This window comes from Ylistrum balloti, unplaced genomic scaffold, assembly GCF_031769215.1.
Source record: "Ylistrum balloti isolate Yb309-2 unplaced genomic scaffold, AGI_CSIRO_Ybal_v1 Utg370432, whole genome shotgun sequence".
Lineage (NCBI taxonomy): Eukaryota > Metazoa > Mollusca > Bivalvia > Pectinida > Pectinidae > Ylistrum > Ylistrum balloti.
In genome coordinates, this window is record NW_026782290.1 from 94052 (window position 1) to 166140 (window position 72089).

The 72089-nt window shown below is 35.0% G+C and overlaps 3 protein-coding genes across 3 annotated transcripts in view; 2 read left to right on the top strand and 1 right to left on the bottom strand.

The window, feature by feature from the left end:
* The first annotated feature begins 3771 nt into the window (after positions 1-3771).
* LOC132554695 (uncharacterized) lies at positions 3772-27044 on the top strand. Its single transcript, XM_060219006.1, has 5 exons — positions 3772-3836; positions 13017-13037; positions 13223-13273; positions 24003-24254; positions 24830-27044. Exons 1-5 carry the CDS (start codon positions 3772-3774, stop codon positions 27042-27044), a joined length of 2604 nt encoding a protein of 867 aa, XP_060074989.1.
* Positions 27045-30892: 3848 nt separating this feature from the next.
* On the top strand, positions 30893-53971 carry LOC132554691 (uncharacterized). The gene is made up of 2 exons (XM_060219001.1): positions 30893-31188; positions 52570-53971. The coding sequence occupies exons 1-2, from the start codon at positions 30893-30895 to the stop codon at positions 53969-53971; spliced, it is 1698 nt and encodes a 565-aa protein (XP_060074984.1).
* A 9151-nt stretch (positions 53972-63122) lies between these two features.
* Positions 63123-72089, bottom strand: part of LOC132554704 (uncharacterized) — a 15723-nt gene continuing 6756 nt past the window's right edge. Inside the window, exons 5-9 of the mRNA XM_060219014.1 lie at positions 71467-72089; positions 69374-69598; positions 68907-69056; positions 67872-67975; positions 63123-67309 (exon numbers count right to left, since the gene is read on the bottom strand). The exon at positions 71467-72089 is cut by the window's right edge and continues 1443 nt beyond it. Of these exons, the coding sequence (XP_060074997.1) occupies positions 67232-67309; positions 67872-67975; positions 68907-69056; positions 69374-69598; positions 71467-72089 (1180 nt within the window). The 3' untranslated portion in view covers positions 63123-67231. The remainder of the gene's footprint in view (positions 67310-67871; positions 67976-68906; positions 69057-69373; positions 69599-71466) is intronic.

Sequence of the window (72089 nt, forward strand, 5' to 3'; positions counted from 1 at the left end):
CAGACAGGTGTGGTTTATTAAAGTTGAAACGTCTTGCTGATATCAGGTAAAGCGCAAAGTTCTACAATGATACCCACAAGACGAGAATACAGTACCTTATTTGTCATCGAATGTCCATTTCAGATGAGGTTTTCTAAACCTAAACATTATAGTATTCATTGCGTGTTTTTCTTTTCAGATGTAAACGCATATTCGATCCTTTTCGTTACGTAGCCTTTCGTGCAAACATCACGCGATAAAGGCTGAAAGTTTCACCGACCACGGCTGACATCTACAGACCCGACAACTGACCTCGAGACCTGACGACTGACATCTATAGACCTGACGACTGACATCTACAGACCCGACAACTGACCTCGAGACCTGACGACTGACATCTATAGACCTGACGACTGACATCTACAGACCTGACAACTGACATCTATAGACCTGACGACTGACATCTACAGACCCGACAACTGACCTCGGGACCTGACGACTGACATCTATAGACCTGACGACTGACATCTACAGACCTGACAACTGACATCTATAGACCTGACCTCGAGACTTGATTACTGACATCTACAGACCTGTTGACTGTCCTTGAGACCTGACGACTGACATCTATAGACCTGACCTAGAGACTTGAGTACTGACATCCATATACCTGACGGCTGACATCTATAGACCTGACGATTGACATCCATATACCTGACTGCTGTCATCTATAGACCTGACAACTGACCTCGAGACTTGATTACTGACATCTGTAGACCTGACCACGAGACTTGATTAATTACTGACATCTACAGACCTGTCGACTGACCTTGAGACCTGAAAATTGACATCTACAGACCCGACAACTGACCTCGACACCTGGCGACTGACATCTATAGACCTGACAACTGACATCTATAGACCTGACCTCGAGACTTGATTACTTACATCTACAGGCTTGTCGACTGTCCTTGAAACCCGACGACTGACATGTACAGACCTGTCGATTGACCTTGAGACCTGGCGACTGACATCTACAGACCTGACAACTGACATCTATAGACCTGACCTCGAGACTTGAATACTGACATCTACAAACCTGTCGACTGTGCTTGAGACCCGACGACTGACATATGTAGACCTGACCACTGACATCTACAAACCTGTCGACTGTGCTTGAGACCCGACGACTAACATCTATAGACCTGACCACTGACATCTACAGACCTGTCGACTGTGCTTGAGACCTGACCACTGACCTCGAGATCTGACGACTGACATCTATAGACCTGACGACTGACATCTATAGACCTGACCACTGACCTCGATTTGACGACTGACATCTATAGACCTGACCACTGACTTCTATAGACCTGACTACTGACCTCGAGATTTGACGATTGACATCTATAGACCTGACCACTGACTTCTATAGACCTGACCACTGACACCGAGCCCTGACCACTGACATCTATAGACCGGACCACTGACCTCGATACCTGACGACTTGACAACTTACTTTCTGATTTCACGATCCGGACCACACGATAGATCTATTTATCTCTAGACTGACATTTCCAGAGCTGCCAGATCAGACATTACACATACCACTGGTCACTGACAGCTCTACAGACCAAATGCTGTCGACAACTCTAGAAATAAGACTCGCCACTGACAGCTCTACAGACCAAATACTGTTGCCAACTTTAGATGGGGGACTCGTCACTGACAGCCCTACAGACCAAATACTGTTGCCAACTTTAGATAGGGGACTTGCCACTGACATCTCTACAGATCAAATACTGTCGACATCTTTATATATAGGACTCGCCAGTGACGCATGATAAATCTTATACCGAAAACAGATAATTGTAGCGCTAACGTGTAGAGATCCTAAAGTCTACAACTGTAGATTTCCCAGGTGACAAACAAGGCCGACAACTCCAACTATCACAGGTGACAAACAAGACTGACAACTCCAGCTATCACAGGTGACAAACAAGGCCGACAACTCTAGCTATCACAGGTGACAAAGCTAGCCCTGAAAGTCGACAATCTTAGTTCTCACAGTTGGCAAATAAGATATGTCATACCTGACTATAACAGGTGGCGAACCTAAACCCGAATTCGACAACCCAAGCTCTCGTAGGTGACGAACCTAAACCAGACAGCCAACAGTTGATAAATAAGGTTGAAATATCTGACTATCACAAGTGACAAGCATAACCCCGAAAACCGAATCTCCTAGCTTTCACAACTCTCTAACTCTCACAGGTAACACACTTAAACCCTAAGACCGTCAAGTATATACAAAAACTCAAAGGCGTTGAGAGTTCATACTCATTTTTCACTTGAATACCTGATTTAAACAGAAGCCCGGGAAAATATAATGTTCCGTTACCCCAATATCATTATCATTAGTAAAAACGATACGTGGTGTCGATAAAATGAATTGTCCGCAGCGATAACTGTAAACAATACGAGGTTTTCAGCCCATGTAAAAAAATGAGCTTTAGAAAATGTTAGAACATGTAAAATGAAGAGAACACTGCGTGCCAAACGACCTGGACAATGGGCTATTTTAATTACTGTTTTTATAATAGGGAACATGCCAAATTCTAAACTATTGAAAATATTATATATCTGATAGCATTATGTCTACAGTGTAAGTAGGTATAATCGTGTGCAATAATATTTGTTGAACAGAAAGTTATTAAGCATGCGGAAAGAGGTTACACCGCTAATAAATAACAGTGTGGTCAGCTTAGTCTATGGTTATTTTGTGCCTTTTTTTGCCATTCGTGATTAACACTAAAAAAGAAAAATAGTGAAAGTCACTAAAACTCCCACTGTAAATAAGATAATTTAGTCACTGTGTTAATTTTATTGATGATTTTAACATGACAGATATCTATGCTCTGGATATATTTTCGTACGCGCGACATTATAACAACTTGTCTATAAACAACTGGTCGATATGTTGATACAATAAGATAAATAACGATAACACTTAGAAATACCTCTTTTATCCTGTAAGACGTTTATACTTTTGTGACAGCATTTTCATAACATCTTATCGTTTGTTTAGCGACAGAGCTTAAGTTTATACACCGTTTTCGCTTTCTGTTGTCAGACCTGACGCGTCTTAGGAAGTCTCATTACCGGGTTCACCCAATAGAGCCACGGTTTACATTGAATGGTGTCCTTTCTGATGTGGGGTTAAAACCTGAAAGCCTTGAGGATTTAGGTTGTCTTTCTGTGGGATATTAATTACTTTGAAATTATATCATATCAGTATCCGGAGTCGAAGAGTTAATATTACATGTGTCAATATTGTATTGATCTGAAACAAGTGTGAGTCGACAGCAGCGTGTCTCTCTGTGTACAAATACTGGTTATACCGAATACACTTATGAAAGGAAAACGACCAGGAAGATATTTCATTTTTGATGTTTAAAGATAGAAACAACCTTTAACTTGAATTTTACAGACGCAGTAAAAGACCCTAACTGTCTCTCGAGGGAGTACTTCCAGGCATACCGTTAGCCATTCACACAGCTAGATTGACTAAATACAAGAAGGTGTGTTTACTCCTTTTATTTCGGTTGGTTCACCTAGGTGTTCGGATGTGTAATTATTATTAGTACGGGATACCGCTGATGTAGGTGATCAGATTTGATAAGCGACACTTGTTGCATACAATGTGATCCAAATTTCAGCGATTTATATTCTTGATGGAAGTCATTTAGACAAGAAAATGTGTGATATGGGTGACCACTAGAACTGACCAATATGGATGACAGTCAGGAAATGTCTATCAACTGCCGGGTATCGGACGCCGACAATGACCATCACAGGTAAGACCAGCTTCACTCTTGGACATTACTGAACACAACCCGGACATCAAATACAAGTATCAATTGTTTAACTAAAAAAATCATGTGTGAAGTCCAAAAACACACACAGAAAACGATTTTTAAACATAGAATACCCACAATCCTTAAATACAACTTCTTTAATATCTGATAAATGTTCACGCGAAAAAGTCCACTGTACTTTGCATCCAGACTGACGGATTTCTGAATATGAATTGGAAGGCTATGCCCGTTTGTTCTATTTTGATATTTTTTGATATTTTCTTCTTTTAAAATGTTTTATTTCTTTGTCAAACATAATCACGTCTATGTTGATTTACATATTCACTTTTGTTTGGATCAATTGAATGACTAATTCATTATCGAATCTTTTAGATTACCATTATCAACCATTTTATTTTTCACAAAATTTTATCTCTCATTATTAGTCAGGATGACCTCTGGCACTCAAACATTTCATTTAAGAAAATAAATCATTCGGTCGAAACACGAAGTGACGATTCCGATGAAGTTTAGTGTGATGATATAATAGTTATTGACATCAATCTTAAACAGTTTACACATGCTGCTAAATAATGTATATTACACCATAAAGGTATACTAATATCTATTTTACATGATAATTATAACGTTTCTGGACATTTCTAAATTGGTCGTACTCTTCACTTTGTATACATGAAGTTAACAAGTTACGTATCTTGTCTCTGTGCCACTGTATAGATGCTTGTTTGATAGTTTTTAATTCTCGAAACATTTAGGATCTCACGATGTTCAAAAAACACTTGACATCTCAAATTCTGTTTAAAGTGCAGCTTGACTGAAATGTCATTACCTGGACATTGTCGCGTGACACCATCCAGTGTTGGAGAGTAACACCTAACACAGGGACCTTAACATATATTGATCAGATCGCCCCCTGTTATGTATCGTGTATATCTACTCCACGCTGTGTTTATTTAATATCTGGCTTGTCTTAGTTCTAAATGACGTACTTAAACACAAAGTCCTTTGAACTCGTTAAAATTGCGATAAAAAGAGAAAATATATCGAGATATCGTTATGTTGAAACACAAACTCCATTAAAGGTCAATACGGGTGGTAAATCTTATGTCTTTGTAAGTCAGTCGAGAACAGAGCAGCGCAAGACATGTTCTACTCTCATTGTTTCAATTTCATTCTTTTGGGGTCATAATTTGAATTCAAGGTTGGGTCATTTTGTGGTACTAAGCTATTGTGAAACGTCAAGAACATACAAGGCGGTGGATTTTTATGGACCAGCTCCTTAGCCACGCGAAGTTTTTCGTGTTAGAAATATGCTATATGAAAACCTATTCAAATGAGCACTAATTACTAGGAAAAAGAGTTGGTTTTATTTATGCGAAACAAGGCAAAAGACAGAGAAATATTAATTCGTTTTAGTTTCGCCCGAGTATTTAATAAAACTCCTTATATTACGTTACTAAGTACGGACAGGTGAATTTTCTCTTGCTTCTTCATAAAATAAATTTCTGTCTCATCTTTAAAAAAAAAACTGTATGAGAAATAATTCCACGGGCATTATCGTGAACGATTCATTTCATGAACAGCATTTTGAAGACGAATTAATGCAAGTATTATAATCTTATTTTCAGAATGTTGATTCTCTAAAATTTGCGAATATTCGTCCTCCACATTCGGTTATTTGTTAACTGGGACATATTTTTTTTATTCCCGAGTACAGTGTTATATCATTAAAGCATTCACAAGAAACGATAAGGAAATGAAGAATATGACCATTTGTTGGCTATAAATAGATTTTGATAATTTTATTATGATCAAGTTATGAATAAAGTTGAATATATCTCTCGATAACATTAAAATATCAAATGACACTACGATTCGCATGTCCCCGTGCTTGTTATTTTTCACGTATTAAGTTACGTTTACAGTGTGGCGATTGTACTTTAGAGTTGGAAATTTGAAACCGTCGGCAAATTAAATAACTGGTGCCCACATTGTTCAACCTGCTATAATCAACAGCTAGCCAGTTTAGTCACCTTGAAATAAAAACAAACAGGTAATATAATATGTAAAACATAGATATATTTAAATCCAGTTTAAACAATGATGTGTTCTGTTAACAGTACACGTATCTTCCACAAAACACACTATTGGATAAAAAGGATTAAAAACGAGTTTTTAAGAATCGTGTGTTTGGTTAGTGCATTCGGTTCTATTTGAAGTACATTACTGAACGGAAATGTACATCGGAATTTATCAATGCAGACCTTTTGACCTCTTTCGGGGTGCTTCGTAAACATTTCAACACGTACCCTCGGACGAAACAAAACGAACTCTCCGTACCTACCAAAGACGTATCTGTATCTTGTCATCTCGACTTCAAAGCAATGTTATCAGTGTAATGTGTGTAAATATATGTGTGTGTTGACAACATTGCATGTGTCTTTTAAAGATTTAATAGATTTATGTTTAGTGGATAAACTCACGAACTTGGTGCGTGCTTTGTAACTATTGTTAAATATTACTTTAGTATCTAAATTTCAATATCTCAACGTGGCAATTCCCAGTCATTCGATGTATTTAAATCGTGATAATGAAATGACACTGGCTAAGTTTTTCACCATTACACTGAAACATTTTAAGCTGAGTATAGTTCTGAATTTCAGACTTGGAATATGAACAGGTTAGTATAATTAATAACCATATTCGTGACTATTTGCGTGCAGAGAGTAAATTAATCTACATTTGTTATATATTATCACTTCTCTTTGAAACTAGAATTCGATAAAAAAAATATTGGTCTTTTGTTAATTCCAAATGTCTGTTGCACCTGTCAACCTCTATGACGTCATTATAATGGATTACGTTATAATTACAGGCCACAAGCTATGGAAACTTTCATCTATATGCATCTGAGAAGGTGAGTTTTCAATGTGTGAAATATGTTCAATAACTTTAAGATTACAAGTTTATCTTGTGTTACAGTGTGCGGATGGCACCTACTCATTTCGACTGTCCGTTTTTGGGCAAGTCTCCATATACAGTGATAACCCAGTGGGCTGGGAGTTGACTCTCCAAATAATGTTTATAGGCCCACTAATAACATACTGTAGCGAAAATTTCTGTCTTTATACCCTGGAGATTTGGATGAAAGAGGAATCGGTATAATTGAAACAGACGAAAATGAATAAGATAAATAATTTGAAATAATGCAATCTTTGAAACAAAACGCTCTTTACAGATGTTTTTACAATGGATTAGAAAAGAATGTTTGAACTTTGTGTAGATACCGCAAAATCAAACAGAGAAAGCGGTCTGAGACGAAATTATTTGATTGTTAGGGCGGTCGGGTGGCGCAATGGTAACGCCCCTCACCTTTCACCGAGGCGTATGAGTTTCTATTTCCGAAACGGACGTGAAAAAAATATGGGGTCACCTGCCCGACATGTGATTGACATAGGTATAAGGATTGTTTTGCAATTGCTGTAAATTAAAGTTTATATTCATGATTTGATATGAGATCAATACCAGAAACAGTATTCGGGAATACTGATAAATTTGTGATAAGATCATGTGACAACATGCAAAGATAATAAGGAAAGTTACATATATGTATGTAAAAATTTTATCAATAATCTTAAATCAACCTGATACTAGCACGCTACTAAAGTACTGAATTGATAATTAATAAATCAATTAATTAATAAATAACTACATTACTAAATCTCCTAAAGATAAGATGGTGGTCAATAACTAAGGTATTAAACATTAGTCATGTCCAACAATGATTATGTCTACGGTTGTCATGTCAAACGATGGTCATGTCTACAGTAGTCATGTCAAACGATGGTTATGTCTACAGTAGTCATGTCAAACGATGGTTATGTCTACGGTTGTCATGTCAAACGATGATTAGTCTACGGTTGTCATGTCAAACGATGGTTATGTCTACGGTTGTCATGTCAAACGATGATTATGTCTACGGTAGTCCTGTCAAACGATGGTCATGTCTACGGTTGTCATGTCAAACGATGGTCATGTCTACAGTAGTCATGTCAAACGATGATTAGTCTACGGTTGTCATGTCAAACGATGATTAGTCTACGGTTGTCATGTCAAACGATGGTTATGTCTACGGTTGTCATGTCAAACGATGGTCATGTCTACGGTTGTCATGTCAAACGATGATTAGTCTACGGTTGTCATGTCAAACGATGATTAGTCTACGGTTGTCATGTCAAACGATGATTAGTCTACGGTTGTCATGTCAAACGATGGTTATGTCTACGGTTGTCATGTCAAACGATGGTTATGTCTACGGTTGTCATGTCAAACGATGATTAGTCTACGGTTGTCATGTCAAACGATGATTAGTCTACGGTTGTCATGTCAAACGATGATTATGTCTACAGTAGTTATGTCAAACGATGGTTATGTCTACGGTTGTCATGTCAAACGATGATTAGTCTACGGTTGTCATGTCAAACGATGATTAGTCTACGGTTGTCATGTCAAACGATGATTAGTCTACGGTTGTCATGTCAAACGATGGTTATGTCTACGGTTGTCATGTCAAACGATGGTTATATCTACGGTTGTCATGTCAAACGATGATTAGTCTACGGTTGTCATGTCAAACGATGATTAGTCTACGGTTGTCATGTCAAACGATGGTTATGTCTACGGTTGTCATGTCAAACGATGATTAGTCTACGGTTGTCATGTCAAACGATGATTAGTCTACGGTTGTCATGTCAAACGATGATTAGTCTACGGTTGTCATGTCAAACGATTATTATATCTACGGTAGTCATGTCAAACAATGATTAGTCTACGGTTGTCATGTCAAACGATGGTTATGTCTACAGTAGTTATGTCAAACGATGATTAGTCTACGGTTGTCATGTCAAACGATGATTAGTCTACGGTTGTCATGTCAAACGATTATTATATCTACGGTAGTCATGTCAAACAATGATTAGTCTACGGTTGTCATGTCAAACGATGGTTATGTCTACAGTAGTTATGTCAAACGATGATTAGTCTACGGTTGTCATGTCAAACGATGGTTAGTCTACGGTTGTCATGTCAAACGATGATTAGTCTACGGTTGTCATGTCAAACGATGGTTATGTCTACAGTAGTTATGTCAAACGATGATTAGTCTACGGTTGTCATGTCAAACGATGATTAGTCTACGGTTGTCATGTCAAACGATGGTTAGTCTACGGTTGTCATGTCAAACGATGGTTATGTCTACGGTTGTCATGTCAAACGATGGTTATGTCTACGGTTGTCATGTCAAACGATGGTTATGTCTACGGTTGTCATGTCAAACGATGGTTATGTCTACGGTAGTCATGTCAAACGATGATTATGTCTACGGTTGTCATGTCAAACGATGGTTATGTCTACGGTTGTCATGTCAAACGATGGTTATGTCTACGGTAGTCATGTCAAACGATGATTATGTCTACGGTTGTCATGTCAAACGATGGTCATGTCTACGGTAGTCCTGTCAAACGATGATTATGTCTACGGTAGTCATGTCAAACGATGATTAGTCTACGGTTGTCATGTCAAACGATGATTAGTCTACGGTTGTCATGTCAAACGATGATTAGTCTACGGTTGTCATGTCAAACGATGATTAGTCTACGGTTGTCATGTCAAACGATGATTAGTCTACGGTTGTCATGTCAAACGATGATTAGTCTACGGTTGTCATGTCAAACGATGGTTATGTCTACGGTTGTCATGTCAAACGATGGTTATATCTACGGTTGTCATGTCAAACGATGATTAGTCTACGGTTGTCATGTCAAACGATGATTAGTCTACGGTTGTCATGTCAAACGATGGTTATGTCTACGGTTGTCATGTCAAACGATGATTAGTCTACGGTTGTCATGTCAAACGATGATTAGTCTACGGTTGTCATGTCCAACGATGATTAGTCTACGGTTGTCATGTCAAACGATTATTATATCTACGGTAGTCATGTCAAACAATGATTAGTCTACGGTTGTCATGTCAAACGATGGTTATGTCTACAGTAGTTATGTCAAACGATGCTTAGTCTACGGTTGTCATGTCAAACGATGATTAGTCTACGGTTGTCATGTCAAACGATTATTATATCTACGGTAGTCATGTCAAACAATGATTAGTCTACGGTTGTCATGTCAAACGATGGTTATGTCTACAGTAGTTATGTCAAACGATGATTAGTCTACGGTTGTCATGTCAAACGATGGTTAGTCTACGGTTGTCATGTCAAACGATGATTAGTCTACGGTTGTCATGTCAAACGATGGTTATGTCTACAGTAGTTATGTCAAACGATGATTAGTCTACGGTTGTCATGTCAAACGATGATTAGTCTACGGTTGTCATGTCAAACGATGGTTAGTCTACGGTTGTCATGTCAAACGATGGTTATGTCTACGGTTGTCATGTCAAACGATGGTTATGTCTACGGTTGTCATGTCAAACGATGGTTATGTCTACGGTTGTCATGTCAAACGATGGTTATGTCTACGGTAGTCATGTCAAACGATGATTATGTCTACGGTTGTCATGTCAAACGATGGTTATGTCTACGGTTGTCATGTCAAACGATGGTCATGTCTACGGTAGTCCTGTCAAACGATGATTATGTCTACGGTAGTCATGTCAAACGATGATTAGTCTACGGTTGTCATGTCAAACGATGATTAGTCTACGGTTGTCATGTCAAACGATGATTAGTCTACGGTTGTCATGTCAAACGATGGTTATGTCTACGGTAGTCATGTCAAACGATGATTATGTCTACGGTAGTCATGTCAAACGATGATTATGTCTACGGTTGTCATGTTAAACGATGGTCATGTCTACGGTAGTCCTGTCAAACGATGGTCATGTCTACGGTAGTCATGTCAAACGATGATTATGTCTACGGTAGTCATGTCAAACGATGATTATGTCTACGGTTGTCATGTCAAACGATGGTCATGTCTACAGTAGTCATGTCAAACGATTATTATATCTACGGTAGTTATGTCGAACGATGATTATGTCTACGGTTGTCATGTCAAACGATGGTTATGTCTACAGTAGTTATGTCAAACGATGGTTATGTCTACGGTTGTCATGTCAAACGATGATCATGTCTATGGTAGTTATGTCAAACGATGGTTATGTCTACGGTAGTCCTGTCAAACGATGGTTATGTCTACGGTAGTTATGTCAAACTATGGTTATGTCTACGGTAGTCATGTCAAACGATGGGTATGTCTACGATAGTGATGTTGAACGATAAGAAAGTCTGCGATAATCATGTCAAACGATGATAATGTCTACAGTGTTCGCGTCGAACGATGATCATGAGTGAGAGAAGGGAGGTGCACTAGGCCCATAATTCAATAAACTTCGTTATTCTTCTTAAATACTAATCATGTTAAATTAACGGTGTTACGAGACATTGATATCATGATCATTTGTATCAAAGTCACATGTATTACATAAATTTGGTCACATGACATCAATAAACAATCTTTTCATAACAACACATGGTATCGTAACCATTAGTCGGAAATGTCACGTGACATTGTTTTATGACGTAATCAATTCACGTTGTATCAGTATGCTAGAATACATGAAACCATTAAAGACTTATCACTTGACCTTTCTGATTAAATTGTTTGTAATCATTCCTGTCATTGATAGAATAGATAAGATGTGATCCGTCTATACGATCAATATCGATTTCACGTGTCAGTCATAACAGTGTTGATGACACATGACATCGTTTTGCTATAGAAGTTTCTCACCTTAGTGTAGGTGTATAAAGCAGATTGAGATCAATAAACACTGCCTTTTGGCAAATTATCTGTTAATCGTCCTATATTGTAAACAGACACGACTTGAAGTTTGGTTGGTACACGCGGAATGTAGGTTATGCCATTTTCTTCAATATCACAAAGGATATATAGGAGAGATCAGAAAATAAGCAACAACCTCACGAAATGTTTAAAGGAAGATCCTAAACAATTAAAGACTATCCGTGGGAATACCCAAAATATTGACGGAAAGATTCTGACACACCAAATACTATAATCTTTTAATTTAAGTGAAACCAAATAACCGTTATGATAAATTGTTAACAGGTGAACGTGAATATGATAAAACGATCTTAGAAATAAGCTAGACGCTGCCATTTCAAGTCAGTATATGTACTAGTAGATCAAAGACCATCCAATTATCGAAATATGATCAAGTTTGTTTCATTTGGTTGTTTGATTTCTTTACATTTGCCGACTTTTTTTCACATTAATTTTCACAAATTTGGTTAAAAGTCAACCTGTCAATACCTATCTATTACACTGTAACCTATTTAACAACATAATTGACCATTAAAGCCTGTTTTTACTTTACACTAATTAACTAAAACGATAAAAGCACACCAAAAACACTTTAACATAGATTGATGTGTACATTAATATTTTTCTGTGTCTATGTTTAATGCATTGTAAAATTTATTGACATTATCTGACGGTGTTTATCACTGCAATGTTAATGGTTCCGACACGCGAGAACGTAAACCTCAGACTAACGTAACAAACGCCAATAAGACTGTGATGCTCAGGTCTGTTGCAGTGTGTTTCTATAGTTGATAGAAAGTTATGTTGTTTCATCACGTAATTAAGCACAGTCTGTACAGGTAAGAGAGGCCGACACTATTTTATGTTGTTTTGTTTATTATGTTTACTAAATCACACACTATTTACTTACAACGGATTGGTTACTGATATAGTATTACTAATGGTTTTCAGAGCTGTCGCTTTATGATTTTTTTTGTTGTTTTCTCGTTCAATGAAATGAATATAAAATTGTTTACTGTGATCATTATACCATAGTGGGACTGCCTGGAGAAATTTCTGTTCTCTAAGTGCCTCCTTTTTTACAGTAAAAAAGGTGTGGTGTCACGGCATATTCGTTGTATATTTACATAAAATAACGTAAGTTGGAAATAATTACTGACTACAAAATTTTCTATGTACATTTGCGTTCATATGTTTTTAGAATCTGTGTCAGTTGGTTATGTTAAGATGTGATATAGTGTTTAAATATTGATTTCTTTTTTACGATTTATGCAACGTGTGTTTTTATAATTGACAGGAAGGCACGAAAGAAAAATAGGTAAGTTCATTACATATTCATTTTTTTAATTTGGAATGACAGTTCTTTCTATTGATTTGTTTTATTTATTGATAATAAAAAGAGTAACTTAACAATACAAGTCTATTATTCATTATTTCTGGGTTATGTTTTGTTGACATATATAACCGGGTTTTCACTAACATATATGTGCTCCTGTTTTGTAGTACACAGACCAGCAGGAATGGGCGACCCTATTCGGAGAACGATGTCCCCTCGTAAGTAATCCATGGATACTATTTAAATATGCGATACCACATTCACGGGTGTTGGTAATAGCACAGGCATGGTGGTTACATATCGTTATGTTCCAACACAATTTATTAAAAAAAATGGACGTGTCTAGTTTTGTGTCAAGAATTTGCGTTAACATGATGCTCCAATATTCGAGTTTCATCATTTCCAGATCATAGAAAATATTTAATGGTCCTTGACATTTGTTTCTAATGTATATGCCCAGCACTGCCCTCTGGAGAGGTAAAAGTGCTGACCCCTATTTCTGGTATTTTTTCTTGCCGACCCACCAGCTTGGTCATTTCTCTGAATTTCAAAAGTTTATGGATGAAGTATATCATATTCTGCTATTTCCTGTGATAATTTATCGTTATCCCCGATCCGTTTCTATGACAAGGCACACCGTCACCTGATTACTTATTATATAAAATATATCGTCAGACAATTCTAAAAATTAATTCTACAAAACTAGGTCAACATATCCATTTTTTCTGTATATTTGATGAGTGTACCTTGTGGATAAGTTATAAGTACTTATTTGATCCTTTCGGTAAATATTTCTTTAACTCGCAAAGTGTTGATCGGTCATGAGAGCTATGAACAAACTGTAAGAACAAAATATTACGGTACTAATCCACTTGACATTGGAACCGAGTATTCACTAACACGACTCATTGTTAATTAAGTAACACTAATAAAATATGGTAGATTTAATAATTCATGACAAACTCACTTGTTTGTATATTGTCTGAAAATGATCGCCAATGGGTAGAGAAGATGTAAATATTGTGATATATTTGTAAAATTGTCATTTTTCTTTCATGTAAGCTGAAACACGCTATTCTGTTTGTAAGAGGTTGTTGGACATACTTTCGAAATAAGGTATTAATCCGTGCTACTGGTGTAAGTGTATACTGTTAGATGTATTAAAGTAATGTTGTTAGGCTGTTGATCGTCATTAATAGGATTAGTGACATTTAAAAGGCCAAGACTGACCTCATCAAACTGGCTGTAACGAGATTCCATTCCAGCACTATGTGCACCATGTAAATAATGTTAGTAATTCTCGAGCCAAATATCGACTGCTTGATATCTTCAGATTTAAAGTAAATGTAAAGAGATTTCCTTTCTCAAGGTCATTGTATTTATTTATTTATCTATCTATTTATTTATACTTTGGGCAAAAGAACTTCGCAAATTTTCGAATCCACCGAAAATCCTATCTTTGATCTGCTTTGGTTAATAATTATATAAAACTAACTTGCCTTTAGTAATTAAGGTGCTTGAAGATTTCGCCACATTGACGAAAACTCAATAACGAATCACATAGTGTTCGACGTCTGTTCCTGAAAATGTGTTTCTCATACAGTAACATTAACTGAGTATAAAACTAAGAGCAATGTATCAAAACATCGAAAAATGAATAGTCAAGATAATTATATTAATTTTCCATTGTTGTGAATGAATGCATTTGTTTGCTGTCGTTTGTTAATGTTCTGACAATTGTCTGCTTCATAATGTACAGTAATTTCTGTATGCCGTATATAATACAGATTCAAGTTCGTAAGTAGCAAGCCCACGCACCACTTACATCAAAACGTGATAAATGGGAGAAATTAAATGTATTTAAAACCTATTAGCACATCTGTGAACCTTGCATTTAAAACCTGAAGCAATCATCAATGGGCTTTTACCCATGTATTAGGTACCCATCAGTTACACAGTATGAAGCGGTGCAAAATAATTATCTCTGACACGGTCAGGCTATTTCGTATTTTATATAAACCAGTTGTTTTATTAATAGGTATTCTAAATACAATTTCGTGCGATCAATATGTTGATGGTTAGGTGTGTGTCCAGAGGTGTTCTTCAATTAAGGACATGATAACAACTAAAACGTGAAAATTCAATATGCATGATTGTCACAATATGTCACCCACAAAATATCATAATGGGTAGGGATGGACTTTCTCGACATTATACTCTATGAATATCGTACAATAAAATACATTTAAATACAAGAAAATTAACACGACCTATGTACCCTGTTCCTCAACAGACTTGTACATCAAACTGTCCCCGCAGACCTTAAGAGTCATTACACCTGTATACATGTATGCCATGCACCATTGTATGATTCCGTATATAGCTTTCACTTTCTAATTACTTCGTAATCTTAGTATACAATAGCTGTAACAGAACAAGGCTCCGCCGTGTTTATACGACAAGGTTAAGTTCCTGACCAGTATTTAGGAGGAACAAACAGTCAGGGTTCTGCTCAACACGACCCCGAATTAAGTATTCCTGTATATAAAGCACGTGGGTTCCACTGTATAAGTGTCCAGTGAAAACCGACAACGGAGAAAAAAGTGTTTAGTGGTTTATTCAAATCATGAGGAATCAAACATTACATATACATATCAGAAGTTGGGATATTTCTCTTTCATGTTCTTAACTGCCTTGGTGTGAATATAACCAAGGGTAGGGGTTTTGGTGATTGGGATCATCGCCAAATGTGATTTTACCAAAATTGAAATCCATATATGTCAACTGTGTTAAGAAACAAACTTGTTATTTCACATGGAGAAATTAAACAACAAACAACAGAGTATGTTAATGAAAAGGTCATTGGGATGATATTAAGTAATATCTACTGCTGTACATTGAGCGAATATTGAATTTTCTGTTAAAATGGTAAGTATTAAGTTGTTGTCCATTGTCGTTTTGTGTAATATAGAGTTACATTTTTACTGTGTGTGTAGCACATACACACAACACCAATTCATAACAACGCTGTACGATTATTACTTTCAATCAGTTTCATTTTTATTTGTTGTTGTTGTTGTTTTCCTGGCTGCACAAAATCTATTCCAAATTGGCCTTATGGGGTGATGGAGAATGTATTTTGTATAAACGATAGGTTTTCACCCCCTGTAGCGGTAAGGAAGGGTCCGCATGAGGAGATAAGCAATTATTAAAAATATCAGGATTTGGTCTAAATTTGGTCTGAAGCATCGTTCTTAAACAGTACCGTATTATGCATCAGTGTTCCTTGTATAAACAGTGCATAATAGAAAAAGATATATATTTTTTAACCTATTGACCTCTTGTTCCTAAACTTTGGTTGAATTTCTGTAAAATCCAAAGAATTCCCAATGTATTGATAGTATAAGATTTATCTGGTATTAAACATGTCAGTTCATCACATACTGGAAAGATGGACATGTACTTCAGTTCTGTTTGTCATGCAGATTTCACACCTTTTATGGATGGTAACAAATGTAACTCTCTATTGTATGAATGTAAAAAAAAACTACATTTGTAATATATTTTTTAGTTGAATGTAAACAATTCTATATGCTTTATATTAATATAGTACTATATAGAAAAGTTTTCTTTAAATTCATTGGATAGCCATACTCTCAAAGAGTCACGTGCTGCAATATGATACACGTACTATCTGTGGCACAAGACAGTATGCGCCATAGGGAAAGCTATTTTTGTTGTGCATATGATAGCATTTCGTATGTTTCAATGTCTCTTAAATCCCTTTATCAGCATGATAAATTTGAGCTGTGCATGTTTAATATATTATAAACTTTATTTATTTTACAACAATTGTGAAACAAACTATCAGCTTATATCAATCACTCTTGTTGGCCTGGACAGAATCACTCTGTTTGAGGATATCGGAGTACCAGGGGAAAACCCACGTTGTCAGGCAGGTGACCCCACACCTTTTCACGTCCGTTCCGAGAATCGAACCCCGGACGGTTAGATGAAAGGCGATAGTTTTTTTTCATCTTAAAAGTTATGATTCGATGTCCCAGTAGTGCGTTACCACCGAGTCACCAAACCATCCTGTTTATGTTTTATCCTAGTAACCAAATTATGTTGATCGTTTTTGATACAAAAAGGTATTACATTTGTGGTGTTACTTTAAAGGTTCATTTGATCTGTCATGACAACGTGACCTTCATTAAAGCACACACTACACATAATAGCTTTGTCAACATATGAATTATAAACGATCTTTAGACTAGTGGTATAGGTTCTCCTGATCATGTATAGCAAAACTCAAGGAACTCGTATGTTTACTACCGTGGTGTCTACTTCGGAATATATTAGTCTTGTTTCAGCATATATAATACACCAGAAGACATGCAAATAAATTTTGTTAAAACGATATTTCGTTGCTTGATATCAGTGGAATATGACTCATAAAACTGGAATATGAATCCGCTTGAAGGACTACTTACAAAGCTGTTTCCTCAACTACATACAATTGTGGTTACTGGGGGAGAATTTTTAAACCAAAGGAAGACACCGATCTCAAGCACGTCTGTCGTGTACAATATTTGTATCGTAAGTATATTTCAACAAAGTAACAACGTCACTAATTCTAGAATTGAGGTCAAGTCAGAAAAATCAGACGACCAGATTAAAAAGCAATATTTTCTTTCTCTACTCTTTATTTACATATGTTAAAATGAAGGTGTGGGATGAAGGCAAAATTAGATCAAGAAAATGAAGACCAACAGCTGTAGTCTCCTTCATGTGCCCCAAGCAGACTTCGATTGTCAAGTTACCTGTCTAATTCTCCTCATAAATCGGAGTAGGATAGTTTAGGCTTACCCATTACTTTGTCTAAATCAGAAGTAGTCGATCTGTGAAAATAAATAAGTACCATATAATTAATATACATATGACTTGGTTTTTTTTATGGAAAATGAAATAATATCGTCTTTGTAGTTTAATCAAAGTAACCAAACAGATAGAAAAAGTAAGAAATGGTAACTCAGCACAACAGACATAATAGCATTATACCAGCATTTGGTTTACCAAATTTGTTAATTAAACTTGAATTGTCATAAACAACAATAAGTGATTTCTCCTCTATCATTCAAAACAATATCAGGTGTCGTTGTCTGTAATTTGTATTGTTAAAGTCCTTTATTGATCTTTATAATGTATCGATTTGTCGTTGTCCTTTTGTTATCAGGAGACGTTTAGTTAGCATTCATTTATTGTGTTTTCCTTTAAATAGCTTCAAGTCCGTGATTAATTATCTGATAACGTTTTTTTTATATGAAACATTGAATAGTTGAGAAGTAAAGACAACTTCAATTGAAAGTGTGATTGAAGACCATACTTGAAACTGGATTGTCTTTAAACTTTTTGTAATTACAGGTGCCAAAGTCAAAATTGTTGTCAATTACATTTTCTTATAAAAATATGTTCTACGGTACTTTCAGTGATATATATACATATATATAAAGTACAACAAAAAGCAAACAATGCCGACCTCACACGGACTGTATCTTTTTGAGATCATATTAGTTGGATATTTTCCATTTAGTGTATTTCTGGGTAATAAGAATATTCTTTAGTGTAAGAACTCGTAGTTCATTGAATATTTATCGACGGTTCAAATTTTCGTAGATTTAACAAATGCTTGGTGAAAAAATAAGTATTTTCATTTGAAACTGCAGTTTTTTTGACAAATTTTATTTCAATATCGTCAGCTTACTTTTAAGGTCACCTTTAGAGATTGAACTTAAGCGGTCTTGTAACAGAGTGTTTAACATAATGATAACGTTACCGCCATGCATGTCTATCATTACAAATATCTCCTAGATACACGTGTCTGTTGTGGCTTATCATACAAGGAAAGATCATGGGTTATGCCTGTAGCTTTTCAGTCTCAATTTGTCTAGACATTCTAATACTTTAGCATTACTTAAGTTGATAACAAAATTATTAAGATATTGACATCGCTACACATGCAACTTACGTCAATGATGTTTGTTTTCGTCATTTGCTTGATATCGCACACAAATCTGTATGAAATTTGAACTTTAAGAGGTTACACATAAAACACCGCTTAAAGATTGTACAAAAGACACATAAGTGAAAAGCACCTTTTCATAATTTCTAATGAGATACAGTAGAGCCAAACAATGAATTAAACTGAATTATACAGATATTTCGTCCTTCTAGGACTCGTCAATGATACTAAGGGTCTAAACCTTGAAGCCTAGGAGGCGATTAAGGAAAATCCAAAGTGATTAAAAAAAATCAACATCTAGACGGGAGGTGCAGCAGAAATTAGAGAAATTTGGTAATTTTGAAACATCAGATAAATTTAGTTTAAACGAAGGTTAAGGAGAGGACAAGGCGTGCACTGACTGTAGCTCATTTGAGAAGGTGACAATACTTACTTGAATTAAGCATACTTCGTCCTAGATGAAGCAGACGCTTATCTTCTTCCGAAACACGTCATATTTTCGTTGTACGTTTTAAAAGATTAAGCTTTAGATTTTATGACATGTCGAGTGTTTTCGTGTTGTTTTTGCACTTATCATTACAATGATTGGGATATCAATCGAAATCTCATCATATTTAAATATTTCAAATGGATGTTGCTAAAACGCATTAGTTTTTATAGTGCTGAATGTAATTACTAAACTAGAAAATGTGGTATTGACTCTACAATTTCTTTTCAAATGGAAATTTCATAAATGGTTATATGTAATATTGCTTTGGTGACACAATACCTGTAGGGAGGTGAAGACAAATTTGATACTCCCCATGTGTCGTTGAGTAGAGTTGACGGAATATTCACTGGTAGGTTTGGTGACACATTACCTGTAGGGATAAGAAGACAAATTTGATACCACCACTGTGTCGTTGTATAGAAATTAGTCACTGTAAGTTTTCTATGATTAGCCAGTGTTGTCTTTTCAATGTAAATACCGAAAGGGTTGTCGTTTTTCAGGGGTTTTATTTTCGCAAATGAAAAAAATTGTGCAAATAAACATATGGAAAATGAAATCAACAGATACAAAAACTAATCTGTTCTTCCCTGAAAATACCTATTTGCCTCAATCTGTAAGTGAAACTGCGAGAGTTTCTATAATAATCGTCCAACCAACAAACTTACCAGTGCCTAAGTTTAGATTTATGAACACCACCATCCCGTTTCTACAGTAATGCTTGAAACGATCCGAGTCATTCCCGTTGGGGACTAAAGTTTTGTGTTGTGCCCGTATATCCTCTCTTTTCCCGATTTATTCCTACATCCTTGTCACTGGAAATTTATACTTGATTTGGGCACAGTTTTGTGAGTCAGTGTTGCAAGTATCAAAAGTAGGTCAATCTGACTTACATTTTGACCTTTGACCTAATCAAAGAAAACAGTTTCTCCAATTTTATTTAATACACATCTTGCTGCTGGAACTTGGGCTCGTGGTATAGGTTCTCCTTGGTTAGTCGGTTTGTCACATATCAAATTATGTCAAACTGGCCTATTTCTTTACCTTTGACCTACATCAAACAACGTTTGTCAGGGTTTTAACTTCCAGTGTATTTGTCACTTCTGACAACAAAATTCACTAAAAATTAAAAATCAGTATATGGGTTTACTTTGGTGAGGCTGTGTGTCGGTAGAGGATTGTAATTTGCCGAATTGTGTTGTCAGCTGCTCAGGATCAATCCTAAAAATAATATATGATAACACTAACATCTATTATGAACTATAATAATACAACCTCCTAGCTTACAAATTACGGGATTTTCACTTCACCTGTGAAAGGATTTTCTTACCTTGAAATATTAATTTGGTACACTTATATCAACGTGAGAGCATTATATTTAATATGGATTGTTGTCTGTCCGTACAGTAAGCCGATTAAAATCGATTTCTGAAAGAAACTAAACATTATAGAACACGGTAGGGTTAAACACCCTACTGTATAGATCGTTCGCCACGAACCTCAGCTTGTTCGGTTTTGAACACAGATTTATGATAGCCTAGTCAGTGAAGAGGCTTGTGAATCTTGAGAGGTGGCGGACAACGGTCAGATGTGTAAGTGGTCCAACACCACTGAACATTAACAAAAGAAAGAGCTTTGTTCAGACCAAAGTATGGTCATCAGTAGTCTCTAATCAGTGAACGAGAGTGATTTAATTCCGCTGATATGACGCACCATCATTTTAGACAGGTGGTGGGCACAGTGTGTCTGTGTTGTAATATGTAAGTATAATCAGCTGTTGTATTGTACAAATCGCTCTTAAATGTATTTATTAATTACATGACTATGACATGCATTGATATATTTTAATCTTCAATTTGAAATGTCCTTAAAAAGTTAAATCATCTTAAGAGATACTTTTGACATTAGTTAACTTCTCTCAATTTTGATTTTTCTGAGTGGTTTTATAGGTCTCAATTATTGACACTAAAGGACGAACCAACTGCATGATGTAGATTAATTCATCATTTGTATATACTATTTTTAAAGTTCTGAATTATTGAAATGTGTTACTCACATGTGTGTCATTTCTGCGATATCCTGATATATGGTTACAATGTACATCACTTTTAAAGATTAAGTATTTATTTAAATTTGTCGCTAGTCACGCATACGATGCTTTCTTCATGTACATTAACTTTGACTTTATATATTGCAATACACTGTAATCAGCATGTTTGTTTATTATCCTGTTGATATAACGGTTAGGTATCTTTATATTTTATCCGTAGATTTTAAACCAATCTCTAAAATTCAACAAATCATTGTGTGCGCTTTAATTGTTCCATATGTATTTGTTTTCACTTTCATTAATCACATATATCGTGATTTTATTGCGAATATGATTCAACATATTTCAATTTTTAATCCAGATTCTGGTGTTTATATTTAGTATTAAATTGATAATTATGAAATAATAAATACATAGAAAAGAGGAATTGTTACGGTACTGAATTATGTCCGAATGGACATTAAATATCTCTTCATATTTGTTCGTACAACAATTCAAACCACTTTTGGTGTAATAAAAATACATAGCTGTAAAATCATACATATGTTCAAATCGAAGTTCGAATGGAGCAAACGTTGTGCGAGTGATAGTAGCTATATATCGCTGATGACAGCATACCATGTCGAAAACAAGTTGTTATATCATAACAATTCAGAAATTAAAGTGTGGTCGATGCCTTCACTATCACCTCTTTCTTATATAAGCGTCTTACAGGTTGTAATATAAAAACGTATATTCTATGTACCAACATGAAAACAGTTTTACAATAACATTATATGGTTTCAATAATTTTAAAAGCTCCTCGAGTTATAGAAGTGATGTACATATGTATTGGTTGACATGATATTGGTTCTTTAAATCATACTGGTATTTGTTGTTGACGTCAGACTTTTTCTCATGCATGATAAAGTTAAATAGTACTTAATTGCTCTCACGTTTACAGCAGAACATATCAGAACAAGAGAAAAAAATTAATCCAATTATATTAGAGTTTTAAATGGGTGGTAAACGCTAACATCCTCTGGAAAGTTCGTGTACACTTCCACTGTTTGTACAAGCTTAACAATACGTAGCACATAACATAAACAATGTTTTTAGAAACTCAAATATTGATCTCTATTTATGAATAACATTAAACTATTATAGTAACCTCTCTCATTGATAACACACATATCACACCTTGCCTCATTGTTCACTTAGTTTACTTTTATACTGCACGGCTGCAAACAAATAGGTACACTCAATGTATGGCTAGATTACCAGCGCTTTCTTTAACAGTCAAATAAATAATGATTTCAAAAAGAATGAATACACATCTTACATTGCTGTCATATTTCAACGTTTTGCATTGGTTCATTTAATAATGTTTTAATTGAATTTTCATTATTGTACTTTGTATGTATGACTTCTTACTAAATGTTAATCTAACCAGTGTTTGTATGCATGTCACCACTTGTATTACGTAAATTTAAATTGCATGATCAACATTTTTTTCCAAACAAAAAATCAATTAAGAATCGTTAAAGTTAAAAGTAAATGTGTGTCAACATTTCAAGTTAAGGCCTCGTGAATTGAAGCATAGTCAACTTCATAAAACTTAAATGTCAAGTTCGAACTCTATTTATTTTTCAAATATACTATAATTTTTTCATGAGGAAACATATTTGATAGATTCCAAATGATCGCAAGTAATCGTCTCACCACACATCACAGTCAAATTCGTCCGTGAATTCAAAAGAAATATAGTTGAAGATAATATCAAATTTGACCTAAAGTGTTAACATATTGTACAATTATATAAATATCATATTTACAGACATATCAGTGACAGAGGTTTATACCCTATTAACCGTCATCAATTAAATCATTCCAAAATCTATAAATACCAACAAAGCTTAAACAAAATCAAACAACACGCTAATTATCAGGATGAATAGTGAACTAAATACCCTTTATTTAAGCGTAATGCACCCTACATATATAATAACAAACTAAATTACTACTTGAAAAGGAATAGGATTTATCACGGTTCATTTTTATTAATAGATTTTTTTTTTTTTTTTTTTTTTTTGTAATTCTGTAAGTTAAAACCTTTCCTAATGATAGTGATTTTGAGTATATGTACATTGAAAATCTAAATGTAAAATTGTTTGATGAAGCTAATTGTGTTTGTTAGAAAATTAATCTGGACTATCATATGTATAGTATGTAGATAATTAAACGACGGTGTTCTATTGACTGATGGGGGTAATTTTTATTAATGTTAAAGTGTTCTTGTTTTTAACTAATATGTCTCTCCATGATTATCTTTATCTTGATTTCGATTCATCCGTTTATAGAGATAGAACACGTATGGAAATTGACCAAAGCCATTTTTTATCTTTCCAGGAGGGACACCGAGTTACCTGATATCAAGAAAATGCAGTGGACTGAAAATGCCCAAGGAGTCGGGACGATCCCCGGTCACATGTCGATCCGAGTCCCGCCAGCTAGTATCGGAATTGGAGGGAAAAAGGAGAAGCTTATCGGAATAACAAACCATGAGGTTTCCGAACGGTATATATTGAAACTACAACGAGATCGAGAACGGAACAACCAGGCTGTGTTCAAGAGCCTGGAAAACCTGCCGATCACAATCAGGTATAGTCTTATATCATGTCCCATTTATAAAATGAACCACTTGTTTATTGTAAAAGTGGTGTTTTTACAAACATATCTGCGTGAATCTTCACACATGTACGAGTCTTCTAAGTGTACCAAGTGTTTGCATAGTGTTTTCTTGTGGCGTATGTTTAGAATAGTATAGTAGAAAAAAAGAAAGACAAATTGAATTGGCATTCATTAGAAGAATTCAGAATTCCCTGAGGGAATGGATTTGTTTATATCAATCTTGTTGTGTTTATCAGTACAAAACCTGTTAATACCTCCATCGTTTGTGGGTATATTTCTAAAAGCATTTTAAACCTTAAGATAGTTGTAGTAATATCGCACTTTAAATGCTTGTGTCCAGTGTTTTAAAATATATATAAATGTGTACTTATAGGGCCATATCTTGTTTTTATATGAATAATTATATGAAAACTATTATCTATAAATGTTTTAACTGCAAATAAATCTGAGAGATGTCCAAAATCAAGAACAGTGCATCAAATTCACCTGAAAAAATAACATCGAGAATTGTAAAAATAAATTGTTTGTTTTCTTTTGCTCTCTAGGCATGTCCCGAAATACCGGATACAATCTGAGCCAACTATAAACACTGCTCGTGCAGCCGTTGGTGCGGGAACAGAAGCACGTCCCTCATCTATGAGGTCATTATCTCCCGAGGAGACATCCTACCAACGGTTTCTTAACACCGCAGATGTCAGTCTCGATGTCAAATCATCCGACGCGAACCCAGTCGGTAAAGTTAGCCAAGAACTCCTTCGATCCGAATTTAAGAAATCGAAGGTAGCGGGACCCATGTGTCCTCATCTGATGCCGTTGTCAGCATGTCGGAAATGTGCCAGATTGAAGAAAAGGAGGAAACGGCCAGATGTCAGGAAGGAAACAACGTCCACGGTTACTACCGGTATTCTGGGGAATGACCTGAACATACAGGCAGAAGGGAGTGGAAATCAGAATCAGGATACATCATGCAGCTGTACACATAGGGGGACCGAAAAAGTGATTTATACAGCTGGTTTCCAAGGACACCAGATGCGATCGACAAAATCTGTGAAAGTTCCAAGTAAAAAGAAAAGTTTGAATATCGGTCTGCCTACATCAGGGAACTTGCCTTTCCAGAAGAAATACACTCGTGTTTTCGATTCGAATCAGCAGATTCATTTCGTGAATACATCGCTGTTGTCTGGTCAGAGAGCGGGAGCGCTTGGAAAAACGTTTAAAAAACTTCCAGGAATACGAGCAGCTGGGGAGTCTCAACGCCTCCGAGAAAACACGGAAGTGTTTGCCATAAAGTCTGTCCAGCGCCATAACGATCCTTTCCCCGAATCTTCCTCTGAATCAAAGCCAACAATTGATACAGATATGTCTCCAACACCAATACCGATTCAACCCATGCCTAGTTTTGCATCAGATATATCCAATATGCAAATGATCAATTTGGATGGAAGAGTACACGGTGAACCACAAAATGAGGACAAATATAGCCAACAATTTATTAATACACATGATTTTAACGTCCCTAAAAGTGATATGGAACTTCAAAAAGTGCGTGAAACTCCAAAGGACAGACATGTTCCATTGAGTAGAAGTAGTTCAGAGGTATTAACCTGTAAATCTCAGCGCATGATGCCAGGAAGAACCAACAGTAAATCTACCTTGTACAGTAGTAAATCGGGTAGTTTTAAGACCGGTAATAAAACAAGTCGCACACGAAATACGGAAGCTATGGGTGGAAAAAAACAGGATGATAGCAGCAACAGGAAGGTAGCTCAAGAAATGCAATTTTCAGTGAGGATAGAATACAAACAAGCAGACAATGAACCGACACCAAGAGAGAGCACTTACTCAGAGATTGTCAACATGCCAAGATGGGTTGAAAAAGAGAAGTCGAATGCAGAGAGTATTGCTCAGAAAAGTACTGTCAGTTCGGTAGTAGGCCACAAGTTTCATGAGCGAGTTAGTGACGATTTAGTTGTCGGCGACGAGATAAATAACGTCCAACATCCAAATTTGCAACCAAGCGATCCTGATGGAAAAAGTAAAGACGATGTAGAATTTGATAAAAGTGATGTTTCTTCACATGAAATCATCGATCATGATGATACTAAATATCACATTTCTGAAGTTAGCGATCTACATGGTATTAGACATGACCAATCCGAGCCAAGAAATGATAATACGGACACGAATATTCCCGCAAAAGAGATCAGACAAAAGTCTTCTCCCGAAAGTGGTTTTGTTAGTATGCCAAGCGGGTCAGAAGAAACAAATGTTGAACCAGATAATATAACAGTTGAATCTGAGGAATCGGCATTCGAATCAGAGAAAAAAGTGAATCTAGGAAAAAAAGTAACCTTATCAAGGTCAGCTTTACCTTCTGATAATGAGCAAAATGAGACGGAATCAGCTTCCTCTGTCGAATTCCAAACCCAGGATGATACCATAAGCGGAAATGACGTCAAGGACAAAAAGTTGGATGTTTCAAGCAAGAAAGATGATGATTGTTCTGACAAACAAACTGTTAATGAATCTCCAGATTCTGAATTAGGCGGTGGTTTTTTCGTAACTACTATTGATACTACGGCAGAAGAGGACACCGAAAACAAAGAAATAATGTCAGGAAGTGATTCTGGAATTGCTCAAGAGGACTTTACTTCCCTACAGGAATACGCTAATGGGGACTTAAAAGTACCTCCATCGCCTCAAAAGGTCATGCGGCCACCTGGAATTGGTATCGGACTTTCACATGATATTCAGGCATAAAGACAAACGCAAGCAATATCCCAAACCATCTACTAGATTTTCAAACTTTTCTCGTTTTTCCTGTTCCTTTTATTTGTTTAATAGAAATGATATTAGCTTTCCTGGTATTTGAACGTTACCTTAATTCTCCGTTCATCTGGTTTGGTTTATTTACGACTACATGTTCATCACCATGGCAACGCACAGTCATCACGTCAAACTATCGACCAACAGCACCAAATTCAGCTTTATATAGCATGGCATTCTACACATCTAGCAGGTAAGTCTCAGTAGTTAAGTCGTGTTTCTTTTATACTTTTAACGAAATCCTTATGAATATCCTTCTTATAGGATTTGCATCTCTAAAAGCATGAATTCAAATATCTCTGAATCATTTCTTCGTTGACCCGATTATCCGCTGTTCATTATTTGGAGCATAGCCTTGTATGAATAAAAATCGATAAAACTTTCATATACAAAATCCCTATTGACAAATTGATGTCTCCTGAGATGATTTGCATGGCACATGTCGCGTGAAAGTATATTTTACATTCAGATAATATATTTGTGAGTCCCGCACCCAGATGACTATTAATTAAATAGTCTTCATGGAAATAGTTACATATCTATTTTAATGTTAAATACTAATAATAACAAGGCAAAGGTTACTGGAATCGCAGATGTTAAATTCAAGTCCAAATCTGCGCTTTTTTTGTCTCTTTATCACAAATTATCATAACAGTGGTGTTATAGCACATTTCTATTAATGCCGATTGTGTTTTACTTGATGGTGGCCATTTGATATCCAAATAGTATCTCGATGACTAGGAGGCAGAGTGAAATATTGTGTTGGGAAGAAATACGTTGAAGTTGACACCGATACAAGTCATTGTAGAGTACAGTATGTCTTTTTATTGTCAAGAATAATCAAGCTTCAGTTTTGCACAGAACGGATATATGTAAAATAGAAGGAAAAGGTTTTTCTACCAGTTTTTTTCTTCTATTTCCGTTCGATATATAAATTTTCATTTGTGTTTAGAACATCTTATTCGATGGGAGGTAACTCGTAAAACCTTGACTAATTTCTACAATGTGTTACACTTTATCATTCAATAAAGTTCTTTATGGGTTCATGTCACGATCATATTCATACAAAACCACGTTAAGATTTGATTTTTTCAATTAACAAAGATTACTTTTTTTGGAATAGGGTTTTCGTTAAAATAGTACAATTGGATTCATTATTGATTTTTCCACTGTCTTGTCATTTGCCTGTCTTTTAACATGTCCACCTTATCAGTATGATATTCAATTCCATTGAAACCAGTGCCATTTTTCTTTATACTACGTGTGTGTAAAAGTTACAAAAACAAAAAACAAAAAAAAAAAAAAAAAAAAAAAAAAAACAGATCGCACGATCTAAATGAACTTATTTTGAAGAACTCATTGTATGAACGATAATGTTGGTTGTTGGTAATGATGCATGTCCAACTTTTATGCATATTTTTCAAACATTGCACAGTTGTGATGAAGTAATGCTCATAAATTATCACATGCAATTTTGAAAAAAATAATGGCGATATTTTTATGGCATTTTGCCACACTTATATCATTATCAAAGTAGGGCATGTGTTACTGTTTTGTTTGATTTTAAGGTGATTTTTTGCTTACACTTCAAACAGTGCATTAGATCATACATTGGAACGACAATGTTTAGGTCAAAGTTTACTTACTCAGTGTTCATCGTTATTTGAGGATATTGACAAACGTCTGTTGAACACAACTCGCGTGTTTCTGTTTATGTATGCACGGTCTTGTTAAGTACATTTCATATTGTGTTAAACACACAACAACTTCGTAATGACTCTGCTGATGTTATGTTCTACGTTGTATATGATCTTACTCTTTACTGATCTGTTATTGTAGATATCTGTTTAAAGGACATTATTACCTCAGTTAACAAAATTAATGGGATTTTTAAAAGTCCATATCTTGTATTTTTACCAATGCCATAACTGAAGTTGTTGATAATATTGTACAATGCAAAAAGAAACTATAACTGAATATTGCACAGAGCTACGATGAAATGAATTGTCATTACCGCCAATATTTCGTAATTTTACAATTCAAATGATAATAATAATAGATTATGATGACCAATTTCTGAATCCCTTCGACACTCAAATTATAAGGCGATCTGTTGTTTCATATAATTTATGAATCTTAAATGATTTGATATGAAAATGTATCCAGTTTGGTATTGTGCGATGTGTTAGGCAGCCTTTCAGCGTTAACGTGACACATAGAACATTAAGGCAGATACAACGGGACAGAGAGCTGAAGACAGCAACTATAATATAGATAGAGTTCTTCTTTGCTCGTCTCTATTCATACCCTCTCTGTCTTGAGTTTCCAGAATGTTGTGTATTACGCTGTTCTCTTACGGCCATCTGCACGATATCTGATGGTAACGACACGGCATTGTTGAACGTCACACAAAGCTTGGTGTCATTGTCAAACGGTATATAGATAGGTCTGATCTGGGTGTAGGGAGCTCCACGCTTCATCGACACTGCACCAGTCACCTGAATATTGAGGACTACCTGTTCTACAATTCTATTTATTATAATATTGCATACCTCTCAGAGAATAACGTTTCGTTGGAAACTCAATATGGTGCCAGTGGGATTACGTATTCCAAAACGGATTAATGAGTGATTTAATAGAAATGTACAATGGATTAATCAGTGATATGTGCCAACTATGAATATATGTGCCTCAGTACATTGTATGTTAATATGATTGAGAAAGGTAATACTGCTTTACAATAGATTATTATTCACATTTTAATCTAATTTAACTTTGAGTGAAATTCATTAAATCTCTTTATTTTACTTACTAACTCAATATATTGATCATTGGTGATGTCGAACGTTGAACGAAATACTACTTGGATCTGAGTCAATCACCAATAAGACTATCTTTATGTATCGTATCACAGTTCAATAATATAGACAGTCAAATACATGTACGTTGGTTTTGATTGTCAGGTGTTTTAGTAATCTGGACAAGATATGCTGAACTAACAGGACAGTTGTATTCCCTAACAATTCATTCGTTAACCACCGTGTCCTTATTTTTTACTATTGTCTCACATATTGTCATATACATCTCTTCCGTAGTACATCACTTGATAGTGTTCATGATTTTATCCTCGTTTTGGGGATCCCTGTCTTATTAATCGTTGCTGTGATATAATTATTTGATGTTTGATTAACATTTGAGTAGAGTTTATATATATATATATATATATAGAGAGAGAGAGAGAGAGAGAGCTATTTTGAATACCGTAATAATTCATTGGAATCGATATACATGTACGTAAATAAGAAAATCAGGAACACAGTGAAGACTGTGGCATCTTAACTTATTTAAACTATCGCGTGTCATTTCACATCACTTTTGATTATTACATCAATAAATAATGTAATCTCTCTGGCAGTAAAGTCAGCCACCACATTAAAAACTCTATAGATTTTCCTCAAATAGGAGTAAGTTTTTCACACTGCATAAGGAAAATCGATGTAAAATAGACAATAATTATTGTTTAATTCCCTATGTAAGCGTCGACTAAGACATGTCTAAACAGCTGTAGACCGAGTTTACATACATTCTGTACAAACTCAATAAATAATTATAGGAATATTTCTGAGATAATTAAATATAAGCAACATAGTTTGATAAAAAAAATCAAATGCTTTAGGAGACTTATATTCATTCTAGCGTGAAGGCATGGATGCAATTAAGCAAGAAGACAAAATATTGTAGGACACTTTGTTTATATGTTTTTTTCAGTACCAACATTTAGCATGAGAGAGAAGTGTTATCTGGATAAGCACGAGGATGGATCGGATTCGGTCAAGGCTGCCTCCATAGGGTCTTCCGGTGTTTCCCTCATTCCATCTCTGGCTCCGAGTTCCGTGTCGTCACTCATTTCATCTCTGTCTCCGAGTAAGACTTTGGATAAAGAGAACCGACAACTGCGTTTGCAGAGAACCAATACCAATGATTTCAACGCTATGCGTATGGCCAACCTCGTCCGAGAGAGAAACATTGATAGTCAGGCGTACTACAAACGTGTGTCCTTCCTGCCTCTTAAAATCAGGTAAGAAGATTTTGGCTGATACACTTTTTGTAACTTATAATCAATATATTATATTGTTTTGTATAGAAAATGAGTTAAGGGGGGAAGTATGCATGTATTCTGGAGGCAAATGATAAGGAACACCATTTCCGCGAACTGTGAAAAGAAACATAATAGTATAGCATAAACATGAACATCATGATAATGGAACCAAAAATATCTAAGGTATGGTTCCTTTGTTACCTGATTACGTAGGGAAATGTCACACTTAGGGGCAGATTGATACGTATAGTTCACAGTGAATTTAAAAAGAAAAATGCATGACGACCTCAATAAACTGCAAAATGAAAACGGAAAAGAAAGTATCGAGATATACAGGTTCTAAGGCGTGGAATTGGATAATGTTGCATATTTCTTCGTTTAGACAGAAGTTTGGGTTTTATTAAAAGTTACATTCAGCTTATCAAACGCAATCGTTCAACATATCAGAAAATTGTTTATATTCCATTGTTGCAAAATAGTTGACAAGGTACGCATCAATATTTAATTTATGGTATATCACTCCCAATATAAAAAAAAACACCGTCATACCAAAAATATGCCCTATATCTATATATAGAAATAGGATAGTGGTTGTTTTAAACCATACTTATAAACATAAGTAACTATGGGACTTCAGCGAGAGCCAGAGTCTGTTTCAACAACTACCTTAAATCTCGATTTTCTTCTCCTGTTTCACCTGATTTGGATCTAGTGGAAGTTCTCACCAAATTCACTTTATTGTACAACGATTCTTGTCAAAGTTTAGCAGTTTATCACCAAATCAAATTAAATAAAACTCTGAGGAATGCTAATAGATTAATCCTTATTTAACCACTACTATTGTTCATTGAAATTAGTTTTTAATGAAGGTTGAATTATTCGTCAAGTGTATTTTAATAAACAATGCCGAGTGTATCTGACAGAAAATCCTAGTTTTTTATGAAGTACTTTGATTTATAGATTGATATACAAGAGTTACCTCCCGTCTTTCACGTCTGAAAAGTGAACAAAAAACGATATTTCTGACATACTGTGGATATTTGAATCAGGATTAGCTAAAAGTAGTCCTTCAATGAAACACTCTCAGAACGAAAATTGTGTAGGGAAAAAAGGAAATATAGATGTCATTAGTTTTTCAATAAAAGGAGAAGATAGATACGGATTTTTGCAATGTGTTTTACATATAAGTAACAGACAATAAGAAAAACCCAGGATTTTGCACAAAGACCTACAATAGGCGGATATGAAGAAGGTGAAACAGAAACTCTCTTGTCTCTTGTGTCATGTATATAAGTACGGAATGAAATAACGCTTACATTAGGAAGCATTCTTAATAGGTATATTGTAGATATTAATGCTGAAAAGATTTAGTTTGATTTCGTATTTTCCTTGTCCTCGTCTCCTTAACATCCAGATATCATGCTCTCTTAATTTTGTAATAAAGATGAAAAATTGTTATCCATTGACGGTTAAAAGAAAACCTTAACTCTGTGAAAGCTAATGATATTTAGACATGTTCGATGGGCCATTAAGTTATTGTTTACCATTTCTAGCTTGATTTATTTTTGTTACGATTTGCACTCGTTTTATAGTTTAAAAATGTTGAAGATTGACATAAGTAACAGGTTGTCAGCAATTTTAGTTACCTTTACAATGGTCAGAATGTAGTGATTGCTTTCAATGTAAAACAAAAGTGAACACTCCTCAATCATTTACCATGAAGTTTAACTAATTGTATTTGTTTCTGAACCACATACATTTACTTATTCTGCTTAGGCCATTTTTTATCATATGATTTATAAAAGTAAGTAAATATTTAATGCATTAGTTATTTCATTTGCTTACTTTTTATTTATTTATCTTTCATCTTTAGTTTTTTCATGTCGGTGTTTTTTAATTCAAAATCTTTGAATTCCATTATGTGTAAATAATTTATACAAAATCTGAAACTTACAATCATGTTAATTATTAAAGTGTTTGTTCACTTACCCCACTTCATAAAACATTACAATAGTTTGCCCGGCGATAAAGGGGTCTTTGTATCGTTCTTGACACTTCTCTACCATTACTGTCACTGTTCTTATCATGTAAAAAGGTTGGATCGAAAGTATTAAGATAAATTATATTATTTCTCACGGCATTGTACTTTCTGATTGTCTATCAACAAAAGATTTTAAATACATAAGTGCTATTTGTATAAGCAATTCAATTCACTCTCACAATGGACGTCTTTCATTTTAAACTTTTTCCATATCGTTCAATACTATTATGATCTTTTACACAGTTATTGCTTGTTAATGTGGAGGTCGTGTACTATTATGAGATACGCTACCCTATAATCATATAAATATTACAGGACAGAACAGATATAATTTTCGATATTAAACGAAGGCCACCTAGATTGCTGTCACAATGCTAATCAAACTCCAAGCACTCAAAAACTATTATTTAACACATCGCCTAAACATTGCAAAAAGGTATGACCCGTATTTAACGTCCATTATATGCATATTGATTCATTAAAACTTGGATTGAAATTTAATTATCTGTTTTTATCTTCCTATGATAAAATGTAAAAAAAAAATAATCAAACTGAAAAATAACAAATACGAAAATATGACACCTTTGGTCGACTCATTGTATATCATTGATTAGGGACTATTGAATTCGCCTCGTTGAATCATAGGGTTGTATCAAAGGTTGGTAGGCCGAGTTCCTTATCGTTTGATTTAGTTTGATGCCTTGTTAATTGCGCTGAAAGCAGTCCTGTTCTTCCGACCTATCTTAATAAATCGTGAGACTTGACACAGTGTCTCTACACGGCTAAAATAACTGTGAAAATCGCCACTAATCTAACAATAGGTAAGCCTATTCATAATGTGAATTCACCCGATCTGATAAACACGGTCTTGTTATTCAACGTCAAAAGAAACAAGGGATTTAAAGCTGTCTAATCTCAAGCCTAGGTATACTACACTGCTACACTCCAGGTATCGGACAATCTCGCCCTCTAGTGACCATGCCACCCGAAAGTGTAATTATATCTCGGTTGTTATATAGTGGACAAAATGGAGAGTTTAGTATCTCACATAAAATTTGTGATATATCTATCGATTCTGAATGAAAAAAGTGAACATTACAAATGACTTATTCTCGGATTTACAGGTAAGTATTTTGACATAAACGTTTTACTTATTAAACGTATTACTTACGAATATCAACTACTTTTAATGTCTCATATGAATTATACCTTTCTGATAATTTATTGAAAATGGGTTAGGTTTTCGTAAAAAAAAACCAATGAAGTAATTCAGAAGGGCTGATGCGACATAGATATGGCTTATAATTGATACCTTGTCTGTAAAACTATTTTCAACTATACGTAATTATTAAGAAATACGGAATTATGATTTCATGAACCGTCCACTATGACATCAAAAATAAGTTGGTATGGTTATGAAGGACATTTTGATGTAGATAAATGTACGCGACGTCTACAGGTACTTAACTCGAAAACTATTTGCATTTTATGTTGGGAGTCTCGTCACTGTAACGACTGATCCGCATACTTATTGATATTTTAAAGTTTTATTTACCTTCCGTTGTTGTTGTGATGGTGTGTGTTTATAATATGTACTATTAGGATAGAAATATTATGACAGAGAAAATTAAAAAACGGGACGAATATTGTGACAATGACATTTTTTAATGTCCGCTCACACGCAGTTTTTCGGGCGGGTGCTGAAATACACGTTCCTATCATTCATGTTGTCACTGCTTACAATTTAGTAACAGTAAAATTTTGTACCAGTTTCCGACACTGAACATCCGTGTAAAATATATCTGGACATCTGGATCATTTTAATATCTTTATTCGGAGTTTTTCCTTTCTTGATAGTAACCTCCTTTTCTCCCCAGTTTATTTTTGTTGATCAGGTTGATTCGTTATTCCAGGTTTTGTTCTACATATGTCTCTTTCATGTCAACATCTTTAGATAAACACAGCACAGAGTTTTGAGAGAAGCAGGTTGATAAAAAACTAGTGGCATTTTACTGTCTCTGTCGTGATTTCGTAGCAAAAATATTATATTACATTGTGTTGTATGATATGAAGTTGTGTCTTAGTATGCCTGGTCATTCCATTTTATAAATCTGGCTCTCAGAACCCAACACCACGATGTTGGATAGACCAAGATTTACATGGTGGATGTCGTTGATGAAGCAGAAGACGCTTACCCTTCCGGAAAACCTGGTCTTTTGCTCCTTATACTATTTATTTCGCCGTGTGAATTTCCATATTTCATCCTCGTTTCATTTATTTTCAGACCGATTTATCTATATGGACATGTGTTTCTTGATGTTATTACACCAAATTATTGTTTTGTTAGGATTGGAATATCGCTACTCAGAACGCTTCTACTTCAGACTAAACGTGATATATATAATTTTTAGACATGTATATATATTTACATGCCTTTTTATCTATTATAAAAATGGTCATGCAATCATTAGAACAATAGAGTATACTATATATTGTACCAGTTTCAGCCATTCTGTATAGATATGCCAGACAGACATACTTATATATCTAAGTGATTGGAATGCGAACACGTACAGACCGACGTAGCCGGCCCACACTACCACATAAACTTAGATAACAATAACAGAACCTAGCCTGTCTCTAAATAGATCACATATTAATGATAAATGACAATTCAACAATGACTGGGTATTGTATGAACAAGTTTTTATATATGAACCCGGTGACACGCGACTAAAACTACTTATTTGTCATGACTGGGTGACGATAGCTGGTTAATTCGTACTTTGATGAATGGCTGGGGTATTAATTGATCAAATGCTTGATTGAATTATTGTAGTCACCTTGTCCAGTTCATCGACAAGTTAACTAGAATCAAATACCAAATTTTCAGTACTATAATTATGTCTTCGGTAGACACAGCATGTTACAATATTGATTAAACAGTTTCGATATTTTAGGTAAAAAACAATAAAATTTGGATTTTAGAGATTTATGATGTTGTTATGTTGTTGAGCTGGTGCGGTAAATAGTATAAGTGCGACCGTGCCATCATCATTATCAAATTAGTTTTTCCTCAGCATACGTGCGGAAGTGCGACTAAATTATCTAATATAAATCACCAGTGGTTCTTTAACTCGTCTTAGCTAGTCTGGAATCAAATGGTTTGATATTTAGGCAGTATCTAAAGCAACACTTGCGACAATTTTTATCAGTTAACATTTTCATACCAAATAGATTACCACCAACTAGCTAAATTTTACCTCAGTCTTCCCTCTGAGATATTTCCTGTCAAAAACAATATTTAGCTGATTTTGAAACAGTGGCATGGAAATATGTTTTATCGAAATGGGTCAATCTTTCAAAGTTCTAGATGGCACATTAAGGTGTGTATTTTTACTAAGAGGAATGTCATCTTTAGATTAATTGTGTAAAACGAAAGGTAGCCCTAAAGTTCTAAATAGTCTATAATCCGATTTCTTAAACTTAAGTGTTGATATAGATGGTTTATACAATGAACTGAGCTCACCTTTAAACATGTTTGCAATCACAGAAAGACGGATATTTTAAGTATAACTAAACACTGAAAATTTTGTAAATTCATATTTTTGATTAATAACTACAGAATGACTACGGGTACCAACGTAGAAAACAAAAGATATGTTTTTTCTCGAAATCTGGAAATTGTACGAGTATCATTGTGTACAGAATTTCAAGAAGGTTAAGTAACAGATATATTACAGCGCGAATATTTCCTTGACTTAATATAAAGTTAAATGTGGCTGGTAGTTTCCTAGTTCTGTACCTGGTTCACATTCTGGACATAAGTTTGCGTATTTGGATTTGCATGGCGAATAACGTCGGTGAAGCAGTGGATGCTTACCTAAATGGAACACATGGTCTTTTTGTCGTTTTACTTCAAGGGTCTTCATGTATATTTCATTGCTTTCGAAATTGAAATATGGTTTTGTTGAAATGTCGTTATTTTCTTGTTATTCTCTCTTTGAACGTTATTCGGTAAACTGTAATTCAATTGTACTGATTATTAGATCGTAAAATAAAGTTACATCGAGATAATTCTCCTCAGTATTATTATAAGGCATTTACCTGTCAGTCTACATTGATTTTAGCATTGAGTTAATGGGTAGGACAATATTTTCAAATTGTTTGCACCATAGGTAGTCACCTAATCTGTCATCGATTTCTCTGTTACGACCAGATTGGCAGACCATTTATACCCTTTGAATGTCTTCTAGTCACGTTCAGGTAAAGTTTATCCATGAACGAGATTATACGAGATTAAGCGTTAATCTCATTCCTTCAACAAAATCTCTTAAATTTTATTCCTTAGAATAAGTAGACAAACGTTTCAACGTATAAAGAATGTTTCTTATACTTTCTGACAGCAATAAATCATATATCAAAATATAATAATGTTTTTTTATGAGCTACCTAAACATATTTGATATCAAATAACTGAAACATCAGAAGAAACTTTAATGTCTATTAAGAATAGCATGGATTTCAAAAATGAATTTCGCAAATATATGTACAATGGAATTGATTAGATATGGACACAAATTAATCATTAAAATATTATGCTTGAAAAGAGAGATGACGAGTAGAACACTTACCGCTTGAAGGAAACCTGTTTCTATAAGTGTTATGTGGAAACATAAAACATGTTTTATGATTCTAGTATTAATGCAAAGGTCAAGTTCTTGTAGTGGATTCTGAAGTTACCCGGGAACTTGAAAGTAGGATGTTACATAGGCAAATTTCGCTGAAAGGGTCGATAGATTTATAACGTATTTGAACTATTGTCACATTTTTGTATTGTATGTGTAGGAGCACTTTATATTTTCAAGCGCTGAAATAGTCTTAATAATTTATTAATTATTAGTTGTTAATAAATCCAATTTTTTGAAGTGATCAGTGATTCCATTAAGGGTTGCTTTCTATAGTTGATTAGTGAGAATCTGATCTTCCTTGAGCTATTCATTCAAACAAATGTATTCGAAAAATATCTTTTCACTTCATACATAAATGTAACTTTGAAATAGCAATAAATCAAATAAATAACAATCTTTAAGAGCTAATCTAGTAAAGTTCAATACATTTTTATAGCCCTTATTTTTTCAAGACCAAATTTCATAGCTCGTGTTAAACATTTAGTCATGCTTACTTCTATCTATCTCAGCACCAACCCTCATCCAGCAATCTCACAGTTACAATTAGACAAATATTACATGATGATGACAATTCTAATAACCGATTATGGATGTTGAACGATGTCAACATCTTTGATGGCTTTTTGTCCTGTTTTTGGACATTTTAAGTGTAGACAAAGATATTAACATCATCTACAACAACGCCAAAAGCGTCATAAACATCATCATAAGGACGCTCATAAAAATGTTTGTTCCATAAAAATATTTAGTTCGCGTACCAATATTATATTAATTTGGCTCCAATGAAAATTGAATATCAAACTTAAGGGTGTAAACAATTAAATATTTGTTTATTAGGAAGATAAAACATCTCATCCATGGTCAAAGAGAGTATAAAAGTATGTAAATACAAGGTAATATAGGATACTTTTAGGAGTTTGTTTGGCCTAAACGTCCTTAAAATCATTTTGTAAGGCTTCCTTAAAGTTTAAGTTCCTGTAATATGTATCAGAGTTAGCTATAGCGACAAATGCCGATATGAACGGTGGTCCTTTGTGGCTGCCCTATTGTCCACGTCTGGTTCAGTAGATTGGTGTCTATTGAAGTACCTCAGTTGGTCAATATCATCACAGTCTGACTAGTAGGTACGTCTGTAAAGAATGATTAATAACGCAAATAGCATGTAGGAAATTAAGAATTGGGATCATTTAAATGTCTTCATTATGACAGTCGTGAAACTGATAGAACACAAGAAGTGTTTGTTTACCTCAGTGTGTTGTACGACTGAGGTTTAAGAATACGTAAACGGTTCTATATACAGTCGGGAAGTAGACTTCCCATTGGCCAGATGGCGATTTATTGGAGATAGATATCAGCAGTAGTCAAATGAATGATAAAGTGAACTAATTCAATTGTCGTAGTATAACAGGTATAACATGTAGGTATATAAGGCGAGATGTTTCATTGCCACAGATGAATAGCTATTAATAGATTGTGCGTGTGGACAAGCATATGGATTACAGGATATACTTATGATAGAGGAATACAAAAAATTCGTACAGATCACCTAGGGTAAAACATCGCCACTATTATGACTTGGTCTGTTGGTCGAGCTTGGATGGGAGGACGTTTTCCGTAAGTATATAAAACAATTTTCTGTTATTTTCCTCCAGTCAACATTGGACGTTCCTACGAAATCATGAAAAACTTTAACGTTTTTTAAAAACAATTCTACATTTTGTGACTAGTGTGCTGTCCCACCACGTTTTAAACATTTTATTCTGCCATGTTTGATTTCCTCAACTGCCTCCTAGGTTTCAACAATTCGGACATTTAGCATCATTGAAAAGTGATGGAAGAATGAAACAGGTATACAGTGCAAGACAATTCATTATTTGTTTTTACTGTTCTAATGAATTCAAAAGGATCATACAGCTGTTTCGTCCTTATAGGTCTCGTCACGGAGCACGGAGGGAACTGAGGAAAACCCAAAGTGAACGAAAGAATAGTCAAAATGTAGATAGAGTGGCGCACTAGAATGAAATATATTTCGTAATTTTTATATATCTTATTATTTTAGAGCAACCAAAAGTATATGTGTAAATTCTGAACCGTGTCACTATACAAATTATTTAAAACGTGGCATGCAGTTTATAGCAAACCTCGGGTATTAAAAGTTCACCAGCAGTGTCTTCCAACGGCAATCTTAAACTTACTAAACAGTGTATGTGTTTGTATGCCGTAATCTCAACAGGATTTGAATAATTCAAGCCAGTTACAGTCAGACAGGACATTCGTTCCGACGTAGCAAAAGCAAGTGATCAAAAACATTAATAATGGAATATTAATGGAAATGTTGAACTGAGTTTTGAGTAAGCTTTTGTTTTGTTGCTTAAATTAGCTGTAAGTTTGTATCATGTGTGTATTGGTCATTTTCGTGTTTTGATTTTAATTTTCATGAACTGGAAAGCAACATTACTACATCCCCCACATATGGTGTTTTCATATCGTAGTTGATTCGATATTTAAGGGCCTGTTCCCAGTATCACGATTTCGTCAACTGACAGACAAAACAGGGTTTGTTTCAAAGAATGCAGGTTATGAAAATTATATGGATGCAGCGACCTCATTGAGAATTATTCTCTTTCTTCTTGCGAAATGAAGCTGTGCTTGTTTGATGCTGGTTAGTTTGAATCTTGATTTCGTTGCTGTGTCCCTTGTCCGCATTCGAGAACGTGACATTACTTCCCTGGATTGACAAAAGTTTACATGACGGATGTCATCGATGGAGGACACTTACCCATTACTGATTATCTTTGTGCTGTCTCAGGAGCCTCCGTGAACATTTTCTTTTGTTCATATTTTTCCTAGATTTATGAATTTGAGTTTGGATTATGATTTTGTTTACAAGTTAGTATTTCGTGTTGTTTCTGAAGCACTTATGTTTTTTTTTTTTTTCTAAAAGTCACGCGACATCGATTGTCAAAAACGACAATGGTAAATATCGATAACTAAAAATAAATGTTAAGTATAGGAATAGTATCGTTATTGCCTTCGAGATCGCCCCTTTTACATAGGCGACAACGAATTGTTGTATATCTCTATTGTTTTCCTGGATACAAGTCTTGTGCAAATTATCAATCGATTTCTATCAACCCTTGTAGAGTTACTTACTGGTCATATTTTCTTGTAACCCTTACCAACCACGTTGTTTCTGTCTGATTTTTATTGTGGATAGACAGGTAAGCCTGGTAAAATCCGTATATGTAGTACAAATGCAGTTGTTTCAGACAAGACGATGTTTGCCTTGACTTTGCATTGTTTTATGTAAAATGGTATCACGACATTCGTTTCTCATGCCAGGAACGTGTTATCGGAAACCCTCTTCAAGCAAATTTCATACGAAGTGCATTTATTCATCAGAGGGGATACAAATGTAGATGAATTCGTTATTTATAACTTAATTTTGATAAGGTGCTTTTCACTTGCATGTCTGTTGTAGACACTGCTGGTAGATTATTAGTCCCCGAGGTTTGCCGTAACCTGCATGTCACGTTTTACTTCATTCGAATAGTGGCACGGTTCAGAGTATACATACTTGTCTTCTCATAAAATTATCGAATATGTGAAATTTATGACTGTACTTATATTGGGGCTTATGCACCTCCCCATCTAAATTTGAACATTTTTTCGGTCACATTCGATTTCTCTTAGTCACATACATGGTTTAAAATTTAGGCCCTTAGCATCACTAACTAATCCTAGAAAGACGAAACATAATGCAGATTAGTTCATAGTTTGGCTCTACTGTAGCTTATCTAAATTTGTATTGAAAGGTGTTATTCACTTGTGTGTCTTTAGTACTATTCTTAAGAAAACGTCGGTATGGTCTTTTGACATGTTAATGTTTTACTTGTACTGTTGTGTTGTCGTGTAATAGTTTTATATTAAATGGTATTCGGCGCATTCGAATACAGAAAATTAGAACGTAAGTTAATTTAGCCTTATGTTATCACCATATTTGTGTAATAATGAAGACAACTGAGAATATAAACAAATCCAACAAAACTAATTTTTGTTAGATTGAATATACTCACAGAACGATTCGATATTTACATCAACCAATATATTGGTTTATAACTAACTATCGAGAAAAGATATTACTGACCATTCCAATCGATACTGACCAATTAAATGGATATCTGAAAGCCATTGGTTACTTCCAGCCACTCTCACTAGCAGTACGCTATAATTATAAGTGTCGCGTATTTCAATAACTGATAAATGTAAATCACCTTTATGTGAACCTAGATTAAGTACATACACTACACCAGCATGTTGGCAGGCACTTACGGCCGCTAGAGGGGGTAATTGTCGACGATCCGTGAGTAATAGAGGAAATTGATAATCTCATGCGTAACATTATTCCTTTTAGCTACAAAACCTAGATTGTACCTTCAAATTTAATATACGTCAAGAAAAAGAGCACTTTATATTTCAGCTTGTAATGCGCACTCTCGCTTCCTTGACCCGTTAGAAGCGAGATCTAAGATCAATTGCCCAAGCGTTATGTTGACAAAGAAATGTTATTTTATGTTACATTGTACACGTATGTGAAAGGGGATCAAATGTAGTTTGTTTGGCCAATGAAATTCTGTAAAATGACAAATCATTCTGATGATACACACACAAATGCTTTGAATAGACAAAAAAGCCAAAGGTGTTTAAATAGTTGTTTATGAATTTCCCAGGCTCAAAATGTTATGTTAAGAACATCAGATAAATCGGTTTAAAGTTACCAGCACATATTATAAGGCGAATGAGATACATATACTCATTCGATGGACTACACGTGATTAGGAAACGAATAGCATGAGAGACGTTAACTTCAGGTCACAGGTAATGTAATATTTGCTGTTAGAAATGTGTATCACAGGTTAGTACGTCAGCTGTTATAGTTAAACATTTGTTTAGGCTGAAATTGTTTTTATTTTCTTCACCCTCTACATCTTCAGATATTCTGCCCACAGCGAGGCCTAAAAGTTGTATGAAACAGTGTTCTTGTTCTATATTTACTTATACTGTATCTACCAATGTAAATGCTGGTTTTTGTGTATACTTCATATCCTCAATTTCGTTTTACCTTGGACAACGGAATTCAAATGATGAAGTGAATTTCACATATATTTCTTTAATTCGGCTACTTTATACATTGGTTTATATGATCAATATAATTTACATCTATGTTTAGAGACGGTAAGTGGTATACCTGCATATTTTTTTTACATGTTTTCATATATAGCGTTTTAGATATTTCCACATTTGTTATGTCACGTACTTGTATTTAGTTCGTGTTAGATGACACACTTACAATCATTGTGAAATAGGTATTGTAACAAAACAGAAACTTATAGAATTCTCAATGTCGGGTAATAAGAATTGTTACAGAAACTGACACCATGTAGTAATCAACAGAAATAATAAATTTTCATCAGGGACGGATTCGTGGAAGCCGAAGGGCTTTCTGCTCTTGAATCCAACTTTTGTTCGAATCTGCTGTTCAATTAACTAGAGAAAGATAAAGTGATGCATATCGTGTGCTGTGTTTCCTTGCAAAAGCGTGTTTTAGAAAATCTACTTTGCAGCGATATTCCTGATAAAAGCGACACTTTCGTCGTGTGCTATATATGTAAAGAGCTACAGATTATATCAATGTTGTAACTATTCATTGGTGATTGATAAACACTTGAAACAACTCTCGACGGTAACACAGGCTTGAAACTGTATTTGTTATACTTGTAATTACGATATCACGTGACAGTCGTACACGCCGTGATGTCAAGAGCTCGGCAAATATTGAAGTCTGAAGAGAAATGACGTGAAGTGTTATATTATCCCACAGATGAAACGTCACTGCACAAGGGTTATTTGTCTACGGATCTAACAAGTGATCTTCCAGTTCAATTAGATTCAAGTTTATTTGTCTTATTTTTTCTGCAAATACTCCAACAATTACACCACATGTTACAATATGTACTAGAAATAAAACTATTGTTAGAATGTTTCAATCGTGATAGTTCGAGATTAAATAGGTTTGATTTGAGGCACATGACTGTTACATGAAGTGAAAGTCGATACATCGTGAGAGCATATGGTGCATTCAAACCTGTAACCGTGCACTCCACCGACACTTTCTGATGAGAAATCGGCATGTTAGACTTTTACTACTTAATTTAACGGGGGATGGTTAGAAGGCTTAGTTATTTTAAGGTTTACATACGAAAACGAAATGAAAGTTAATGAAATGTCACTTCCTGATAAGAAGCAACCACAGGACACCTGTGTACTTATTACTACTGGTGAAACAGTGTTTTAAAATATTTTACATTTTGTAATCACTTGCGTTCACGTCAGGGTCGTCGTGTTGTTTTCAATTGCTACGCGATGTTGCTATCTTTTTAATCAGACTGATTTCATCCGACATCACAAATGGTACTCTGTAAGTCAGTCTACAATATCTTATTTTTAAGCTAATACCATAGGTTTTGTCATAACAGATAAATTTGAAATGTTAATCAAAATGTAGAGGGTATTCATCATAAGATTGCTTTATTTGGTCAAAACAATGGTAACTGCAATATATTAAGTATAGATATGTCTGTAAATACTTTGCAAGCATTTACCTAAACCGTAACTAGTTTTGTAGCAGGATACTAGAATAAAGTCCCACGCTTTAAGTGCAAGTATATAGTTAATCTTATTTTCATATCCCAATATAACAGACTTGACGTTAAACCTGATTGTTTTCATAGCATACAATTCTACCGCGACATGTAAACACTAAAGTCGATAATGGGTTGAGGACAAGGAGTGGATTGGGTTTGAACAATCAATGGTTTTCTCCAATATCTGTTCTCGTTAATATCTAACGAAAACAGCCTTTATTTAGGCTGTTTATTTTCTAATTTATCTACACGTTGTTGGAAATTGACATAACCACTGACAGATAAGGCATCATTCTTCGGCGTGTGGTTATTCGATTACATTCGATGTTTCTTTTAATTTTAAGTCTGGGTTTGACGTCTTAAAATCGATAAAGATGAAGCTTGAATAATGAACTTTTTTTCTTTTGTGTTTGTTAAGGATTTTTTTAACACAACGACAGTGTTCATTAATTGTTCAGTCACCACAATAAGATGTCATTTAAAATGGCAGCAAGACACTGTCTGATCAATAAAATACTGACATCGGGAAGAAGCGATAGCAGTAGAATAAAAAAGGTTGAAAGCATAAAATAGAGATCAGCACGAGAAATTTGGTCTCTACTTTGTCCTAAAGATTCTACACGAAGAAGCTAACGTTCTGCAGGCAGTCGCTCATTGATAGCCTAGTATACTAAACATGTACACCCAAGGTGTAAACAAACCATTTATATCATGACGCAGCAATTATGGGCTATTTACAAATTACCTTAATTACAAATAGTCATTGATTTCATTCTGTTCGTTTGCGTTATGAAAATCAATTAAATCATTGGAATTTAAGGAGCTAGTATTTTTGCTGAAAACTATTAGCGTGAAATGGTGTTAAATGTCATCACTGCGAGGTGATCAAATTAAACATTTAAATGCATACTCTTGATATAACTTCCAAACATTATTTTTTTTCAATTAGATTAGTTCCATCGCCTTTCCTAAAACGATTTTTCCATACATTATACATTTAAATCAAACTGACTGTGCTCTATACACTTTGCCAGTATTGACTATACTAGGTACTAAAAATCTTAACAATTAATCTTGTGTAAAATGTTGAGGTGTTTTAGCTCATTGTAAATGTCATGTTTTGTGTAATGCGACACGAACGAAAATGAATATAGCATGTAGCATGATTGGTGAACGAGATTGCAGTCTCCCGAACTACGGAATCCCACACCAGCACTCACGAAACATGTCCCTAGAATACGCAAAATTTATATCACAGCTAAACTTTACTTATTGCCTCTGCAATTTCCCATTTCTTTTGTCAAAGTTGTCTACCTGACAGTATTCTGCCTACTCTTGGAATGTTTTCGTTGTCGTAAAAAACTGATTCACATCGATTGTATTGTTAGTATTGAGACTCACTTACATCATTTGAATACATTTGAGGCTAGTCTAAATCTTATCTTATTATCCATCCATTTTGATCATTTTATCTACCATGGTGATGACTTGATGTGCCTGCCGAGTGCGTCTATATGACATTAATGTGATGTTGGGAGGTTAAACTTTCCCCTGATCCTATAGAACCGTATTGTGTTTTTCGACCGATAATGCTATTGTGTAAATCTGACCTGATAGTTGCATAGTAATCTCGTTGAGAAATATTCTATCTCTTTGTGAGATATGAATTAGAAAGTGTCTAGTGCTCGATATTTTGCCTGTTGGTTCCGTTGTTGTATATCATGATCTCATTTGAGAACTTGACATAACTTACTTGAATTGGTCAAAATTTACGTGTCGTCGAAGACTTTAAACATTCCAGAACACCTGGTGTTATTCTCCCAGCACTCTTTCACGAGTTCCCGTTTAAATATTTCTTTTGTTTATATTCTGTTCTAGTTTTATTGAATTTGAGTTTTAATTATGTTGACATGTTGGTATTTCATTCTTGTTGGTTATGTTCAAGGGTCTTGAATCCAAATGGGGATTTTTCTTTACCTCGCTCTGTTACATACTTTAAAACATTTCTAAATTAATTAGGAAGAGTTCACGACTTGACAACTTCCCTTTATCAATTATTTTCACTGAGACTTAATTGTACGGGTTAAAGTATTTATGGGTTGCCGTACATGTAAACAACATATATCTAGATCAGTGACTGAGGCTGTTTTGCTCAGGTGGAATATTTATTAAATATATACACACCCGTGTTACCACTGATAAATAATTAATTCGCTATTTGACTTCCAACCATACCGTTAATTTCTCGAGGTAACTTATGTACTGATATCTGGGGTTTCTGTCCGTCGATAACCTGGAATTAGTCGATTCTTAATCAAACTTTCTTGTTTGTCCAATGTAACGAGTTTTGGATAAAGTCAATACAGGGTTGGGTTCTGTGACAAGTGTTGCCAGTCCTGTGTTGTAGCTTCGTGTTGATTTTATATTATGACCACCACTACCTACGGAGCTACAACATGGTAAGTCTGGCGTTCAGAAGGATTTCTTAATATGAAGACCGTTATATCTAACTCAGAAGTGTTTAGTGAATTTTCCGGGTTAAGTAGACTATATGGTATATTTGGTTTTGGTTAGTACTAAATAAACGCCGAACGTTTTAGAAACATGTTTGAAGTTTTAACAGTGTTAAGGAAAATGAAAAACACAGTATTCAACTTGTCAAACTAAATTTAAGGTGCAAGACAATTTATGACAGTACATTTTGTACCAACGTGTGCCCAGTATGATTACCAGAGGGTATGGAAAACTGTGTTCATGAAAAATGTACATTGGTGTTTGTAAACGTAATTCTGATTGGTTGATTACTCTCGCTATTCCTTAGGGAACGGACGTTTGCTGACTCCAGGTTAGTAAAGTAATTATACTGACTAATATGATAAGTGATACATATATATATATATATATATATATATATATATATATAAAGTGAACGGCGCTGCTTGGTGGTATACGGTTGGTGTTGGTTATCATTGATATAAAGCATACGGGGAGAAAGCTGTTCACTAACTCGTGTGTATACATGTGTCTAGTAAACGTTTTTGATATCAAAGGTATTTTTCATTAGATTTTCATTACGATATTTAAATGAGATGAAAAAATGTCCTGATTTCGTAATTGTGAATTTGCTATATGTATCGTTATTTTAGTCGGCAACGCTGGAGTTTGAAATTTAATGATGTAGTGTCAGTAATCAAAACTGCAGGAGTATAGATAGTTGTACATCAAGGACAGACACCTATAAGGTATACCCTTTGAAAACAACACAGATCTCGCGTCAGTAAACGTTTATGTACATTGTATTTCGTTGTTGAACATAAGTGTCGTTTAATATTCTTTATTTCCTTTTTTCGATTTTGTCTGAGGTACAAGAATGATCTTAGCTTCTAAAGATAGGAATGACAAAAGCCGTTCTAAAACGGCGCCTTGTATGAGAGTGTTTTCAGTTATTGAATTTAGATAATAAGCTATGTAATGTTGTTCACCCATAGTATACTGTGGAGATTTGAAGGTACTTAAACCTCTGAAATTTCAAGGACAGGAAAGATAACCATATTTTGGAGTTTACCATGTTAAATTTGACAAAACTCTGTTTCTATACAGGTGCCTTAATGTATTGCTACTTTGTTCTTTGTACTCATATATTGTACTTATATTTACACCAGAAACAAGACAATTATCCCTTAATATAAAATGTAAATGACATGACGGGCTTGTTATTTGGATACCACGTGGTGTAGTGAATTTACTGTTCAGTGTTTGTGATAATTCCTTGTTTATGTTTGTGTAATCACGTGGTATAGTGAATTTACTGTTCAGTGTTTGTGATAATTCCTTGTTTATGTTTATGTAATCACGTGGTGTAGTGAATTTACTGTTCAGTGTTTGTGATAGTTCCATGTTTATGTTTATGTAATCACGTGGTGTAGTGAATTTACTGTTCAGTGTTTGTGATAGTTCCATGTTTATGTTTATGTAATCACGTGGTGTAGTGAATTTTCTGTTCAGTGTTTGTGATAATTCCTTGTTTATGTTTGTGTAATCACGTGGTGTAGTGAATTTACTGTTCAGTGTTTGTGATAATTCCTTGTTTATGTTTATGTAATCACGTGGTGTAGTGAATTTACTCTGATGTTAGTGATAATTCCTTGTTTATGTTTGTGTAATCACGTGGTATAGTGAATTTACTGTTCAGTGTTTGTGATAGTTCCTTGTTTATGTTTATGTAACCACGTGGTGTAGTGAATTTACTGTTCAGTGTTAGTGATAATTCCTTGTTTATGTTTATGTAATCATGTGGTGTAGTGAATTTACTGTTCAGTGTTTGTGATAATTCCTTGTTTATGTTTATGTAATCACGTGGTATAGTGAATTTACTGTTCAGTGTTAGTGATAATTCCTTGTTTATGTTTATGTAATCACGTGGTGTAGTGAATTTACTGTTCAGTGTTTGTGATAATTCCTTGTTTATGTTTGTGTAATCACGTGGTATAGTGAATTTACTGTTCAGTGTTTGTGATAATTCCTTGTTTATGTTTGTGTAATCACGTGGTGTAGTGAATTTACTGTTCAGTGTTAGTGATAATTCCTTGTTTATGTTTATGTAATCACGTGGTGTAGTGAATTTACTGTTCAGTGTTTGTGATAATTCCTTGTTTATGTTTATGTAATCACGTGGTGTAGTGAATTTACTGTTCAGTGTTTGTGATAATTCCTTGTTTATGTTTATGTAATCACGTGGTATAGTGAATTTACTGTTCAGTGTTAGTGATAATTCCTTGTTTATGTTTATGTAATCACGTGGTGTAGTGAATTTTCTGTTCAGTGTTTGTGATAATTCCTTGTTTATGTTTATGTAATCACGTGGTATAGTGAATTTACTGTTCAGTGTTAGTGATAATTCCTTGTTTATGTTTATGTAATCACGTGGTGTAGTGCATTTACTGTTCAGTGTTTGTGATAATTCCTTGTTTATGTAATCACGTGGTATAGTGAATTTACTGTTCAGTGTTTGTGATAATTCCTTGTTTATGTTTGTGTAATCACGTGGTGTAATGAATTTACTGTTCAGTGTTAGTGATAATTCCTTGTTTATGTTTATGTAATCACGTGGTGTAGTGAATTTACTGTTCAGTGTTTGTGATAATTCCTTGTTTATGTTTATGTAATCACGTGGTATAGTGAATTTACTGTTCGGTGTTAGTGATAATTCCTTGTTTATGTTTATGTAATCGCGTGGTGTAGTGAATTTACTGTTCAGTGTTTGTGATAATTCCTTGTTTATGTTTATGTAATCACGTGGTATAGTGAATTTACTGTTCAGTGTTTGTGATAATTCCTTGTTTATGTTTGTGTAATCACGTGGTGTAGTGAATTTACTGTTCAGTGTTTGTGATAGTTCGTAGGTTATCGTTAATATGGAGCAACTATTGTTTAGTTTTACAAAAGATAAAAAGTTATTGCTTGATGTTAATATATTAATAATAATAGTGTAAGATGACATGAAAATTAATTGGTTTTTGTCGTTTGACCTCTGTCAGGAAAAGTCCTTATCAATTTATCTACTTAAATGACTTTATGAGTAGGAAGCCACTCACGGTGGAACACCGAACACACAAGTTCTGTTTACACAAGAAATGTGTTCTGTCCTATTTTGTAATTAAGTTATTATATATCACACAAACAACATCTTATTAAAGCATTTACAAACATGTAAAATGATGGGGTTTTAAAAACGTTCGAGTGTTGGTATCACCAGTATGTCCTTTTGTAATGTTTGGGTGTGAGCACTCCTAAAGGTTACCTTAAGTACGAGGATGTAGTCTATCATTGTCCTACAGTATAGTAATAGTTGGTTCCGGAGCTGGTAAACAAAGTAATTTTCACTAACCCTAATTACCAGGATATATGTGTTCTAGCTAAGACTGACCAATTTTGTATTCTACCGGGTGCTGTCAGAGATAAATAAACCTCCTTGTGAAGTTGTAATCAAGTGTTAATTTAATTAATCAGGTGTGAACTCTATACTAACCGGGCTCGTGCCGCCAATGGTACCTAGAATGTCCATGGATGTTGATAACATTATGTATCGACCCATGTGTACGCTTGCTTTCACATCGGTCGTGGGTATTATTTTTTTTTATGTTCGTAATGACAAATTGCTATTGTTTATTTTTTAGCAAAATGGTTGTCGCATCTTAACTTATTTTTTCAGTGTTACGTAAAATTAACAATATATCATGCGATCGTGATAATCCATTGTTATACATCGATATTGTGTTGTTCTTGTCAGTGAATGTGTTACAATTAAACCTTTTAAATGTATTTTGTTCGAATGTGACAACCAAATGATATTTAGATTCTCGGGTGCATTTTCGTTGATGAAAATATAATTCTTGAAAAGTGTCATGATTTTTACAGATAAAATCTTATTTGATAATGATTTGTACATCACGTGTCTTTGAAATTATAAACACATAACATTATTGATCAAAAATCGTATGTTCATACCTGACTGCACTGTTGATGTGATTTTTGAAAAATGTATAGTATGAATCAATAGAATTTAAACTTTTTATATAGATTCATAGATCTTCAGTTCAAATGCAAAATAGCCAAAGTTTACGCACTGCTGATGGTTACAGCATCTCATTCAGGAAATTCTCCATTCAGTTCTCAGCCATTGGGAAGTTTGACAGTTCAAAATTCTCTGAAAGTATGTTATTTTAAAAAAATGAGTTTCTATTAATAAGAAAGACCAATATGCCTCAATAGCCTATACGGTTATTTGAGTTACAGTGCTGTCGTTGTTCCTGAAACATGTTATAGAAACAAGTTAACTAAGTAAGATAGCTTGTACTGAATTGTACATGTAACACAAATGTAAAATGTACACAAAATTAAATGTCATCCATTTTAAGAATTCTACCCACGTTTGATCTAAAAGAAATTATGCTTAAAAATAATTTTCACATTTAAACTAGAGTTAATTTCACCTCCTCCCTAGGGGAAAATGTGAGACCCTTCGGTCATAAAAATAACAAATTTTAGTAAAGCACATTAAGACCCTTCTAACCATTAATAGCCTTTGATTCTTCCCTATCTTGATCTTCCGATGACTTTCTTTAAAATTTCAGTCAATTTGGCCCCTTTTGGCCATGCCCATCGGTCATTTGGGGGTCAGCCAGAATCAATATGTACATATCATCAGATATTATCAGGCCGTCATCATATACTGATAATTGTTACCAAGTTTGGAATGTTTACAATGAAAATTAAATATAAACAATGTTTTATTTACCTGTGTAAATTATGGTAAACTTTCCCTTTACCACAGAAGGAAATGTGAGACCCATATGTCATGAAGTTTACAACTTTACTAAATCACTTTAAGATATTTCTATCCATGAAGAGCATTTGGTTTTACCATATCTGGGCGTTAAGATTATTGGTTCCACCAATCACAGGTACCTGCTAGGTGGGGACCATATAGCATATATATGTTGTTCAACTTTGGCCATGAACGGATTCTGCAAAATTTCATTCAAATAAGTTCTGGGATTTTCCAGAAGAAATCGAAAGTGTTAAAAGTTTATGAACGCATGACGCCCGACAAAAGGCGATCGTTATTAGATTTTGTCTCAAGTGATCTCAACAGGTATGGAGGATACTCACAACTAAGCTTGTTCTTAACTCTAATTAGGTTTTCAAAAGGTCAAAACAAAGTTAAGGAAAGTTTGTGAAAAAGAGGCGAGTTCTCTAGTGAAAGAACATCAATATACAGAAGAAATTTTAAAAAATAATAATAAACGTCTTGTGGGCCCCACTCGTTAGTATATCAGTATTGGACTTTGTCTATTTCTGGCAATGTTGTTACTAAGTTGATCTAGAATGCTTTGTTTTACTGACTGTTTCATTTGTGTTGCAGGCAGGTGACTTTTCTTAACGAAGATCTGGGTGGATACTCCGGTAACAGGACCATGATGGGCATGCCCGGACGAGGTAAGACCGGTGTCCATCTGAACACTGATCAGTGGAAAAAGGATATTGACCGTCAGGTTCATTCATGGATGAAGACTAAACCGGTTCATGATAACCAACGTACTTCGCCTCGCCCGGTGTTGTCACCTACCTTTGACGGGTCGCGAAAGAGGCGACAAAAACGTCATCGTTTGCGTGATGCAGAAGAAAACATGGAAACGACCGAGTCAGTGACTGGAGGAAGCGAGTCTTTAGTTTCTGTAAGTACAGACTATACCAAACAGTCTAGTACGGATACAAAGAATTCACAAACGACCATGGTCTCCAAAAGCAACCTAAGTCCCACCAAAGACAAAAATTTCGGTCGATCGTCAGAGGACCTGCTTGAAACTTCTGAAAGACATGGCAAACAAAACGCCTATAATGAAATAGAATATCAAAAACGATATCGTAGGATTTTTGACTTGAAAAAGCACCTTCATTTTGTGAATTCTACTTGTCTCTCAGGACAGAATATCCTAAAGAAAAATCAACGTCTCCCTCCGATGAATGGTAGTACAAAGGAAGAAATGGACCTTATCGCACCCGATCTACTTGCTATCACATCTGTTCAAAAACACAACGAGCCGGAATCCGTTGTCCGATACCCGGCCCCGTCTTTAGTTACGACCACACAGCTAACAACACATATCTCCCCCACAAAAAACTTAGAGGAAAATCAACAGAGTAATGATACTGTAAATAAAAGTGTAAGTGCTAACACACCGGAAACGGCCCAATGGCAGCATACAAACCGGAAACCAGAACTCAATGTGTATGACAAACTGCCAAGAATCACTGGCAAGGGCCAAAAGCGCCCTGGTGCAGAACAGCAACTAACAATGTCCGATTACCGAGTGTTACGGGAAACGGAGATTAGAAATAGGAGGAATAAAAAGCATGGTTCAAATTTTCATCATGAGCGTAAACACAGTGTTATCGAGGAGGCAGACTCAGCGTGCAATACTCACAGAACGAATGACGATAGGGAGACAAGTCTTTTACCAGAAAGGCCAGGGTCTCCAGAACTGGGGACGGGGCGAAACACCAATGGACGTGTCTATCAAGCACAGGAGGAGGAAGATGGCGACGAGGACGATGAAGCATTGGATCAGTACGAACAGACACCGGGTATGAAAATCCGTATACATATAAAATATAAACGTGATCTTGATGACGCGGCAGAGGGCAGTACGGACGCGGAAGATGTAATGAACACTTCTTCACCACATCATCGAGCGGAAGGTCGCATACCGGTCAAACATAGGACGCAAAATAAAAAGAAAAGTGTGAGACAAGTGTCTGAGTGACCGCGATAGTCACGTGATTCTCAGAAAGGTGAACGGAATGCATGGAAATGTGTTGTAGTTTATGAATGTTGCTCTCTGTACCATTTCACTCCACTGAATCGCATTATTCATTGATCATGTTCATTATTAGTCAAATCGTTTTGGCAATTCAAATATTGCAGGGAATAATTTGATAGTGTACCATATATCAGTAATGTATTTGGAAATACAAGTAGAAACAATCATGGGACAGTGTATTTACATAGTCGGAAACCTTCAATATATGTTCTCACGTAATCCGAGAAAAGTATCATTCGGATATATTTATTTGGTCAGAAATAAAGCAAAACAAAACAGATACGTTCTTTCAAATCAAAGAATCATCAATTTGTCAATTATCAATTAGTTCATAGAAGCAATCACTAGCTTAAGTATATTATCTAATTATCTCAAGTCTCGTTTATAATTACTGGCTGTATAATTACACATATGGTTCATGCTGACGTCATGCCGAAGTCGGTCTGTATCACAGTCAGACGTTTATTTCTTAACAAAATAATGTATTGCTTTAAACATCTGTAAGCTTGATCACGTTCATTGATGTGTTGATGGCATGGCATTCATTGGATAATTAAACAATCTGCATACTTGTAATGGCTTAAGGCAACAGATCCTTTTGCGTCACAATTTCTTCCAATAATTAAAATTCTTGAGATAATGTTTCAAGTCGTCAAAACTAGTTGGCGATATTTCTGTCATTAAATAAAAGAAATGGTGATTGTATCGTCTAGAAACGTTTTAAAACCAGTGCGACATCTGTTTCCGTGGGCTTCCATTTTTATTACCAATTGAAACAGAAGTAGAATAAAAACATTTCGCCGATATGTGGTTAATATATGTTCTTTCCAAGTGACTGGTTCCTGATATACCAATATTAAAAGTCGAATTTTCTACACAATATGGTTTTATGTATATCTCTCACCAATCACTTAAAACTGTTAATTGTTAAATGCCTCTCCGCTGTATAAAAATTATTTGTCTATGGTTTCATAATCTAGACAATGCACTTTGTCGATATCTTTTTAATTCGTTTTCAAATTCAAATTTGGATCTGACAGAAACAAACTGGGGGTGACAACATAAGTTGTGACGTTAATGTATCTATTCTGTGAGGAGAGCTACATGGAACAATTTGTTGTAAGTTGTGTTCGGAAAGTCTCGTTTCACCTATACAGTTAAAAAGTCATAACTTCTACATGAAATAATACTATTTCCTTGTATAGAAATGTTTATCTCTATATTCAAGTAGGAGGATATTTATGCTTATTCGAATTGACTGTGAACGTTCTGTCTAAATGTCGCTTTGCCCATATTAGGAAGTTACACAGATTTAAATATGATATTATGTTAAGTTAATGGTGGATGTGTTTTGATAGAAAGACAATCGTTTTTATGACAAATTTCAATAATAAATATTACTATACTGAGTCGTATCCTTGTTATATGTACCGTAGTGAGAGTTTGAAATTTCGCTATAGCTTATGTCTTATATATTCGCATTATTTGAAATATTTTGAACATTACCAATTCTAGTTTTCTCGAGCGGTCTGTGAATCTGCAAGTTCACGTAAACACTCCACCTAGATCAATTTTGACGCTGAAACACGAAGGTAGTAAAATAGACAAATATTGACAAACAAGAAATCCAACAGGGATCTAACGTTTGCTCGTAAAAGGAGTTTCACATTTTCTCTTACATATCTCCTGTATTGACAGTGATATAAATAGTGAACAATAATGAAGTTATTTCAAGCTGGTCCGTCGGTATTTCTTGAAAAATAGCGACCATGTTGAATATCTGGAAAATCAAAATATGGCCTGCACACCTTCAACCATGTTGAACAAAATACCAGAACACGTGCAGTGTACAGCAGATCAATCAAGTACTTTTTGAGATAGAGGTAATAATTACATACGTCAAATTCTAAAAACTGGCGGTTTTAATACCAACTTGAATGTCGAAGTAGAACGAAAATGTGACATTCACACCATAAATCCATGTTGTATATGTCCATACATTTCTATCAGATATAATGTCAAAACAAGCCGGAAGGTAACGACTGAATAAAGAATCGTTCAGGACATCGTTGATACACACAGCAATGTAGCATTGTCAAGGGTATAGCCAGGCTTTCATGGAGCCATGTTGATCCAGCACCTGGCCAAATTAGATAAATCAGATAATATATTTAATCAACATAGTATCCTACCAGTGAAGCTGGGCGTTATGAAGGTGGCTATAGTGTTCCTCTCCGTCCGTCCAGCCGTCGTTCCGTCCGTCTGTGCACGTTTTTGTGTCACAATTCTGTTTGTAAGCGCTCAAGTGGACTTACCGTTATTTGGTCAAGGTCAATGTCACTTAATGTTTAAAGAAAATCATTGCCAGCGCTTTACTCTTTGATTTTAGTAAAAAAATCACACATTTTTAAAGCCCTAAAATTTTGGACAAAATCGATTTATAGAGTTGTTGGGTCAATGCGAAGGTTACTATTTTAAGAAAATCCTTGTCAGCGCCCTTCTGACCTCACTCCTTGAGGGATTTTCGTCGAACTGTGGACTTTTAAAGCCCTAAGAAATCTTGAATAGGTCTTACGTTTCTAGATTGTTTGGTCAAGGTCAAGGTCATCTTTGAGAGAATCATTGACAGCGCTATAACTGCTTCATTCCGTATATATGGTGACATTAAAAGCAGTTTCAAACTCATGGTATACCTATTTTTTCCCCAAAATTAACACCAAATATAATGTTTTTATAAATGATTAAATGTAATAGGTTTTGGGAGCCGGTAAGGGATATGTACATGTATTGCTTTTTTGCATGTTAATTAAGCTATATCATTTATATAAATAACATTTTAGCTGTTTATACGTGTACATATAGATATCTTATCTAAAGTTTTATGCAATATCCAGTTTACTGAAGAAGAAAACTATTGATAAATAAGGTATCTGATATAGAACATTATATTACAAATTACAGTTTTTCTATTAAATTAGATACCTAGTTTACTAAATAAACTATCTAGTTTAGTAAATGAGATATGTTATAAAGAAAACTATACTTATTAAATCAGATTTTTCATTTAATAAACAGGATATTTCAAAAAGAGAATTATTTTTATTTTAATTAAAAAGATATCTAATTGAAGAATAAGACATCTTATTTATAAATTTAGATATCTAATTTGCTATTTTATTACATATCTAATTTTCAAATTTAGATATTTTAATGAACAAATTATACACATTATATATGATACAGTGAGCTAGATATCTTATATAATTTTGCTACGAATGGAATCAAGATTCTTCCATGAGTAATATGGCAGCCTGGCATGTCATCCTGGACAATAAAAACAATTGCATTACGTATCAGTGATACTAAAAACTATTGACTTCTTCAGCAGCACCATAACTATCATCACTGTAAATAATTGATGAGTTTTTTCTATGTAGATATAGATTCTTCATCTATAAATGAAATATTATAAGCACAATGCAGTTAATCCATGTATCAATACACCAATGCTCGTGAGAAATGGATTTCGCAACTTATTTATGATTGACGGAAGCATCAAAGGATATTGCGCCAAATTATCATTGATTCTACTTATTTCTGTTTTTGCTGTCGAGCTGTGCCTTTGATTTTCAATGTTCGCATGACATCAATTACTAGTCAGTATTCACAACTTTATAGCAGTATAGCAATAGGCGATTTATGAAATCTTCATTTTCAATAAGCTAATTATCTTATATTTGACAACACAAATAGTTAGATTTTTATATCACAGAGGGATCTTAGTGCCTATCATTGTATGATCTTGTTATATCACAGAGGGATCTTGGTGCCTATCATTGTATGGCCTTTATATCACAGAGGGATCTTGGTGCCTATCATTGTATGGCCTTTATATCACAGAGGGATCTTGGTGCCTATCATTGTATGGCCTTTATATCACAGAGGGATCTTGGTGCCTATCATTGTATGGCCTTTATATCACAGAGGGATCTTGGTGCCTATCATTGTATGGCCTTTATATCACAGAGGGATCTTGGTGCCTATCATTGTATGGCCTTTATATCACAAAGGGATCTTGGTGCCTATCATTGTATGGCCTTTATATCACAGAGGGATCTTGGTGCCTATCATTGTATGGCCTTTATATCACAAAGGGATCTTGGTGCCTATCATGGTATGGCCTTTATATCACAGAGGGATCTTGGTGCCTATCATGGTATGGCCTTTATATCACAGAGGGATCTTGGTGCCTATCATGGTATGGCCTTTATATCACAGAGGGATCTTGGTGCCTATCATGGTATGGCCTTTATATCACAGAGGGATCTTGGTGCCTATCATGGTATGGCCTTTATATCACAGAGGGATCTTGGTGCCTATCATGGTATGGCCTTTATATCACAGAGGGATCTTGGTGCCTATCATGGTATGGCCTTTATATCACAGAGGGATCTTGGTGCCTATCATTGTATGGCCTTTATATCACAGAGGGATCTTGGTGCCTATCATTGTATGGCCTTTATATCACAGAGGGATCTTGGTGCCTATCATTGTATGGCCTTTATATCACAAAGGGATCTTGGTGCCTATCATTGTATGGCCTTTATATCACAAAGGGATCTTGGTGCCTATCATTGTATGGCCTTTATATCACAAAGGGATCTTGGTGCCTATCATTGTATGGCCTTTATATCACAAAGGGATCTTGGTGCCTATCATTGTATGGCCTTTATATCACAAAGGGATCTTGGTGCCTATCATTGTATGGCCTTTATATCACAGAGGGATCTTGGTGCCTATCATTGTATGGCCTTTATATCACAGAGGGATCTTGGTGCCTATCATTGTATGGCCTTTATATCACAGAGGGATCTTGGTGCCTATCATTGTATGGCCTTTATATCACAGAGGGATCTTGGTGCCCACCATTGTATGGCCTTTATATCACAAAGGGATCTTGGTGCCTATCATTGTATGGCCTTTATATCACAGAGGGATCTTGGTGCCTATCATTGTATGGCCTTTATATCACAGAGGGATCTTGGTGCCTATCATTGTATGGCCTTTATATCACAGAGGGATCTTGGTGCCTATCATTGTATGGCCTTTATATCACAGAGGGATCTTGGTGCCTACCATTGTATGGCCTTTATATCACAGAGGGATCTTGGTGCCTATCATTGTATGGCCTTTATATCACAGAGGGATCTTGGTGCCTATCATTGTATGGCCTTTATATCACAGAGGGATCTTGGTGCCTATCATGGTATGGCCTTTATATCACAGAGGGATCTTGGTGCCTATCATTGTATGGCCTTTATATCACAAAGGGATCTTGGTGCCTATCATTGTATGATCTTTATATTCCGTAGGGATTTTGGTGCCCAACATTTGATCTTTGTCTCTTGATTTGCTCTATATTAAATGTTGTATTGTGGTGACATCTATTAAGACAAAAGACTACAAATATTTAGATATCAATCCAGCAAGAGCACAAATGAAAGGTACAGGATACATCCAAGTTCAAACACAACTAATGGTACAGGGTACATACAAGTTCAAACACATATAATGGAGCAGCGTACATCCAAGTTCAAACACAACTAATGGAGCAGGGTACATTCAAGTTCAAACACAACTAATGGTACAGGGTACATACAAGTTCAAACACATATAATGGAGCAGCGTACATCCAAGTTCAAACACAACTAATGGAGCAGGGTACATTCAAGTTCAAACACAACTAATGGTACAGGGTACATACAAGTTCAAACACATATAATGGAGCAGCGTACATACAAGTTCAAACACAACTAATGGAGCAGGGTACATTCAAGTTCAAACACAACTAATGGTACAGGGTACATACAAGTTCAAACACATATAATGGAGCAGCGTACATCCAAGTTCAAACACAACTAATGGAGCAGGGTACATTCAAGTTCAAACACAACTAATGGTACAGGGTACATACAAGTTCAAACACAACTAATGGTACAGGGTACATACAAGTTCAAACACAACTAATGGTACAGGGTACATACAAGTTCAAACACATATAATGGAGCAGCGTACATCCAAGTTCAAACACATATAATGGAGCAGCGTACATACAAGTTCAAACACAACTAATGGAGCAGGGTACATTCAAGTTCAAACACAACTAATGGTACAGGGTACATACAAGTTCAAACACATATAATGGAGCAGCGTACATCCAAGTTCAAACACAACTAATGGAGCAGGGTACATTCAAGTTCAAACACAACTAATGGTACAGGGTACATACAAGTTCAAACACAACTAATGGTACAGGGTACATACAAGTTCAAACACAACTAATGGTACAGGGTACATACAAGTTCAAACACATATAATGGAGCAGCGTACATCCAAGTTCAAACACATATAATGGAGCAGCGTACATCCAAGTTCAAACACAACTAATGGTACAGGGTACATACAAGTTCAAACACAACTAATGGAGCAGGGTACATTCAAGTTCAAACACAACTAATGGTACAGGGTACATACAAGTTCAAACACATATAATGGAGCAGCGTACATCCAAGTTCAAACACAACTAATGGAGCAGGGTACATTCAAGTTCAAACACAACTAATGGTACAGGGTACATACAAGTTCAAACACAACTAATGGTACAGGGTACATACAAGTTCAAACACATATAATGGAGCAGCGTACATCCAAGTTCAAACACATATAATGGAGCAGCGTACATCCAAGTTCAAACACAACTAATGGTACAGGGTACATCCAAGTTCAAACACAACTAATGGTACAGGGTACATACAAGTTCAAACACATATAATGGAGCAGCGTACATCCAAGTTCAAACACAACTAATGGAGCAGGGTACATTCAAGTTCAAACACAACTAATGGTACAGGGTACATACAAGTTCAAACACATCATAATAGCAGCAAACATCCAAGTTCAAACACAACTAATGGAGCAGGGTACATTCAAGTTCAAAACACAACTAATGGTACAGGGTACATACAAGTTCAAACACATATAATGGACACAGCTCTACATCCAAGTTCAAACACAACTAATGGAGCAGGGTACATTCAAGTTCAAACACAACTAATGGTACAGGGTACATACAAGTTCAAACACATATAATCCTCTTGGAATCAGTGTATCCAAGTTCAACACACCCTAATCCCAATCAGTGTTCAAGTTCAAACACAACTAATCTTATCACTGTATACAAGTTCAAACACATGGAGCAGCGTACATCCAAGTTCAAACACAACTAATGGAGCAGCGTACATTCAAGTTCAAACACAACTAATGGAGCAGGGTACATTCAAGTTCAAGTCTAGTAAACTGAGGTAGAGCACAACTGAAAGAACCTGTCAGAACACTTTACATACACGGAAAAAAAACCTCTTCCAAAACAGTGTATAGGCAAACACACCTTCAATGTCAGAATAAAGAAAAAACATTCTTTTCCAAATCACTGTATAGACGACACACCCACTTCCCAGTCAGCGTACAAACACCCTCTTCCCAATCAGTGTATAGACAGACACATCCTCTTCCCAATCAGTGTATAGACAAACACACCCTCTTCCCAATCACTGTATAGACAGACATATCATTTTCCCAATCAGTGTATAGACAGACACATCCTCTTCCCAATCAGTGTATAGACAAACACATCCTCTTCCCAATCAGTGTATAGACAGACACATCCTCTTCCCAATCAGTGTATAGACAAACACACCCTCTTCCCAATCACTGTATAGACAGACATATCATTTTCCCAATCAGTGTATAGACAGACACATCCTCTTCCCAATCAGTGAATAGACAAACATACCCTCTTCCCAATCAGTGAATAGACAAACACACCCTCTTCCCAATCACTGTATAGACAGACACATCCTCTTCCCAATCACTGTATAGACAGACACATCCTCTTCCCAATCAGTGTATAGACAGACACATCCTCTTCCCAATCATTGTATAGACACATCCTCTTCCCAATCAGTGTATAGACAAACACACCCTCTTCCCAATCAGTGTATAGACAAACACACCCTCTTCCCAATCACTGTATAGACAGACACATCCTCTTCCCAATCACTGTATAGACAGACACATCCTCTTCCCAATCACTGTATAGACAGACACATCCTCTTCCCAATCACTGTATAGACAGACACATCCTCTTCCCAATCAGTGTATAGACAAACACATCCTCTTCCCAATCAGTGTATAGACAGACATATCATTTTCCCAATCAGTGTATAGACAGACACAGACAGACACACCCTCTTCCCAATCAGTGTATAGAGACATTCCCTCTTCCCTATCAATGTATAGACAAACACACCCTCTTCCCAATCACTGTATAGACAGACACCTCATCTTCCCAATCAGTGTATAGACAAACACACCCTCTTCCCAATCACTGTATAGACAGACACATCCTCTTCCCAATCACTGTATAGACAGACACATCCTCTTCCCAATCAGTGTACAAACACCCTCTTCCCAATCATTGTATAGACACATCCTCTTCCCTATCAGTGTATAGACAAACACACCCTCTTCCCAATCACTGTATAGACAGACACACACTCTTCCCAATCACTGTATAGACAGACACACCCTCTCCCCAATCAGTGTATAGACAGACACATCCTCTTCCCAATCAGTGTATAGACAAACACACCCTCTTCCCAATCAGTGTATAGACAGACATATCATTTTCCCAATCAGTGTATAGACAGACACACCCTCTTCCCAATCAGTGTATAGACAGACACACCCTCTTCCCAATCAGTGTATAGACAGACACATCCTCTTCCCAATCAGTGTATAGACAAACACACCCTCTTCCCAATCAGTGTATAGACAGACATATCATTTTCCCAATCAGTGTATAGACAGACACACCCTCTTCCCAATCAGTGTATAGACAGACACACCCTCTTCCCAATCAGTGTATAGACAGACACATCCTCTTCCCAATCAGTGTATAGACAGACACATCCTCTCCCCAATCACTGTATAGACAAACACACCCTCTTCACAATCAAAAGATAAATAAATCCAGTTATGTATTTGCAGGTTTTGTTTTATTTCCTTACAAGACAGTACTACATCTATATCATATAACACTTATAAAGTTGATTAGCGATAAAAACAGCAACTTTATGGATAACAAATATGGGTTAAAAGTAGGCATATAAATGAGAAACAGGACATCTAACTAGCTATGTACACTTCATGCTATTTACAGTGATGATAGCTATGTACAACGGTTAAGTGGAAATTGGAAACAAGAATTAATGATTAATGATTTACAATATATGAATTTCTTCACGAAGCTTACCAAAGAAAGCTACACTTAGCTTCCTAACTTTTTACTTCTTTGCTTGTGAATTAATGAAGTTACTCATCCAACCTTTTATGAAGATGTGTTGGGCACACACAAATAACAGATGTGACTATTTTCAACACTGATCTTTCTAACTTCAGATACACAGGGACCAGACACCATATAAGTGTAAATATATATAATCACAGCTGATCTATAACAGAGTGGCAAGACAAGAAATATCTGTGAATCTGATCCTAATATAACACAATAATCAGACAAATCCTAAAAATAGATTATAGAAACATAATTCTGTTGATACAATTGCAATTTGATAATTATTTATATCCAGCCCCTGTGGTTAAACAGATCACTGTAAAAATAGCACATTAACTCAGTAAAAACACTTCAGAGTTTTGAAGCACAGCAAATGAAAACATTAACAAATTATCAACACCTTACACAGTAAAATATGACTAGCATATGATTTTTTACATATCTTTAATATACTGCAAAGGTTCAAAAACATCTGAGAAGCTCTAAACTCTACCATATGTCAGACATAAAGCATATCGAAGGAATAAAATAAATACAACAATTAACATAATGATACTGTAACTGTAACAATATTGACCCTTACTAAGAGACTTTCTGTTTGCTGACAAGACAATTTCTACTGATAATTTACTGCACCAAGGAATCCTATTCAATAAATAAGGTTCTGAATGAGAGGCCTTCCAAAGCATTGCCTTAGTTCTCTACACCTATCTGTCTATAGAGGAGTCACAGATGAACTTTAACAATTATGAATCTTCTAGCCAAGAAACATTCTATACAACATTCAGTCAGAAAAAAATAGTCTTTATAGGAGTTATTTAAATAGTAAGCTTGCAGAATGACGGATGCCAGGATGTCAAATATGAGAGCATGAATGCCATAAAGGTGACCTAATTATAGTAGACATTGGACATACACAGTTGTAGAGAATAAATAAATACTCCTTCGATACAATTTCTATGAGAAATGAACAATCTCTAAAACAAGCCTGTGAGAAATACACGCCTCCAAATCAAACTTTACTGATAACTACGTTTGAGTATCACATGTTTACTTTCTGTATAAACATCCTTAGCAGGATATATACATTATAAAGAAAAGCAGCATTTATTATTTCATAAACTGTGCTAAAAGCACATACAGAGAAAATTTAACAAGCTAAATAGACACAATACCAGACACTGTTATAGATGTATGCTAGTGCATGCTGTAACATTAATTTAAGTGAAGATTTAGTAAATTCAGTGATTAATGTGAAAGAGATACGGCTTGTATAAATATATATTTTCAGAAATGAAAATCTGCAACTGTGAAAGACAGAACAACACAGTGGTAATGCTATCACCTTTCACTTACATTTCCTTCACTATCAGAGATGCTAAAAGATCACCTGACTGACCACATGTTTTTCAGTGCCCCTAAGAAGAAGCTTCCATCCTGGTCAACACCAACAGAAATATCAGCTGATATATACCTTATTTCAAACTTGCAGTTAAATAAATTTAGTTCAAAGTTCTAGTTGATAATAAATTTTGTCTTTTTTAAAACATAAAATTTTGAAATTTGAGATTTAAAAGCTATGAAACATTTAAATAAAAGACAGAAAAAAATAAACAAAAATTTAAACTGATATCCACCATTAGATAAAGAAAGACTTCATGCCATAATGTTAATTTCATTTTTCAATATTGATTACTGATACATGCATTAGCGTATGAAATAAAGAAGGTGAATATTTTTGAAAATTGATAAATTACACGCTTCAAATATGGACGGACACTGACATCTAAATTGTGATATTTATCAGAACTTTAGTATTTTTATACCAAAATGAGTTAATTGACTGTAATGTTTGTATCAATGAAAGTGGTACATCCTACTATACATCATACTAAAATTCAAATTATAAAAAAAAAGGGAAAAATGCACCAAACTGGATGATTAAATTTCACATTCAAGGATAGAGTTAAAACTTGTCATTAAATTATTTGTAATATATAAATAACATTAAATAACATTTAACATTGTAGCAACAACAATAGATATCACTCCTTTAAGTTTTCAAGAAAAACATAACCTGCCATAATACATCCTGCTTAAATTCAATCCTCATATGAAATTTCAATGAAAATTTAAAAAAATACCTCATGATTAGAAAAGTTGTCTCCCTTAGACTATTTGAAAACACAAGATTTATAACATTGAAAACATGTAATACTGTAACCAGCATCAAACAGCATTTGTTTATATTTTCTTAAAACAATGCAACTGGAATTTAACTTTTAAAGTACATCCTTTATATCAGGAGTTTTCTTATTACAAGAAATCTGTGTCTTGTAAAACTTCTGGATCGAAAGTTAATGCAACTTTTTTTAAACAGAAAAGTTGAATTGCAGTTAAATATTTTTAACATCAAGAAATGCTTAATATGCACAATGCCTTCTTTAGTTGTCATGATAATGCAAAGATCATCCTCTGATGCAGTACTAGCTTAAGGACCTTAAAATTCTACGTGAAAGACTTCTGCTGGGATATATTAACATCACTTACAGTGTAATTGGCGGGTTATCACACATTTAAAAGACATTTAAACAACAGTCTGATGGTATAGCTCATTGACGAATCTCAGGAGCTAACACTGACTATAATTACTTTTAATGAATTGGATATGTTACAAATTCTAATAACAAATTTTCACATGCTTTTCTTTACAAAGGCATACTAAATTCTATTCTTTGTTTCCATACGGCGACTTATCACTAAACAGGATCTGTGGGACAGTCTACAGAGATTACATAAACAGGATTACTATTTACAAGAACTAGAACACATTCAATATATTTGGAAATGTCAGATTCCAGTCACTTAACAGTCGTCACTAATACTGATTTAGATTGAAGACAAACTTTCTAGGGCACTTACAAAGAACACAAGTGTCGCTGATAACTCAGTCCAGTAGGTTCTGTGTGAGAATCTCCAATCATATGATATTTACAATACTATACATTATTGGTAAACACTTGGTGCAGACATGCATTGCTGTACAGAGTTGACAGGTTGACACTTGCAGTGCTATATTAAGTTGACAGTAGACACTTTCATTGCTGTACAGAGTGCACAGACGACATTTGCATTTCTATACAGAGTTGATAGTTGACACTTGCAGGGCTAAATTAAGTTGATAATTGACACTAACATTGCTGTACAGAGTTCACTGATGACACTTGCATTTCTATACAAAGTTGATGGTTGACATCTGTAGTGCTGCACAGAGTTGATCAGTTGACATCTGTAGTGCTGTACAGAGTCGACAGGTTGACACCTGCAGTGCTGTACCAAGTTGACAGGTTGACACCTGTAGTGCTGTACCTAGTTGACAGGTTCAAACATTCCATGCTGTGCCAAGTTGATGCAATTAGAATGGCAGTCCTGTACAAAGTTTATTGATATGTCAAGAGACTTCAGTGCTGTAGAGATTTGCAGCAAGTTTTCCTAAGTTCTTCAGGATATCAACCTCTTCTTGTATATAAAATACAACATTTTTAACACAATGAAATCTCAATTACATAATACAGACATTGCAAATTCAGAACAGTGTTTTCTATATTCACATAATTTCCAGGTAGTCAATTCAATCAGTGAATTTGTTAATCACAAAAGAGCAAACATAGTGAACAAAGTAAAACTGCCATTTTAAAGTTTAAATGATAAAGAGTGGTCTGAATCATGGCCTCTGATCTATAGAAGTTAAAGGTTCCAATATAAGCTCCCAATCCAGGCAAGCCTCTTCAATCAATTCCTAGCTGCTTATGGTTGGCCCAAAGCCAGTTGTGGTAGTCATTCAACTTGTGATCCTTGGGTTGAACCTGCAGTACAGAACATCATGTATACATATTAAAGACAACTACAACCTGAATTATTGGCAACTTTTTCATCATTGACAACAAATTTTCATGAAGTCCCAGTATATGCAAATTTTGCTACAGAAATTGAAAAGAAAAACATCTATTTATATATAGTAAAAAGAATTTGTTGTTGCAGAAATACTAAATAACATAGGGTGTGTTGGTATCGATATAGAAGAAAGTGATATTCACTCCTTGTAAACATGCGTTTGTTTACAATTAGAAAATCCTTTAGACAATTCTGAAACAGGTCCGTTTTGACTATACAAAGAAAGGGACACAGCACATGCGACATGATACTTTACTAGTAAATATGTCTGCGACACCTGTCAATTTTATGTTAATGTCAAATGCAGATTTGTCACATGGCTTTTTCATGGCCACCTTCTGAACTTCAAATTGATAACATCAGTTGGTTTTTCAATAGGACCACTAATTTTTCATTCACTTGTGTTCTGCCATCACGATGGTCCAATTTCTTATATCTTTCATTAATAATAATATGTTGTCATAATTCTCTTACCTTTTTCCATTCATTAACACAAAACATGCGATAAGAATCATTTCCATATTTCCCAATTCCATGCAGTTCTTCTGGGTAGGTCCACTCTTTTGTAAGGTACTCATCTATAAAGACATCAAGTGACAGATTACAGTACTATAACATTTCTGGTGTCCCTGCTTCACTTCTCAGTACAAAACTTGACATTTCAATTGTCAAAATTAAGAATTTGATTTTTGTACGGTCAGATTTTAATCTTTCCTTATAAAATTAGGTGATTCTGGCTAAAATGATAAAAAAAATATATTTACATACAAAAATCACATATAATAAGACAACAGGTTGAATTACAGTCCTCCACTGACACATACACCACCTCACTAAGGTGAACCCATACACCATACAGTGATACAGTAAGAATGACATTGATAAAAATTTCAAGAATTTGTTTCCTCACTTGTTAAAATTAACACTCATGTAAAGCCAAAGGGGGCCTGTTTGTAATGTCTGTATTTGACCTCTCTTCATAAGAATGGTTAAAAACAACAAACTGAAAGCACAAACTAAATATTTAAACATTTGCTTAACCCTCTTGGCGCCGTAGGCGACTAAAGTCGACATGCACACAGGCCGTCGTAGGCGACTAAAGTCAACATGCAGACAGGCCGTCGTAGGCGACATGCAGACAGGCTGCTGTAGGCGACTGAAGTCGACATGCAGACAGGCCGCCGTAGGCGACTTTGGTCGACAATTTCTATATCTTAATTATTAGCCAAGATATGCTTGTTTCAGCAATGCTGCCATTGTTTTCGGATATTTTCTGGAAAATATTTGGTGCTGAGCTGTACATTGTGAGAGATATTTTGCGCTGAGCTGTACATTGTGAGAGATATTTGGCGCTGAGCTGTACATTGTGAGAGATATTTGGCACTGAAAGGGTTAAATTTTGAAAAGGGTCATACAGCTGTTCATGTTTCTAGGGGTATCTGTGAAAAATATGTAGAATGATACATACAAAATAATAAAAAAACAAATATCTTGTTGATTAATATTTACCAGAAAACCGAATGATGATTTTTGCTCGTTTTTCATGAAGCCCAAGAGGAGTAAGAAGCTTAGCAATGGCAGCAGCATCTGCTTTCCTTGTCGCATCTGGATTTGGCCATTTGTTGAAAAACTTCCACAGAAGAGGAATAGCTGCCTTGCCTAAAAAAGTAACTCAAAAATATCAGAAATACTCCTCAACATTCAAAACAATACCCAGGAATATAAGAAAATGAGACATCAATGTTATTACTTCATCACTAAACTTAAATCAATGAGTCACCGACAAGATTTATCTTTACATTACAGTAACAGCTAGAGTTATCCATATTGTTTATCGAAATTAATTCTACATTGTTCTCCAAGTATAGGAATATTTCAACACGATTTCCAAAAAAAAAATTAAAAAAAAAAAAAAGAAAAATCTTTGAATTTCATCTTTTAACCTTCAAGCCATTTGGTGCATACTGGTATCTCACCTGTGGTCCTGTTTAGGAAAATGGTCCCAATAAGGAGTTTCCAGGGGTCATGGTACAGACTTTCCTGTATCAGACAGAAGGGAGACTTAGGAGGTACCCACGTCGTATCTCTGTGGAGTTCCGGACGAGGAAGGAATTTTCCATGGACAAAGTACTTACTCTCTACCTCCGCTGACAGACGATGTGTTGGTGTATAGTCAGCATCCTCAGAATCTGACGGGATGTCTAGATAACAAATATCAACATTCAAATGTTTTATTCAATTACCTATAAATTGATGTCTAAAGACCGGAATTTGAATCTTCTGACTTTGTCACTAAAATGAAACATTCTAGGATTTTAATGTGGTCTTTTAAAATTTTGTGAGATATGAGAACTTGTACAAGATATTCTACATAACCACATGGTACCGCCATTGTTAACTTATCTATACAAAATCATGACAAGAGTTCCATAATAACAGGAAAAATAAGTTTCAATTTTCAATTGTTAAGCAAAAGTTTGAGCAGAAAAGACAGAACAAACATTTTTTATAGTCGTATATTGGAATTGCAAGGAACTTATTTTTTGTAACAGTTTTAATCTATCCTTAAAAATAGTGAACAAGAGTATCACAGGGCAGAACAGATACATGTCTGTCCCATTCCAAAGAATTTTTTCTGATTCATTGCATCAAAAAGAAATCGTAATTATGAGATAAGATAATAAAAGGAAAAGCAAGTTTCGAAGAAATTCACTGAAAACTCTTCAATTCAAAATGAAGTCATATCAAACTGTCATTTACAAAAACAAAACTTTATGTCATGGTGATTTAGTTGAAAAGTGAAGGAAGAGATCTATTATAAATAAGGTTTTCATCATGAAAACAACGAAGGGCAGTAACTCTTCCAAATACAACTAAAACACACTGCCATTCAGGAAAACACAACTTCATGTAATGGTGTTTAAATCAAACAAGCTTGAGAAAGATTGGTTTAAAATTGAAGTTAGAGATCTCGGGACAATATGAGAAATATGAAAACAAAAAGGCTGTTACCCTCCCAAATGTTATTGAATCAAATCGCCTCTCACTAAAAAATAAAACCTCACTTCATGGTGTTTACGCCTACCAAGTTTGATAAGAGATCCAATAGAGAACTTGGCACCCACCATTGTTTGATCTTTATTTGTTCTTTGATGTTGGATCTTTTCCTTTTTTTTCTCTCTTGTCTTCAATGTTTTTGCTCTTAATGATAACAAATTTGAACATTCCTTGCAGAAATAGCGATAATAATATTGATCTGTAAAAATCCAAGATGGCAGCCAGTTGGCCATTTTGTTTTTCTGATCAGTCTCAAACTCAAACAGACAGATCTAGGGACAAAGAAGAACCAATACATGAAATTTGAGAAATATCTATGCAGTATTTCTCAAGAAGCAGTGATAACAAACTTTCAAAATCAAAATCCAAGATGGCTGCCTGTTGGCCATTTTCTTTTACTGACCAGTTCCAAAATCAAACAGGCACGACAAGGGATCATGGGAAAGGAAACAAACACATGGAATTTTAGAAAAATCTATGCTGTAGTTCTCAAGAAATAACAAACTTTTTAAATCAAAATCCAAGATGGCCACCTGGTTTTTCTGATCTGACCCAAACTCAAACAGGAGCAACCTGGGACAAAGGGACCCCTATATTTGAAATTTTAAGAAAGATTAATTCTCTAGAAATAGTGATAACAAACTTTCAAAGTGAAAATCAAAGATGGCCATCTGTGATTTTTTTTTTCTGATCAGTCCCAAAATTAGATGGACACAATTAGAGATCAAGGGGAACCTACATATGAAATTTGAGCCAGACCATCTAATGATGGTGGGCTAAAAATTGTGGAAGGAGATCTGCAGATTAATGAAATTTTAGTAAGATGGACAATGTCAAACCACAATAAGTCCTGTTAAAATGGTGTATAAAAATTGATCAACATTTATTTTGAATCCCTTGGTAAATAACAGCAGTCTCTTCAACACTTCAAGTGACATTTTTGAAAGTTTGATATTTTGCTAGAATGCTATGAAAAAAAATTATAATCTTTCATTTGAATAGCTAGAGTTACCTTCCACATGACTGATTTCATCACTGGCAAGCTGAGTAGATGCAGCCGATATAGACACACTCCTTGACCTTGACCTTTCAGGACTTGACAGATGTGGTGAAAATCTCGGACCTTCCTCAATACTGGCTCTTCTTTGTTGCCGTGGTGATACTGGAACATTCTTAATAAATGTAAATAAATTGTCTAAATTCTCCACAGGAGAAGCACTGAACTTTGCTTTTGTTTCTCCCGATGAGACACTAGATTTGTTTTCAGTTTTTGAAGAGTTTTTTACAGGTGTACTTTGTGCAGAAGGAATCTTAAGAGGTGAGGTCTTTACAGGTGAAAATTTAATAGGTGAACTCTTAACAGGTGATTTGATAGATGACTTTGATGGAGACAAACATTTCTCTTCAATTTTAGCAGAAATTTTATCCGATGTGTCCGGATTTGTATCTGTGTCATGAGGGTCAACTGTGCTGTCATATTGCGTTTCATTGCTTTTAGAATCTATTATTCCATGAATGGTATCACTTTCAGAAACCACAGGGTTAGCATCCACTTGATCTGCTGTTGTATATAAGTTTGTTCCTTCAGGACTTCCCAGACAGTACGTATAAGCAGGTGTCACTACTTGAGACATA

Excerpts from the sequence above, each read along its gene's own strand:
- LOC132554695 (XM_060219006.1), top strand. The coding sequence starts at position 3,772 with ATGGATGACAGTCAGGAAATGTCTATCAACTGCCGGGTATCGGACGCC. Across the intron at positions 13,038-13,222 it reads AAGGCACGAAAGAAAAATAG|TACACAGACCAGCAGGAATG; the intron begins GTAAGTTCATTA and ends CCTGTTTTGTAG. Across the intron at positions 13,274-24,002 it reads TCGGAGAACGATGTCCCCTC|GAGGGACACCGAGTTACCTG; the intron begins GTAAGTAATCCA and ends TTATCTTTCCAG.
- LOC132554691 (XM_060219001.1), top strand. The coding sequence starts at position 30,893 with ATGAGAGAGAAGTGTTATCTGGATAAGCACGAGGATGGATCGGATTCG. Across the intron at positions 31,189-52,569 it reads TTCCTGCCTCTTAAAATCAG|GCAGGTGACTTTTCTTAACG; the intron begins GTAAGAAGATTT and ends TTTGTGTTGCAG.